This window comes from Lagenorhynchus albirostris, chromosome 8 (assembly GCF_949774975.1).
Source record: "Lagenorhynchus albirostris chromosome 8, mLagAlb1.1, whole genome shotgun sequence".
Classification (NCBI taxonomy): Eukaryota; Metazoa; Chordata; class Mammalia; order Artiodactyla; family Delphinidae; genus Lagenorhynchus; species Lagenorhynchus albirostris.
The window spans coordinates 16,089,093-16,161,181 of record NC_083102.1 but is presented as its reverse complement, the minus strand read 5'-3'; the positions used below and the strand labels follow the sequence as shown (position 1 = coordinate 16,161,181).

At 37.5% G+C, this 72,089-nt stretch overlaps 1 long non-coding RNA gene across 1 annotated transcript; it reads left to right on the top strand.

The window, feature by feature from the left end:
• Positions 1-37,292: 37,292 nt before the first annotated feature.
• Positions 37,293-56,986, top strand: LOC132524112 (uncharacterized). The gene is made up of 3 exons (XR_009541796.1): positions 37,293-37,411; positions 53,148-53,339; positions 56,817-56,986. It is a non-coding gene; the product is annotated as an uncharacterized LOC132524112 (long non-coding RNA).
• The last annotated feature ends 15,103 nt before the right edge of the window (positions 56,987-72,089 follow it).

The window sequence follows — 72,089 nt, the reverse complement described above, 5'->3', positions numbered from 1 at the left end:
AAAGTCAATAGAAGGTATGGAAGATAAAGAGGTGATCATCTAGAAAGCGGGGCAGAGGTGGAGGGAGGCTAAGAGAGATAATATAAGAAAGAGGAAGAGTCCAGGAGACCCAATATATGACTAACAGCACTTCTAACTGAGTAGAAAAAAAGTGAAGGTGATAAAATTATTAACAAGATAATGCAAAAAAATTTCCCTGAGGCCTTCCCTGGTGGCGCAGTGATTGAGAGTCTGCCTGCCGATGCGGCGGTTCGTGCCCTGGTCCAGGAAGGTCCCACATGCCACGGAGCGGCTGGGCCCATGAGCAATGGACGCTGAGCCTGCGCGCCCGGAGCCTGTGCTCCACAACGGGAGAGGCCAAAACAGTGAGAGGCCTGCTTACTGCAAAAAAAAAAAAAAAAAAAAAATTTCCCTGAGTTGAAAGATGTGCTTCTAGATGGAAAGCATCACTAAGGACTCAGCTTAATACACAGTGTTTTTTTCCTCTATATTTGGTCCATTAACCTGTCTTCTACACCGTAAGATTTTATTTATTGTAGCAAATATGTCAATGCTTGGTAGGGTATGTCCCTCTTCATTTTGTTCAAAATTTTTTAATTTTTTTTTTTAAGGTCAGTTCATTGGTTTGTTTATTTATTTATTTTTGGCTGTGTTGAGTCTTCGTTTCTGTGCGAGGGCTTTCTCCAGTTGCGGCAAGTGGGGGCCACTCTTCATCGCAGTGCGCGGGCCTCTCACTATCGTGACCTCTTTTGTTGCGGAGCACAGGCTCCAGACGTGCAAGCTGAGTAGTTGTGGCTCACGGGCCTAGTTGCTCCGCGGCATGTGGGATCTTCCCAGACCAAGGCTCGAACCTGTGTCCCCTGCATCGGCAGGCAGATTCTCAACCACTGCGCCACCAGGGAAGCCTAGAATATTTTTATTCATGTCAATTTCATCATGATATTTAATCTCATTTTGCAAAAAATGTCCTTCCCCAAAGCCTATGTAAGTTTTGATTAAGATTGCATAAGTGTGTATATGTATCTGAGTTTAAGGTTTATCTTTACAATGGTAAGGTTTCCCATTCAAAGTTATTTATTATATACAATCAAGTCATCTTTTATATCCTATGCTGTCTTTGATTGACTGATTCGTCAATAAATTCCACAGTTTTTTGCTAAGTTAATTCCTAGGCACTTTGTAAATTTTTTATTTCTATAAATGGTATCTGTTTGCCATTACATTTTCTGTATTTATACCTTAGACGTAGATTTAAAAGAAAAACAGAGGAGGCCAGCATAGGAAAAGCTGTAAGCAGCCCTGTTGAGTGAGTGCTTTCTGAGGAAACTAGCATTAAATTTGCACTGCTCAAACCAGAGCCCACATCTGGTCTGGACTGGTATTAAGGTCCCAGGTGGCTACAGACTGGGTTACTCCTACAGGAGTGTCCAGGCAGAGATGATTTAGTAGCCTAGTTGTGATAATGTCAAGCATTTCATGATTGGTTTAGAGGTTGAATTGCAAAAGTAGCAACTGAGATAAGACTTTTTTCCTATTAAAGGACAATTGAAGGATGTCCTGGGCTTCTTTACCATGTACATTCACTTAGCTTAACATAGAAAATTATTGATCTACAAATCCAAGTCCTCTATTTTGACATCCTTCTGTGCAACCCTTTAAAGCAATGTGGTGTAGTATGTCCAAAGGAAACTGCTAATTTGCAAATGTGCAAAATCATCTTAAAATGTATTTAATATTTATTTTAAAAATTGAATTTAATATTACTTAGCTTAAAAAACAAAAAATATACAGAAAAAGCTCTTAGATAAAACAAGGAACAATTTCTTACTAATTCCAAACTGTAAATACTCATAGCTTTTTCTTTTTCCTTGAAAATTCCAGGAAGGTAAACACTTAGCTTATTTTCTTGATTTTTTTACTTAAGCTACGGGATTAAAAGACTCTTAATTTTGGTTATCTCAGTTGCTTTCTTTATTTGAATATCTCTGTGGCTAATACACACAGAAGGATATCAAGTTTCTGAAGTCCTAGGTGTTCCATTTCAAAGAGTCTCATTGTACATCAGCATTGAGCTTTATTGTAGCATGATTCTGTGTAAATAATTTCCACTTGCTACAAGCAGGAGATAGTCCTGGCAGGGAGTCTGTCTGGCATGGACATTCTAATAGTAATCTACTTTCCAATCTCGTATATGAAATTCATCTATTTAAGCTTCCTGTTTCTACCTGGGTCAATTTTGCTAAATGACAACTTACTAGGAAAGCATTTCCTTTAAGTTTTCATACATGTTACACTAGAGTTGCTTATAATATTTTCCTGTACAACTAAATTTATAACTTCTGCATCTGTGGCTATGTCTCCTTTCTTATCTAATAGTCAATATTTTGGGTCTTCTCTCCTTATTGTTCATTAGATTTGTTAGGGTCTAAACAGAGAAGTGCTCTTGCCAGAGAAGCAATACCAGAAAGCTCTGAGTGAGAATTAGATCTTCCCTCTATAACACTAGGTGTCAGAGAAAAATGAGGTGGAGTCTACAGACTTTTCAGAATTCTCTTTCCCTGCCAAGTTGTTATTCATATGACACAGCCCAGAAAGATGTTCACAGATATGCTCTCCTCCTATATTCTGATCTTTGGGAAATGAGGCAGCAAGAAGGAAGCACACAGCCTATCAAATATTGAATGAAAATAAATAATAATGGAATGAGGAATTCACTGTGTAGAAAGGTAGGCTGTGACTATTAAAAATAAAATTGAATCAACTTTTTTTTTTTTTTTTTTTTGTGGTATGCGGGCCTCTCACTGCTGTGGCCTCTCCCGTTGTGGAGCACAGGCTCCGGACGCACAGGCTCAGCAGCCACGGCTCACGGGCCTAGCTGCTTCGTGGCATGTGGGATCTTCCTGGACCAGGGCACAAACCCATGTCCCCTGCATCGGCAGGCAGACTCTAAACCACTGTGCCACCAGGGAAGCCCTTGAATCAAAATTTTTTATTAGAGAAAATACTTTATGCTTATATATGTTCTTGAAAATTAAGCAAAATAAAATCAATATGAATAATGTTGGGCTAGAGAGACTATGTCTGTAATTTTGAGCATGTGCCCTAGGTCCATAAGCATTGAAAACCAATGTGTTCAACTGCACACAGTCCTACATGCTTCTGTGCTTTATCCCTATGATTGCCTGATAGACAAGTGCTAAGAGGAAAAACTGATCCCCAGTCTCCTCGACACCCAGACAGATCTCTTTCTAAATCACTGTCATTATCCACATCCAGAAAATCTGAATGAAGAGAGAGAGGAAGGAGATGGAGAAAGAGGGAGAGAGAGAGAACAAAAATACTCAAGACTGGGTATGAGAATGGAGACCAACATGAAGTATGAAAAAAATAAACAATTGTAAAAGAATACACATACAACTTGTTGGAACACCAATAGTATTCTTTGAAAGACTGGGGGAGTTCTAGAACAAAAAAGTTTTAATCTGGATTCTGAGAATACAGAAAAGGAGGCTGAAGGGAATAGAGCTGCCCTGAATCTACCAAGAAGCATGAGATGTAGAGTGAAGACTGTAAGATGACTTACCTTAGGAAATTCTTTTGATTTCCCCCAAACCAGTATGAGGTTGAGAGTGTAAAAAAGAGTCTTTATATTTTGAGTTCTGGGACCCATTCAAAACCATGGAATCATTAATAACTTACATTTCTTTAAAAAAATGCAATGAAACATTCTTATGATCAATCTGAATTAAAACAGGGAAAGAGGAAGATTTGGCTGGTTTCTGTTTCCCTGGGATTAGTAAGAAGAATTAACTGATGAGGATGAAAAGATATTTATCTTACAGGTAGGAGAACTGTACTATAAGACACTGATGAAAGAAACTGAAGATGACACAAACAGATGGAAATATATATCATGCTCATGGTTTGGAAGAATTAATACTGTTAAAATGACCACACTACCCAAGGCAATCCACAGATTCAGTGCAATCCCTATCAGAATACCAATGGCATTTTTCACAGAACTAGTACAAATAATTCTAAAATTTGTATGGAAACAAAAGAGACCCTAAATAGCCAAAAGAAACTTAAGGAGGAGAAAAAAAATAGGAGTTATCACACTCCCTGGTTTCAAACCATACTCTAAAGCTACAGGAATTAAAACAGTATGGTACTGGCACAGAAACAGACACATAGATTAATGGAACTGAATAGAGAGTCCCTCAGGCTGAGGCTTACCCAGTGCTCGTGGGAGGGGAGGAGATGATATTTAAGAAGGAGCATTTTTAAACAGAATGTAAGTTAATTGAAAATGACAGGAAAGCTATGGAACTTGCCAATGAAGTTGTCAAAGAAAAGAGGGGTATTTGTTAGAGCAACTTTAAAAAACAATAATGCAGAAAAAGAAAAAGAAAACTTCTTCAGATTATTATCTCTGCTCAGCATCCTGTTACATGCATACTATAGGTACGGACAACTGTTGCTACCATGTGTGAATAAGCTACTAGTTCTGGATTCCCCAGTTACATACAAATATTTAGGGCACACAAAGATAATTCAAAATGAGACATATATACAAAACTTGGATAATTAACCTGTAGTTCAAAATCAAGGAAAAATTTGTTGGATTTAGCATGAAATCTCCCCATCAACTATTTCGTAAACAATCATTGTAATAGGCTAAAAATATATTTATAGGGAAAATCTGACACATTTTGGAGAGCTTTTGTAACTCTAATTCCCACAAAAGCAGATGACGTTGACGAAACTATTAAAAAGCAAGGCAGTCTTGCCGCAGAACAGAATAAAGAAAAAAGAATGAAAAGAAATGAAGACAGCCTAGGAGACCTCTGGGACAACATTAAATGCAACAACATTCGCATTATAGGGGTCCCAGAGGAGAAGAGAGAGAGAAAGAACCCGAGAAAATACTTGAAGAGATTATAGTCGAAAACTTCCATAACATTGGAAACGAAATAGCCACCCAAGTCCAGGAAGCGCAGAGAGTCCCAGGCAGGATAAACCCAAGGAGAAACAAGCCAAGACACATAGTAATCAAATTGACAAAAATTAAAAACAAAGAAAAATTACTGAAAGCAACAAGGGAAAAACGACAAACAGCATACAAGAGAACTCCCTTAAGGTTAACAGCTGATTTCTCAGCAGAAACTCTACAAGCCAGAAGGGAGTGGCATGATATATTTAAAGTGCTGAAAGGGAAGAAACTACAGCCAAGATTACTCTACCAGGCAAGGATCTCATTCAGATTCGATGGAGAAATCAAAAGCTTTACAGACAAGCAAAAGCTAAGAGAATTCAGCACCACCAAACCAGCTCTACAACAAATGCTAAAGGAACTTCTCTAAGTTGGAAACACAAGAGAAGAAAAGGACCTACAAAAACAAACCCAAAACAATTAAGAAAATGGTAATAGGAACATGCATATCGATAATTACCTGAAACGTGAATGGATTAAATGCTCCAACCAAAAGTCACAGGCTCACTGAATGGATACAGAAATAAGACCCATATATATGCAGTCTACAAGAGACCCACTTCAGACATAGAGACACATACAGACTGAAAGTGAGGGGATGGAAAAAGATATTCCATGCAAATGGAAATCAAAAGAAAGTTGAAGTAGCAATACTCATATCAGGTAAAATAGAGAATGTTACAAGAGACAAGGAAGGACACTACATAATGATCAAGGGATCAATCCAAGAAGAAGATATAACAATTATAAATATATATGCACCCAACATAGGAGCACCTCAATACATAAGGCAACTGCTACCCGCTATAAAAGAGGAAATCGACAGTAACACAACAATAATGGGGGACTTTAACACCTCACTTACACCAATGGACAGATCATCCAAACAGGAAATTAATAAGGAAACACAAGCTTTAAGTGACACAATAGACCAGGTAGATTTAATTGATATTTATAGGACATTCCATCCAAAATCAGCAGATTACACTTTCTTCTCAAGTGCACATGGAACATTCTCCAGGATAGATCATATCTTGGGTCATAAATCAAGCCTCAGTAAATTGAAGAAAATTGAAATCATATCAAGTATCTTTTCTGACCAAAACACTATTAGATTAGAAATCAATTACAGGGAAAAAATGTAAAAATCACAAACATATGGAGGCTAAACAATACATTACTAAATAAATCACTGAAGAAATCAAAGAGGAAATCAAAATATACCTAGAGACAAATTACAAAAACACAATGATCCAAAACCTATGGGATGCAGCAAAAGCAGTTCTAAGACGAAAGTTTATAGCAATACAAGCCTACCTCAAGAAACATGAAAAATCTCAAAAGAACAATCTAAACTTACACCTAAAGGAACTAGAGAAAGAAGAAAAAACAAAACCCCAAGTTAATAGAAGGAAAGAAATCATAAAGGTCAGAGCAGAAATAAATGAAATAGAAACAAAGAAAACAGTAGCAATGTTTAATAAAACTAAAAGCTGGTTCTTTGAGAAGTTAAACAAAATTGATAAACCATTAGCCACACTCATCAAGAAAAAGAGGGAGAAGACTCAAATCAATAAAATTAGAAATGAAAAAGGGGAGGTTACAACAGACACCACAGAAATACAAAGCATCCTAAGAGACTACTACAAGCAACTCTATGCCAATAAAATGGACAACCTGGAAGAAATGAACAAATTCTTAGAAAGGTATCACCTTCTAAGACTGAACCAGGAAGAAATAGAAAATATGAACAGAACAATCACAAGCACTGAAATTGAAACTGTGATTAAAAATCTTACAAGAAACAAAAGTCCAGGACCAGATGGCTTCACAGGTGAATTCTATCAAACATTTAGAGAAGAGCTAACACCCATCCTTCTCAAACTCTTCCAAAAAATTGCAGAGGGATGAACACTCCCAAATTCGTTCTACGAGGCCACCATCACCCTGATACCAAAACCAGAAAAAGATACTCCAAAAAAAAAAAATTACAGACCAATATCACTGATGAATATCGATGCAAAAATCCTCGACAAAATACTAGCAAACAGAATCCAACAGCACATTAAAAGGATCATACACCATGATCAAGTGGAATTTATCCCAGAGATGCAAGGATTTTTCAATATACGCAAATCAATCATTGTCATACACCATATTAACAAATTGAAGAATAAAAACCATATGATCATCTCAATAGATGCAGAAAAAGCTTTTGACAAAATTCAACACCCATTTATGTTAAAAACTCTCCAGAAAGTGGGCCTAGAGGGAACCTACTTCAACATAATAAAGGCCATATACGACAAACCCACAGTAAACATCATTTTCAATGGCGAAAAACTGAAAGCATTTCCTCTAAGATCAGGAACAAGACAATGAATCCACTCACATCACTATTATTCAACATAGTTCTGGAAGTCCTAGCCACAGCAATCAGAGAAGAAAAAGAAATAAAAGGAATCCAAATTGGAAAAGAAGAAATAAAACTGTCACTGTTTGCAGATGACATGATACTATACATAGAGAATCCTAAAGATGCTACCAGAGAACTATTAGAGCTAATCAATAAATTTGGTAAAGTTGCAGGATACAAAATTAATGCACAGAAATCTCTAGCATTCCTATACACTAATGATGAAGAAACTGAAAGAGAAATTAAGAAAACACTCCCATTTACCATTGCAACCAAAAGAATAAAATACCTAGGAATAAACCTATCTAAGGAGACAAAAGACCTGTATGCAGAAAACTATAAGACACTGATGAAAGAAAATAAAGATGATACCAACAGATGGAGAGATATGCCATGTTCTTGGATTGGAAGAATCAATATTGTAAAAATGAATATACTACCCAAAGCAATCTACAGATTCAATGCAATCCCTATCAAATTACCAATGGCATTTTTTACAGAACTGGAACAAAAAATCTTAAAATTTTTATGGAGACACAAAAGACCCCGAATAGCCAAAGCAGTCTTGAAGGGGGAAAAATAGAGCCTGAGGAATAAGACTCCCTGACTTCAGACTATACTACAAAGCTACAGTAAAAGCTATATATTTTTTTTTTACCAAGAAAATACGGTACTGGCACAAAAACAGAAATATAGATCAATGGCACAATATAGAAAGCCCAGAGATAAACCCACACACCTATGGTCAACTAATCTATGACAAAGGAGGCAAGGATATACAATGGAGAAAAGACAGTTTCTTCAATAAGTGGTGCTGGGAAAACTGGACAGCTACATGTAAAAGAATGAAATTAGAACACTACCTAACACCATACACAAAAATAAACTCAAAATGTATTAGAGACCTAAATGTCAGACTGGACACTATAAAACTCTTAGAGGAATACCACTCTTTGACATAAATCACAGCAAGATCTTTTTTGATCCACCTCCTAGAGTAATGGAAATAAAAATAAACAAATGGGACCTAATGAAACTTAAAAGCTCTTGCAAAGCAAAGGAAACTATAAACAAGATGAAAAGACAACCCTCAGAATGGGAGAAAATATTTGCAAACAAATCAACAGATAAAGGATTAATCTCCAAAATATATAAACAGCTAATGCAGCTCAATATTAAAAAAACAAACAACTCCATCAAAAAATAGCAGAAAACCTAAATAGACATTTCTCCAAAAAAGACATACAGATGGCCAAGGAGCACATGAAAAGTTGCTCAACATCACTAATAATTAGAGAAATGCAAATCAAAACTATAATGAGGTATCATCTCACACCAGTTAGAATGGGCATCATCAGAAAATCTACAAAAAACAAATGCTGGAGAGGGTGCGGAGAAAAGGGAACCCTCTTGCACTGTTTGTGGGAATGTATATTGATACAGCCACTATGGAGAACAGTATGGAGGTTCCTTAAAAAACCTAAAAATAGAATTACCAGATGATCCAGCAGTTCCACTACTGGGCACATACCCAGAGAAAACCATAGTTCAAAAAGACACATGCACCGCAATGTTCATTGCAGCACTATTTACAATAGCCAGGTCATGGAAGCAAACTAAATGCCCGTCGACAGATGAATGGATAAAGAAGATGTGGTACATATATACAATGGAATATTACTCAGCCATAGAAAGGAACGAAATTGGGTCATTTGTAGATACGTGGATGGATCTAGAGACTGTCATACAGAGTGAAGTAAGTCAGAAAGAGAAAAACAAATATTGTATATTAACGCATATATGTGGAACCTAGAAAAATGGTACAGATGAACCGGTTTGCAGGGCAGAAATAGAGACACAGATGTAGGGAACAAACGTATGGACACCAAGGGGGGAAAGTGGTAGGGGTGGTGGGATGAATTGGGAGATTGGGATTGACATGTATACACTGATGTGCATAAAATAGATCACTAATAAGAACCTGCTGTATAAAAAAATAAATTAAAAAAATTCAAAAATTCAAAAAAAAACCAAAAAGCAAGGTAATCTTAGGCCAAGACAATAGAAACATTGTGTAACTTAATGACAGGATGTTATAGTCCCAATGAAGCCTGAACTGACCCATCCCCACCTGGAGAATTACATTTTAGGGAAATATGAACAGGTTGATTCTCTTCAGAGAAGAATGACCAGACTGATGAAAGTTGTAGAAACCACACCACATTTAGAAAGATAGAAACACATGGGTTTATCTTAGGATCCTTGTAAAACAGTTGTTAAATCTCTTCCATTTATTCAAAGGGTTGTCATATAGCAGAAAGAATATGCCAGTCCTAGGATACTCCAAAGAGCAAGAACATATGGAATTGACAAGGTAAAAACTTGTATACATGTAAACGAGAGGATATTGATGTTAGTGTAGGGGAGAAGCAGCCTCCTTCCTCCTAATGATGGTGCTCATGGGGTGTGCTGAGTCTCTTATGGCTGGCGTTTCCCAGCGGATGCCCAATGACCTGACCACATGTGAGAGATGCAGCAGGGGTACTTTCTGCCTGGGATGAGAAGATGCAGTAAGTAATCCCAAAGTGTCCTTCCAGCTCTAAACTCTATGTTTCTAATTGGGCCATATACATGTGGCCTTACTTCATCTTTCTCTTCCAGAAATATGAAAATAAATCTTTTTGAAAAATAAAGAGGTAGAATTTTTCCTAAGTTAAAACAGAAAGTAAAACTAGAACACAGAATAATTCTTGTGATCCAATCTATGTTGTCATTTTTCACATGATGGTTCAGGCTCCTCCACAGACTTTTCTCCTCCTTTTCTTTCTTTCTTATGAAGAAGAAAACTGATCTGGAAATTTTCAGGCTTCTATAATTACATCCACAGATATCACATTTTAGTATAACTATAAAATAGTGTCACTATCTATCTTTGTACACAGATATTCGGAGCAGAATTAGTACAACAGCATGCTTTGACTTTTGAGTGATATGCATCTGCTCCTAAGGACAGGTGTAGACCACTTCCCAAACCTAGAATCTAGAATTCCTCAGTGTAACAAGTCTGGTTGAATAAACTTCAAATCAGCTTTATAAACGTATGTTTTTTCTATTTAGTATGTAAAAGTCTACAGATGCCTCAAAACATTTCATTCATGCCTAAATTGGCAGGAATTTTCTCCTTCCTTTTGGCAAATATTCTTCTCACTGGGGTTTGTACAGAACTAATGCCAAACTTACTTACTGTGGTTAGCTTGTGTTTGTGAAACAAGCTTATCATCCACAATGAACACATGGCTTTTAGACATAGGAATTAATCAGTGCTGGAGAGACAGGCTCCTGGCTTAGATTCTGGGCTGCCTGCTTGCATAAGCCTACTTTGGGGATCTATTACACAAAGCAGAATCTAGGGCTGCAGCACACAGAATCCCACGCACAGTTCTCTGTCAGCCTTAAACTTTGCAGAAAATGTCTGTTTGGGGGGAAGATAGTGAAAAACATGGATGGATAGATAAAATTAGGCTAGTAATATGGCTACTTCACAGGGTTGATATGAAAAGCAAATAGAAAATTATATGTGAAAACACTTTAGTAACGTATGTCCTGCCTTATTTAAAAAGGAATTGGAGGAGTTTATAGTGACACATACAATATGGCAGTATATCATAAATTTGAAATAGATGAGGAAAAAAGCACAGAGCCATGTAAGGTAATGAAGAATGAATCTAATATAAGCTCCAAGTCCTTGCTATTGGTTTTCAACAAAATCGGATTTAATCATTTTATCTGTTAACACACAGAAGCTTATATGATCAATACTGCGGTGCACAATATCCATATGATTAAATTGCTTAAGAGAAGCACAGTTATTTCCTAGATTATGGTAGTAAGAATTTTCTTCTCTGGGTCTTCCAAAATAGAACACTCTTGGCTACAGTGAACAACACACCCTCCTTAACAACTTCGAACATTTTCATAGCCTGACTGTGCCACATTGTGACACATCCAAGCCATTCTGCAAGGGCCAATGGTGCACACAAGTTTTGCAGGTCTGTGCTGGTTTGTTTCCATCCAGACTGGAAATGCCAGGAGAAAATGAATTTATTGCTGTTAAAACAGTTTGTTTCTTGCAAAGCAGCATGTAAATGCAAGGTATAATAATATTCAGTGTCATTATAACTTTGCAAACCAGGTGGTGAATTTGAGACTCAATGCAATAAGCAATAAGAAATCTACAATATTGTTAACAAGGAAGGCTATAGTATATCTTATTTTCCTTTTGTTTCTCTTTTGCTGGGAAAAAATTTTCCTCCCAAATAGGCATGACTCTTCCACAGAAGTATCCAAACTAGGACAGCAATCACTGATTTACAAACAAGCTCTAAGTTAACGACTCAAAACTTCTGGATTTCTTGCCTATCAGGGACAGACAGTTTCTCACAGGAAGGAGAGATAATTTATTTGTGCAACAAAAGCAGGAAGTGGAAAATCTAAAATATTCAATACTTTAGAATGCTATCTGTGTATTTGAATGTAGGTATATGTGATATTTCAGAAAACACTGGTAATACAAACCAAATATAGATTTTGTGCTGTAATGACCTCTGCCACCAGGGATCCTTGTTACAAATTTTTGTGAGAATAGTCTCTGTAACATTGACATTAATGCAAGATACATCTATTTAACTTGCATGTCTTCTCTCTCTAAAGATAATGCCCATTTTACTCTTACATTTACTAGGATCAGAAGGGAAGGGTTTCATATATTTATTTTTTTGCTTTTAGTTTTTCTTAATGTAAGATGACTTTTTCTTGGTTACTGAATAGGAAGAGACAAAAAGAAATGTTTCTTATGTATTTACTAAATATTTTAAAGCCTTTACTATGAACCAGGCACTAGGTCTAAAACACAATTCCCATCATCATGGAAAATAATAATAGCAAAAATAGTGAAATCATTTTGAGCCATTTAATCACCCAAGCACTGTGCTAAGTTCTTTATATGCATTACCTCATTTTAGCATCATGGAAAGCCTATGAACAGTCGCTGTTATCATTTCCATTTAGAGATGAGAACATGATGCACAGAGAGGTTAACTAACTTCTCAAAAGTCACAGAGCTAGTGAGCTCCAAAAATGACTATACAGTTTTATTTTGACTCTGAAGTTTAAGCTTTTAACTATGATGATATAGAGGCATATGAGTTCTCAGTAGAAATTCAGAAATAGAAAGACCAAGTGGTAGGATATGAAGAAACTTGGGGGCTATGGCATTTTGAGAGAGGACAATTCCAGTATCATAAAAAGACTTTGTGGAGAAGATTTAAGCTGAGTCCCAAAGAACATTTAAGAGTAAATCTGGTGAAAGAGTAGTGGGGAAAGAGGGCAGGGTATTCCAGATAAAGCAAACGGCATATCTCTGCCATGGCTATGAACTAGATCTAAATTTAGGATAAGATACAGTGGAGAAAGCAGTAATGTAAAAAAAGAAATAAGCTAAACAATCACTGTCTGTAAAGAAAAGCAATGCATTGTCAAGGCAATCATTGAAAACAAAACACAAGTCCATTAGTGAGAAAAATAAGATGACATTTGATTATACTGAGATCTAGAGATATAAATTGTATTTAATTCTTCTTCTTCTCTATGATGTATATTATACATTTATCCATTCCCGATAGAGCTTAAAGTGCCTTGAAGGACTTTCTTACCTCCAACAGCTTATCCTTCTGCTTTATTTAGTAGTCTTATCCACTGACACTTGAAATATTGTTCTAATTAAATTGTTGGCACTTTAGGGGTGCTGTGAAATTTCTCCTCGTAAAGGGCCCTCTTGTCTTTCTCATTACGAAACCAGGAAAAAGTTTAGGGACTCATCAAGTTTCAAATCTTTTTAAAGCCTCTAGCAATTCATACTGTAATCTTTCCCATGAATGACTGTCAGATCTGGGGTTAGAAATCATCATGGTAGACCTAAAGGTTAGCTTTTTCAGCATTTTATGCTTTTCAAATTTTCCATAAGATGATAAATGCTGAAGGATCAGTAAGCTCAACAGCTTGGACACCCACTGCTGCCACACAGGCGTGTGAAATGCCTCCATCTGACTCAGAATTAGAGATGTAAAATTGTCATCTAGCTCAGGATTAGAGCTTGGCATTAAATGTATTTATAATTTGTGTTAGCAGAAACTGTGGGCTTGGAAAATCATTGCTGGAAAACTGTAATTCTTCAAAGAAATTCCAACAAGCAAAAAGCGTTCTGGTCAGAATATGTAAATATGGAGGAAAGAGTCCATCTGCTGAATATCTTCAAATTTTCTATATATAACAACAGCTATTTTAGTCAAAAGTCAACAATACCTTGCATCCTTATTTACGTACGGAAATAATCCTGTGGTTTTATCTCTTTCTACTTTACACTGCTGAATCTCCATCCTTACTTTTCCTCTAATCAGTTGTCTAGCTTGTGTATTGACACTTACCACATATTCATTTATTCATTTAAGAAATATTTGTGATATGCCTATTTTAAAAGAGACAAACTGCTAGAAAAGTGAGTATATAATTTTGACCAAAATATATGGTTCAAGCAAACTGAAGGGCACTGTGAAGCCCCTGCACTGGGACAGATACTAGTATATTCAAGAATATGAAAGGATTCCCATGCCTTTTTTGCTTCATGAAGATGGTAAAGACTGACATGAAATAAGGCTGGTGAAGAGGCAGAGCCAGACTGCAACAGCTAGATTTCTGTGTGGCTCTCCCCACCTGCCACACCTATAACTAGTGAGACAAAATACTACTAGTTAATCAAGATAGAAACTTTAACAGAAATTATTAAGCTAAAAAATGAGGTGTCCTCCAATTCCTGGTTGTTTTATACATGGCTTTCTAATCAATTACATTTCAGACTTTGATTTATATTTAGGATTAATTTGTGTAGTTTTGGAAAGAAATACAGTTAGCTCTGAAATGTAATATACTGGGAGAGATGGCTCTTTCTGTCATAGTGAGAAAGATCAATTGTCACCAGGGTTTTGAATTCGATATTTGAAAAACGATATATGATGTTTATTTTTCTCTTTTGGCAGTTGGATTTTTATTTGGCCAAATAAGGTCATTTCAAATAAAACAACCAGAAACTACTTCTGTCATTTCATAAAATGAAGGACCATTTTATGACAAAAATTAAGAAAAGTATTTCAGAATATTTAAGTTAGATAAATTTAATTTTATGGCAAATTAATTAAATGTCCTTATTTGTCTCATTTCCCTTCAAACCCAGGATATCTTCTCCATTGACCAAGGGGCCAGCATTTAGTAGCCATTAATATACATGGTATTCCATAAGGATTCAGGCAACAAACTTATGAGATACATGTCCTAAATTCTGCCATATAACTCTCAGTATAAAGAGTTCACATAAAATTCTAATAGTGAGTCAGTTTCTGAAGTAGACTTATCACATTCTCTGAGGATTGGAAGAGGACTGGTTCACTGGGCATCATGATGGGGCTCCAAATAGCCTTTAGGAGGAAACAAATTGGGAAGTTAGCATGAAAAATGCCACTTAATAAGGATGTGCTTCAAGAACATCAGAAACAAAACTAGGTGCTTTGTCACTGTTTGCAGATGACATGATACTATACATAGAGAATCCTAAAGATGCTACCAGAAAACTACTAGAGCTAATCAATGAATTTGGTAAAGTAGCAGGATACAAAATTAATGCACAGAAATCTCTGGCATTCCTATATACTAATGATGAAAAGTCTGAAAGTGAAATCAAGAAAACACTCCCATTTACCATTGCAACAAAAAGAATAAAATATCTAGGAATAAACCTACCTAAGGAGACAAAAGACCTGTATGCAGAGAATTATAAGACACTGATGAAAGAAATTAAAGATGATACAAATAGATGGAGAGATATACCATGTTCTTGGATTGGAAGAATCAACATTGTAAAAATGACTCTACTACCCAAAGCAATCTACAGATTGAATGCAATCCCTATCAAACTACCAATGGCATTTTTCACAGAACTAGAACAAAAAATTTCACAATTTGTATGGAAACACAAAAGACCCCGAATAGCCAAAGCAATCTTGAGAACGAAAAATGGAGCTGGAGGAATCAGGCTCCCTGACTTCAGACTATACTACAAACCTACAGTAATCAAGACAGTATGGTACTGGCACAAAAACAGAAAGATAGATCAATGGAACAGGATAGAAAGCCCAGAGATAAACCCACGCACATATGGACACCTTATCTTTGATAAAGGTGGCAGGAATGTACAGTGGAGAAAGGACAGCCTCTGCAATAAGTGGTGCTGGGAAAACTGGACAGGTACATGTAAAAGTATGAGATTAGATCACTCCCTCACACCATACACAAAAATAAGCTCAAAATGGATTAAAGACCTAAATGTAAGGCCAGAAACTATCAAACTCTTTGAGGAAAACATAGGCAGAACACTCTATAACATAAATCACAGCAAGATCCTTTTGACCCACCTCCTAGAGAAATGGAAATAAAAACAAAAATAAACAAATGGGACATAATGAAACTTCAAAGCTTTTGCACAGCAAAAAAAACCATATACAAGACAAAAAGACAACCCTCAGAATAGGAGAAAATATTTGCAAACGAAGCAACTGACAAAGGATTAATCTCCAAAATTTACAAGCAGCTCATGCAGATCAATAACAAAAAAACAAACAACCCAATTCAAAAATGGGCAGAAGACCTAAATAGACATTTCTCCAAAGAAGATATACAGACTGCCAACAAACACATGAAAGAATGCTCAACATCACTAATCATTAGAGAAATGCAAATCAAAACTACAATAAGATATCATCTCACACCAATCAGAATGGCCATCATCAAAAAATCTAGAAACAATAAATGCTGGAGAGGGTGTGGAGAAAAGGGAACACTCTTGCACTGCTGGTGGGAATGTGAATTGGTTCAGCCACTATGGAGAACAGTATGGAGGTTCCTTAAAAAACTACAAATAGAACTACCATATGACCCAGCAATCCCACTACTGAGCATATACCCTGAGAAAACCAAAATTCAAAAAGAGTCATGTACCAAAATGTTCATTGCAGCTCTATTACAATAGCCCGGAGATGAAAACAGCCTAAGTGCCCATCATCAGATGAATGGATAAAGATGTGGCACATATATACAATGGAATGTTACTCAGCCATAAAAAGAAAGGAAATTGAGCTATTTGTAATGAGGTGGATAGACCTAGAGTCTATCATACAGAGTGAAGTAAGTCAGAAAGAAAAAGACAAATACCGTATGCTAACACATATATATGGAATTTAAGAAAAAAAAATGTCATGAAGAACCTAGGTGTAAGACAGGAATAAAGATACAGACCTACTGGAGAACGGACTTGAGGATATGGGGAGGGGGAAGCGTGAGCTGTGACAGGGCGGGAGAGAGGCATGGACATATATACACTAACAAACGTAAGGTAGATAGCTGGTGGGAAGCGGCCGCATGGCACAGGGAGATCAGCTCGGTGCTTTGTGACCAACTAGAGGGGTGGGATAGGGAGGGTGGGAGAGAGGGAGACGCAAGAGGGAAGAGATATGGGAACATATGTATATGTATAACTGATTCACTTTGTTATAAAGCAGAAACTAACACACCATTGTAAAGTAATTATACCCCAATAAAGATGTTTAAAAAAAAAGTAAAACACCAAAAAAAACACAAAAAAACTAGGTGCTTGCTGTAAAATGCATGGAATTAAGCAGATAACAGGAATCCTAAGACCTTCTGGGACTCGTGAAGAGTAGTTGGTTCATAAGAATGTAATACTAAGATCAAGAGCAAAGATTTAGCAGAAAGGGTCCTACGTGGCTTATACAAGGAAGCTTGCATAGCTCTCAGCTGGAGACTTGTCCAGAATTTTCTCTATTTTTGTGTTTAATTGCTGTAGCCTAGTACTATGTGGTTGGAACCACCCATACTGTGACTCTGACATTTAAATGTCTTCGTTATTATGGTGTCTTTCTTCTTGAACGGAGTTATCCATAGTAGAAGAGCATGTCTTCTGACCTAATGGAGAAGCTGACAAAAGGTATGGCTCTTATGACTTTTATGAGGTTAGACTGATTAGAAATATATTTTATATATATATATATATATATATATATACACACACACATATATTTAATATAATTTCTCAGGTTTCTTATACTCAAAGCTCCTTGACTTTGCAGAAGAATTGAGGCCTTGAACATCAGTGCAGTCAATTGTTCCTCTTCTCTGTAGACCAGAAATTTTCTCCTCCTGATTTTCTCTGTTCTCTCCCTCTTGAAATCCAATTATTTAGTTATCTTAGCTTGAGCCTATAAGTATTTTCTTCTCTCCCATTTTTCTTTTCTTTGTCTTATTGTTCCATTCCAGTGGATAATTTTACATCTAAAATTTATAAATATGATATTGAATTATAAAAATCTACCATAATATTTTTATTTTTCTAAAGTTTTTAAAAATAAATTCTGTAATTTTTTACAACAGTATCTTTTATTTCATGGATCCAAGGTTTTTTATTTTGGTCTCTGAGAATCTGTGATCATCCACTTAATCTAATTTGGAACTGGTTTTCCCAGAATTCCCTTTCCTCTCTTCTCCTTGGTTAGAGTTGCCAGCTCACCAAGTGCAGCTCACAAATGTCCCTGATCTGTTGACTACTCTTGGCAGCCAGGCCGTAGACTCTCTAATTTCTGCCAGATCTCTTTCTTCAAACTCTGTAAGTCCTGGGCTTGGACTGTTCAGTTCATGGCAAAAAGTTCCAGCTTTTCTGCAGGGGATAGGTCATTGAGTCTGGAGGCGATCAGTCAGGTTACACTTTTCCCTCGTGGGTCCTAGTTTGCCCTTGCTGTCTTCTGCTTCTCATTCAGCTTTTCTTCCCAATTGCTAGCCCTTCTGACCTACAGGACTTCAGCACCACCAGAGATGCAGAGGCAACAGCCTTCCAGAGACACCTTCACCTGCTCTTGTAATTGTATAAGAACTAATCACTATAACAAAGGGCTATTCTACATCACTAGTTGAAGTTCTGCTGCCCTGCATGAACTCTATGTCCTTGTGGAAGATGGAAAGGAAAAATAAAAAAGATCTAAGACTGGCAACTGACCAGAGAAACTGAAAGCTATTTTTTACTCAAATATAAATAGCAAATATTGATTTAACCGAGGGGTCTGTTAACTATATTTTGAAGATAGGAAACAGGCTTCTAAATTCTCATTTTTCATATTAGGATATTAAGAGATAATATCTAAACCTGAAAAATAGGAATATATTGGTATAAATGTTGGATATAATTGGTAAGTTGGTAAAAATGACCATAAAACAAAGGAAAAGGGAAACATTTGCCCATATATGCAAAGCAAAGGCAGTGAAAAAGTATATAGGACAATTTAAAACCTACTTGGTGTCTATAGGACATCACAGAAGATAAATATGTGGTTCTCTGTATAATTTGGATTGTTGAAGTATAATTTGGCTTACACAAGCTTGGAAGAAAACCAGTTAGCACACAAAAAAGAAAAAAAATCAAATGAAATTGATATGATAGTACAAGAAGGGGAATTACTGAACCTAATTTAGTCATGAACGTGGATAGGATCATGAGGCCATTCAGGTACTAGTGAAAATTAAAGGGGAGTCAATATAAGGTCTAATGGAAAAAAGGAGAGCTTTTTGTTTTTGCTGCTGTTGTTTTTAGTAAAGATGGAACTGCAAGCATGCAAAAGTGATTATTTCTAGCATGCTCCAGTCTGTTGTTTCCCTAGCTCAGTTCCTTGGGTGTTTAAATAAATCAGTGTAGGCATATTTGTGTTACTTTGCCTCTTCTATTTCTCCACCAACTAATATCTACGTAGAAGCTGGTTTTTTAATTAGGAGTCACTGATGTTCACTATCTTGGCAAGTCCTGACAGGGTTCCAGTGATTGTAGCAGTCTTAAATGGACTGCTTTCCCTAGTCCTCATGTACACAAAAGAAGCCTGAGACCCCCCACCCCCACTCCAGTAGGGAATGTTTTTATAAATACACAAAGAAACAACTAAAAGAATTGAAAGTAGTTAACTGTGGAGAAGAGGATCTGGGTAGGTGGGGCAGGAATGGAGTAGGGGAATGCTCTTTTTTTGTTATGAGACTCCTAAAACTGTATATTTGATTATGCACAGATAGTGCTTTAGTAAAAATAAAAATGGAATTCGAAGGATAATAAAAAATATAAAAATACAAAATAAACATGCCAACAAATAGTAGGTATATATCTTAAACATATCTTAAACATTCTGAGAGAAAGCTACTTTCAATCTAGATTTCTATACCTAATCAAACGACTAATCAAGTGTGAGGACAGAATAAAGATATTTTAAAACACCTAGGTATTTATAAAATTATCTTCCCATCAATATTTCCTTAGAAAGATATTGGAGGATGCATTTACCAAACCAGAAGAGGCAGAGAAATGGGGTGCAGGAAAGAATGAATTCAATTCATTCATTGGATTCAGCCAAAGATGGCTGAAGATGGCAGCTATACAATGGACCTAGAGAAAAACCAGTCTAGATAGAATGGGAAAATAATTGTGACTATTGACAAAATGCAGACCATAGATGCTTTAAATTAAACACTAGAGAAACTTACCCGTAAATTTCCAGCAACAGTACACATGGCATAATAAAAGCCTAGACCTGCCCTGGAGAAGTTTGGTACCATTAAACAGCATCTACATTATTGATCAGCCCCAGAAATGTCATTTGGAAAGCAAAACAAATTTACCTGGCTGTCTGCCCATGCTGTATCTACACAATGAAACATTTTTATGTGGCCATTAAAAAGAATGAGGTATGTCTGTATTTACTGATATGAAATAATAACCTTGATAAACTAGGAATAACAACAATAATAAACAGACCTGGGAAAACCTAATTTGGTTGTAACTTGATTGGCTATTACCTATTGGCTTCCAGCCAGCCCACATGTGGGTGGACTAAAATCTTTATCTTGGGAAGAGAGATGTGAGAAGAGAGTAAGGACTGGTAGAAAAATGACTGGCAACTCCAATTTGGGAAGCAGAAGGCAGGTACCTATGGCACCTAACTTTGCTTGGCCAAACCACACCTGACCAGTTTGGCAAAACAGGAGCCAAAGAGATTGCCAGAATTCCTGCCACTTTACTGAATACTTTAACCAGCAACAGTGGCAAGGGTTTAAATTGGATATTTAAGTGGAAACAGAAAATGGCCACCAGGGCAAGGGCAATTTCAACTGAGACCAAGAAAGATTAAGCCCTTGAAGACTCCCTGAAAGCTAATCTGTATAGTCTCACCCCGGTCATTTTATTAACCCCACTATTAATGCAATCCTGAATCTTACTGGATTGAATTTTGTATTCTACTCACCATGCTGAGGGTTTTCATATATTTTTAAATGAAAAATCAAGATGCCAAATGTTATATATAGCATGCTATAATCTGTGTTATAAAGAGAATATTTGTATTCTCTCTCTGACTCACACACACACACACACACACACACACACGTCCAGGTACATATATGTTCCCAGCTCTTTGGGGGAGGATAAGAAACTAACAGCATGTAGAACTGAAGAACAAAGCCGGGAAGGAGACTTACATATATTGCATACATTTTAGTCCTGTGTAAATTTTAATTATTTACCAATTACTTATAATACTTGTTAAATACAATTTAATTTAAAAAGGAAACAGAAAAAACAAAAGGACAAGTCATGCAGCTCATCCAAAATGAAAATAAATAAGGAAACACAAGCTTTAAATGATACTATAAACAAGATGGACTTAATTGATATTTATGGGATATTCCATCCAAAAACAACAGAATACACTTTCTTCTCAAGTGCTCATGGAACATACTCTAGGATAGATCATATCTTGGGTCACAAATCAAGCCTTGGTAAATTTAAGAAAATTGAAATCATATCAAATATCTTTTCTGACCACAACGCTATGAGACTAGATATCAATTACAAGAAAAAAATCTGTAAAAATTACAAACACATGGAGGCTAAACAATACACTACTTAATAACCAGAGATCACTGAAGAAATCAAAGAAGAAATCAAAAAATACCTAGAAACAAATGACAATGAAAACACAATGACCCAAAACCTATGGGATGCAGCAAAACCAGTTCTAAGAGGGAAGTTTATAGCAATACAATCCTACCTTAAGAAACAAGAAACATCTCAAATAAACAACCTAACCTTACACCTAAAGCAATTAGAGAAAGAAGAACAAAAAAACCCCAAAGTTAGCAGAAGGAAAGAAATTTTAAAGATCAGATCAGAAATAAATGAAAAAGAAATGAAGGAAACAATAGCAAAGATCAATAAAACTAAAAGCTGGTTCTTTGAGAAGATAAACAAAATTGATAAACCATTAGGCAAACTCATCAAGAAAAAAGGGAGAAGACTCAAATCAATAGAATTAGAATGAAAAAGGAGAAGTAACAACTGACACTGCAGAAATACAAAGGATCATGAGAGATTACTACAAGCAATTCTATGCCAATAAAATGGACAACCTGGAAGAAATGGATGAATTCTTAGAAATGCACAATCTTCTGAGACTGAATCAGGAAGAAATAGAAAATATGAACAGACCAGTCCCAAGCACTGAAATTGTGACTGTGATTAAAAATTTTCCAACAAACAAAAGCCCAGGACCAGATGGCTTCACAGGTGAATTCTATCAAACATTTACAGAAGAGCTAACACCTATCCTCAAACTCTTCTAAAATATAGTAGAGGGAGGAACACTCCCAAACTCATTCTGTGAGACCACCATCACCCTGATACCAAAACCAGACAAAGATGTCACAGAGAAAGAAAACTACAGGCCAATATCACTGATGAACATAGATGCAAAAATCCTCAACAAAATACTAGTAAACAGAATCTAACAGCACATTAAAATGATCATACACCATGATCAAGTGGAATTTATCCCAGGAATGCAAGGATTCTTCAATATATGCAAATCAATCAATGTAATACACCATATTAACAAATTGAAGGAAATAAACCATATGATCGGGCTTCCCTGGTGGCGCAGTGGTTAAGAGTCTGCCTGCTGATGCAGGGGACACGTGTTCGTGCCCCAGTCTGGGAAGATCCCACATGCCATGGAGCGGCTAGGCCCATCAAACATGGCCGCTGAGCCTGCGCATTTGGAGCCTGTGCTCCCCAACGGGAGAGGCCACGACAGTGAGAGGCCCACAGACCGCAAAAAAAAAAAAAAAAAAAAAAACATATGATCATCTCAATAGATGCAGAGAAAGCTTTTGACAAAATTCAACACTGATTTATTATAAAAACCCTCCAGAAAGTAGGCATAGAGGGAACTTACCTCAACATAATAAAGGCCATATATGACAAACCCACAGCCAACATCGTCCTCAATGGTGAAAAACTGAAACCATTTAAACTAAGATCAGGAATAAGACAAAGTTGCCCACTGTCACCACTATTATTCAACATAGTTTTGAAAGTTTTAGCCACAGCAATCAGACAAGAAAAAGGAATCCAAATCGGAAAAGAAGAAGTAAAACTGTCACTGTTTGCAGATGACATGATGCTATACATAGAGAATCTTAAAGATGCTACCAGAAAACTACTAGAGCTAATCAATGAATTTGGTAAAGTAGCAGGATTCAAATTTAATGCACAGAAATCTCTGGCATTCCTATACACTAATGATGAAAAAAATCTGAAAGTGAAATCAAGAAAACTGTCCCATTTACCATTGCAACAAAAAGAATAAAATATCTAGGAATAAACCTACCTAAGGAGACAAAAGACCTGTATGCAGAAAATTATAAGACACTGATGAAAGAAATTAAAGATGATACAAATTGATGGAGAGATATACCTTGTTCTTGCATTGGAAGAATCAACATTGTGAAAATGACTCTACTACCCAAAGCAATCTACAGATTGAATGCAATCCCTATCAAACTATCACTGGCATTTTTTACAGAACTAGAACAAAAAAATTCACAATTTGTATCGAAATACAAAGGACCGCGAATAGCCAAAGCAGTCTTAAGAAAGAAAAACGGAGCTGGAGGAATCAGGCTCCCTGACTTCTGACTATACTACAAAGCTACAGTAATCAAGACAGTATGGTACTGGCACAAAAACAGAAAGATAGATCAATGGAACAGGATAGCAAACCCATAGATAAACCCACGCACATATGGTCACCTTACCTTTGATAAAAGAGGCAAGAATATACAGTGGAGAAAAGATAGCCTCTTCAATAAATGGTGCTGGGAAAACTGGACAGCTGCATGTAAAAGAATGAAATTAGAACACTCCCTAACACCATACTCAAAAATAAACTCAAAATGGGTTAAAGACCTAAATGTAAGGCCAGAAACTGTCAAACTCTTAGAGGAAAACATAGGCAGAACACTCTATGACATAAATCACAGCAAGATCCTCTTTGACCCACTTCCTAGAGAAATGGAAGTAACAAAAATAAACAAATGGGACCTAATGAAACTTAAAAGCTTTTGCACAGCAAAAGAAACCATAAACAAGTCGAAAAGACAACTCTCAGAATGGGAGAAAATATTTGCAAAGAAGCAACTGACAAAGGATTAATCTCCAAAATTTACAAACAGCTCATGCAGCTCAATATCAGAAAAACAAACAACCCAATCCAAAAATGGGCGGAAGACCTGAATAGACATTGCTCCAAAGAAGATATACAGATTGCCAACAGACACATGAAAGAATGCTCAACATCATTAATCATTAGAGAAATGCAAATCAAAACTACAATGAGATATCATCTCACACCGGTCAGAATTCCCATCATCAAAAAATGTACAAGCAATAAATGCTGGAGAGGGTGTGGAGAAAAAACTCTCTTGCACTATTGGTGGGAATGTAAATTGATACAGCCACTATGGAGAACAGTATGGAGGTTCCTGAAAAAACTAAAACTAGAACTACCATACGACCCAGCAATCCCACTACTGGACATATACCCTGAGAAAACCATAATTCAAAAAGAGGCATGTACCAAAATGTTCATTGCAGCTCTATTTACAATAGTCAGGGCATGGAAGCAACCTAAGTGTCCATCAACAGATGAATGGATAAAGAAGATATGGCATATATATACAATGGAATATTACTCAACCATAAAAAGAAATGAAATTGAGTTATTTGTAGTGAGGTGGATGGACCTAGAGTCTGTCATACAGAGTGAAGTAAGTCAGAAAGAGAAAAACAAATACCGTATGCTAACACATATATATGGAATCTAAAAAAGAAAAAAAAAAAAAGGTCATAAGGAACCTAGGGGCAAGACACTAATAAAGACGCAGACCTACTAAAGAATGGACTTGAGGATACGGGGGGGAAGGGTAAGCTGGGACAAAGTGAGAGAGTGGCATGGACATATATACACTACCAAACTTAAAATAGCTAGTGGGAAGCAGCCGCGTAGCATAGGAAGATCAGCTCGGTGCTTTGTGACTACCTAGAGGGGTGGGATAGGGAGGGTGGGAGGGAGGGAGATGCAAGAAGGAAGAGATATGGGGACATATGTATATGTATAACTGATTCAGTTTGTTATAAAGCAGAAAGTAACACACCATTGTAAAGCAATTATACTCTAACAAAGATGTTTAAAAAATAGAAAAAAGGACAAGTCATGATACTACAGAATGTATTAAAAGAGTCAGTATAAAGGGGGGGGTGGAGGAAAGTTGATTCTGGATGACTGTAGACTGCTACAAAAAGGTAGGATTTCAGAATAATGACTAGATAAAGAAGGCTGCAGGAGTTGAAGGGGATGAAGCCAAGAGGAAATTCTTACCACAAGAATGAAAACATTATGAATAGTGAAATTTTCATTATTTATATATTTGGGATTTAAAATATTGTGAATAGTGAAATTTGCATAATATATATTTGGGATTTTTTAAAATAACAACTGAAATCAACCTACCTAGGGAAAATACAGATTTCACAGTATAATTCAGGATAAAGAAAACAAACTTTTACTTGGATTAAAAAAAAAGCTTTTCTTGATTTGGTAGAGAAATTATTTTCTTCAATCCTACCATATTTCTATAGTGAGCCTGCTTTTCAACTTTATAAGATTCATTTTTTTAATCATATTTCTTCCTCCATTCCACTCATGGAATTCACCTCATAACACAACTTTCAGGTGACAGCTCTGTCCTATATTCATTGATTAAGTAGAACTTAGTAGGAAAAATAATGGCTCTCATCTTGAACCCCAACTGTATCTCCACTCATCTTCTCTGTGCCCCAGCTAAACTCTCAAGCCTTCCTAAAGAATCCACAAAGAACTCAAGTGGCTTCCTTTGATGACCCCCATCAGACTGCTCAAGTGCATCCTTATGCATCTGCCCTCTTTGCTAGCTGCCAATATATGAAAACAGAACTCACTCTTCCCAGACTTTCCTTCCCCTCTTTCTTCTTTTCCTTATGTATCTGCTTTTGCCTTTGTTGATTGACAACAGCCTAACATTCTCTTCCATATATGTAAGTAAATTATTAGCATGCATATAACTAACTCAATATCTCTGAGCTGTCCTTTGACAGTTTATTTCTGTGGTTTCTAGTGAAGCATTATTGACCTGAATTCTAACACTGTAGCCAGTAACATTGTGTACCCTAAGATCTAAATTGTGCCCCTTAAGGGGCCCAGTTTCTCTTGGCTTCTCTGGGAAGTCTCATGTGCAGTGACTCAATACTTCAGATCTACTGTGCTAAGTAAATGTCTTGGTATAGTTTGTTTCTGGTTGTTAACTTTGATTATTTGTTTCCATTGTTGACAAAAGTAATGTGGTCTTTGACCCTACAGTCTGACCAACTGGAGATTTCTGTCAGGTGGCAGTTAACATTCTGATACTGTGGACATTTGGAAACCGGAGTGAGAAGTCATTAGCATTTTGTCCTTCCATTCATAAGTAAAATCTACGTTTGTTTTTGTTGTTTATACCAATATGGATGGTGTCCTCTAATTTAAAAAAAAAAATTTCCTCCCCAAACTCAAGCCTTTTTTAATGTTTCTGCATTACGGCCACAATAGTTGTCAATACCCATAAACGTGGAAGTTCAACATCAAAGATGATATTTCTTTTAGGAACTTTTGATTTTGGTAAAGTGTTATAAATGGAGGCTTAGAATGGAAATGAAAGATAACCTCTGAAATAAAAAGAAATCAGCTTTCTTTGATTGGCTAGAAGTCTTTAAATAATGAAATAATTCCAAATTAAGGTCCCTTCAGACATCTTTTAATAAGGCTATGTGAAGAACATAAAAATTCATGTCACTGGAAATTAGTCAATTAAGTTGAAAAATTAGGACTTTTAATAGCCATATAAATAACAATTTTAACTGCCTTTATTAAGGTATAATTGACATACAAGAAACTGCACATATTTAAAGTTTACAGCTTAATGTCTTGACAGTGAATATATCCATCACCCCCAAAAGTTTCCTCATGCCACTTTTATTAAATTCAGACTGGAGTGAAGTGGGGTTATTTACAGTGGCAATCCCACTACTGACCAGCCTGGGAGTTTTAACATGCTGTGTTTCTGACCTGGGCCAGTATACCCCTCCTTAGGCAACCTGGCCCCCCCACCACCACATTTCAGGGAGGTACCATGTTGATGGCAAAGTTAGTGTGGCACCCAGTGGGCATAGAGCACTCACAAAAGCCAGAACTCCTGGGCTCAATCAGTCCTCCTGACCCAGACACCTAAGGCCAACCACGACAGTCCTTGGCAGAAGATCTTGTGTATTGTAACTGGCATCATAATCAGACAGAACATCAAGAACTTTAGAATACAATGTCAGTCAAAGATTTCTTAAGCTTTCTATGATGGGTACCTAAATTCTAATTTTCTCGGTTGTTTGCTCTCCTTTTCTAATCGTTCCAAGATTCTCTGTACTTCTTGAAGTTCTTCCTGAATTTGATCAATTTTCTCTTCGTCTGGCACCTTGCGCTTCTGCCGAGCATAGCTCATGCTATATTGGCCAGAGGCTCTGCACGCTTCCTCTTCATGTTCTTGAATTTGCTGTTGTTAGAGAATGAGCTCACCAAACAGACCCTTTTTACAATACTTGTCATTTTCAAATCCATGATCTGTTGCTCTAAATGCCATTTTTCCAGGTGAAACTGTGGTGATAAAGTCCTTCAAGAATCTAGACTTTCAACAATCTTGTCAAAGCTGGATGCCAGCTTTGCAAGGTCCTCTATTAGGAAGAGCTTTTCTGATTTTCTCTTAACAATATAACCATCAATCTTCTACACAATATCAGGTTCAATCCATTTATAGTCACTAAGGTCACAGATCATATATTTCCACTGATCAAAAGTCTTTGGGGCTGTATGGCCGCTCCCAGCAGCAGATGCTAGTATCAGACATGGAAGTTTTAAATACCTTGTAGCTAATCTTCCTGGCCAAAAATTCCCATGGGCCTAGTATCCATATTTAATTGGAGAAGGTTTCAGTTGGAGACCAGAAGTGCTGAAATGATATCCTGAATTGGGGTCTTTGAAGTTTTTAAGATATGATGATGTGGATGGTAAATACTTCATGAAAGCTGATGCAGTTTTTTTAGTGCGAAGCCTCCTTTTATTCCAGAGCTATGTTTCTCCACGTATTGGCAGACCTCACAGGCCAGGGCAGTCCTGCATAGTCACCACATCCCACATCCCGCCGGCCAGCGGTTCACACAGGCTCCAAGAGGGCCGCACGGGAGCCCGGTGTCTGCCCTAGTCTGGCTCCTGCTCCAGGAGTGACCCAGGAAGAGGCCCTCGGCCACCAAGGCACAGAGCAACCACGTGGCCAAACCATTGGTGCAGGGACTTCCGCAGGGCCCTGCCTGGCACCTGTATTTAGTCCATCAGGCAAACAACCCCCTCACCCTTCCCAGGGGTCTGCACAAAGGGCCTGAGGAGAACTAACACGAGCGCCTAGAGCCTGTCCTCATGACACTTTCTAATCCCTTCCTCCCATACCTCCTGTCCCTCCCCCATTGCTGCCCCACTCTGGCAGCCACTGATCTGTTTTCTGTCCTTGTCTATTAAATTGCATTTTCTAGATTTTATATAAACTGGAACAGTTTATTTTTGTCAAGCTTCTTTCACTCTTCATAATTATCTTAACATTCATCCATCATGTCATGTATATCAGTAGTTCATTTTTATTGCTGGGTATATTCCACTGAATGGATGGACATATAGTTTGTTTATGCATTCATGTGTTGATGAATATGTGTGTTGTTTCCAGTATTATCTGGTTCAAATAAAGCTGCTAAGAACATTCATTTTCAAATCTTTCTGTATGGATGTATATTTTTATTTAATTTGTCCAAAGTGGTTGTGCCATCTTATATTCCAAAAGCAGTGTGTGAGAGTTCTGGGTTCTCTATTTCCATATTTGGCCAACAAATTCTCTTTTTAGCCAACATTTGGTGTGATCAGTTTTTAATCTTAGGTGTTTTTATTTGTAACATTTCCATTTAATGTTCCTTTATATCTTCTATTTCTTTGCTGAGACATTCTTTTCTTAAAAATTTGTTTCAAACATGTTTATAATTGCTTGTTGAAACACTTTTATGATGGCTGCTTTAAAATCCTTATTAACATCTGACATCTAACATCTCTGTCATCTCAGTGTCTTTTCTCATTCAGTTTGAGATCATTTGGTTCTTGATATAACAAATGATTTTCAATTGCTACCTGGACATTTTGTATTCTATGTTATAAGACTGTATTTTATTGACACTTTCTGTTTTAACGTGCTTCCTCTGACACTGCTGCTGTGGTTGAAGGGGGTGCCACAGCACCTTATTACTGTCAGGTGTGGATGGAAGTCCAGTTTTTCCCCTCAGCTTCTGTTGACACCTGAGGTAGAGGGACTTCTTGTTATTGCTGGGTGAGGGTGGGAATTCAGGCTCCACCCTAGGCTCCCACTGCTACCAATCTGCCTAGGAGGGAATGCTTCATTACTCTTCCTCACCTGACCTCCACTATCACCATAGCAGTGTCCTTGTTATTGCTGAGCAATGAAGAAGGTCTTGACTGTCCAATAGGTCTCCTCTGATACCCTTCCTTAGAGAAGGAGAAGGGTACCTCCTTGCCATGGATGGGATGAAAGTACAGCCTCTACATGTGGTCTCTGCTGACATTTCATAAGGGAGGCTACCTTGTTGCCCCTGAGTGGAAAGTAAGCATTTACCCTCCACTAGGGCTCCTCTGACACCACACTGTCAAAGAAAGGGAGGAGATGGCTTGTTACTGCTAAGTACAGGTGTAACTCCCACATGGTCATCACTAACACAGAGGGGTTGCAGTATTTCAAATTAGGCTCCCCTTTTTAATATCGGAATAATTACTTTGTGTCTTCTGTCATAAATATAGTGATTTAGAATGTTCTGACCCTGATCATTCTTTGCCAATATTATATGCCTTCTTATATGTTGTTTAACATTTCATAGTAGAGTATTTATTATTCGTATACGTTGGTGTACCTCAAATTTAAGGTAGTCTCTCCTGAATGTTATCACGTTATAGCTTCTGCCATTAGTAATTTTTCCAGAAAGTTGTTAAGAATATCTTTTAGCCTGTTTCATCTTTTCATAAAATAAATTCATATACTCACCACTTTTTTCCCCAAGCTTCTCAACCCCAGCCATTTACAAATGCTTGATCATAAATTCTGTGCCAGCATAGATGTTTAAGGAGATCATAAGGTTAAGTAAGTTAATTATAACTCCAATTGCATGTACTCTATCTCCTAAGGTTTTAATACTCAGATCCTATAGATGATGATACTGAATTCACAGGGAAATAAAAATTGCAATGCTTAATATTTAGTATTTGCTCAATAGATATTAATTCACTCTCCTTCATTTCTAAATTTTATAGACTTCAAAAATTTCAAGATATGAGAAAGGGCTGAAAATTCATGTTTAGTTTGGAAGTATATAAATTGGTGGTTTAAACTGTGTATTCAGTCAGCAGGCTCTTTTTATCTTTCCAGTTATTCTGTTGAAGAAGTGCTTAATGAGCGTGTTTTAGATATCACAAAAGTAAAACTCACTAAGACAGTAAGCCCTTACTCCAATGCAATTCAACAAATATGCTTTGAGTGCCCATTAAGTCTAAGGCGCTGGACAAAGTACTGAGGAGGCTACACATATGAATAAGACCCAGTTTCTGCCCTCTAACATGGCAAGAATGAATCACTGACAAGGGCAAGAATGGAAAAGAAGTCTATTACAGAGCTGTTGCAAAGCACTGTAATTTCATGCAAGTGCACTGAAGGAATGGAGAGATAGAGCAGCATAGAGAAAAGGGAAATGTGACAAGATGCTGGGAACCTTGCACAAGGGGTTTTCTAGGTTTCCATGGAAACAGTTAGACTTGAATGCATGGGTGCATAAGGCAGTCTTACCAGGTGCCTGTTGTTTGTTTGGAAGAGGGAAAAAAATTACATTTCCATGACAGTTACAGATTAGCTGAGCAAGTAGCTTTCCAAAGTGATATACTTGCAGAAAAACAGATAAACACTGTCCAGAGTGAAAATGTTTGTATTCTGTAGCGCCAGCTGGGTAATTAGATCTCCTCTTGAAAGGACGAGGTGGCAGTTTGTACTCTCTGACCATTTTATCCAAGATAGCAAGTTCTTCTACACAGAAGCAATTTTCTGGGGGGAAAGAAATCTCGTAATATATAGGTAAACAGTAGGGAAGAAAATTGAAAATGGGAGAAAAATTGCCCCAGAGAGAACCATGCAGATATTTTGGAGGTTACTAAAATAAGACAAGGAGTAAGAGTCTGTGTCCACATAGGAAGTTATGAAATATTTATAATGACATTGAGACGTTGAAGCATTTGGCAGTGTAGCGAAGCAGTACTTTCTGTTGTGAATTGGGATTTAAGAAAGCAACACCCAACCATCCATCATAGATCAAGAGGTGACAAAGAAAAAATGAAAATTAGACAATGTTGCAAAAAGAATCTAACTATATGGGTATAGTCTGAGTTTAGCAAAATATACAGTTTAATTTCACACATTTCAGGGACACAGAAGACAAAACGTTATACTTGCTTCTTCCAAACACAATAGATAGGTTAGGTAGGTAAGTAGGTAGGTAGGTAGATAGATAGATGCTGTTTATGCAATGATTGACTTGTTTATTGAATCCTAATAGCATAAATATTAGTGATGAAAGTCACAACAAGCCCTCAAAGACTATGAAAACAATGATATCACATGCAAATTCTGTCAAAAAGTTATAGCATAAATTGAGGATTATTTCCTAAATCCTGTGTCATGCACAATAAAGTATTCAGAAGGGACATGTTCATTGGAAAAATCTGTCATATACTATCTTTCCTTCCATTTAAATATTTTCAGTGTTCTTCAGAAAGTTTTATAATTTTAACATTCACAACTTGAACATCATTTGTTGGATTTATTTGCAGACAGTTTATAGTTTTTATTGCTATTTTATTTTATTTTGTTTTATTGGTTTTTGGTTTTTTTTATACAGCAGGTTCTTATTAGTCATCAATTTTATACACATCAGTGTATACATGTCAATCCCAATAGCCCAATTCATCACACCAACAACAACAACCCCCCCGCCGCTTTCCCCACTTGGTGTCCATACGTTTGTTCTCTACATCTGTGTCTCTATTTCTGCCCTGCAAACCGGTTCATCTGTACCATTTTTCTAGGTTCCACATATATGTGTTAAATTATATTTGTTTTCTCTTTTTGACTTACTTCACTCTGTATGACAGTCTCTAGATCCATCCACGTCTCAACAAATGACCCAATTTTGTTCCTTTTCGTGGATGAGCATTATTCCATTGTATATATGTACCACATCTTCTTTATCCACTCATCTGTCGATGGGCATTTAGGTTGTTTCCATGACCTGGCTATTGTAAATAGTGCTTCAGTGAACAGTGGGGTGCATGTGTCCTTTTGAATTTATGGTTTTCTCTGGGTATATGCCCAGTAGTGGGATTGCTGGATCATATGGTAATTCTATTTTTAGTTTTTTAAGGACCCTCCATACTGTTCTCCAAAGTGGCTGTATCAATTTACATTCCCACCACCTGTGCAAGAGGGTTCCCTTTTCTCCACACCCTCTCCAGCATTTGTTGTTTGTAGATTTTCTGATGATGCCAATTCTAACTGGTGTGAAATGATACCTCATTGTAGTTTTAATTTTCATTTCTCTAATAATTAGTGATGTTGAGCAGCTTTTCATGTGCTTCGTGGCCATCAGTATGTCTTCTTTGGAGCAATGTCTATTCAGGTCTTCTGCCCATTTTTGGATTGGGTTGTTTGTTTTTTTAATGTTGAGCTGCATGAGCTGTTTATATATTATGGAGATTAACCCTTTGTCCGTTGATTTGTTTGCAAATATTTTCTCCCATTCTGAGGGTTGTCTTTTCGTCTTGTTTATGGTTTCCTTTGCTGTGCAAAAGCTTTGAAGTTTCATTAGGTCCCACTCGTTTATTTTTGTTTTTATTTCTATTACTCTAGGAGGTGGATCAAAAAATCTCTTGCTGTGATTTATGTCAAAGAGTGTTCTTCCTATGTTTTCCTCTAAGAGTTTTATAGTGTCCGGACTTACATTTAGGTCTCTAATCCATTTTGAGTTTATTTTTGTGTATGGTGTTAGGGAGTGTTCTAATTTCATTCTTTTACATGTAGCTGTCTAGTTTTCCCAGTACCACTCATTGAAGAGACTTTCTTTTCTCCATTGTATATGCTTGCCTCCTTTGTCATAGATTAGTTGACCATAGGTGTGTGGGTTTATCTCTGGGCTTTCTGTCTTGTTCCATTGATCTATGTTTCTGTTTTTGTGCCAGTACCATATTGTCTTGATTACTGTAGCTTTGTAGTATACTCTGAAGTCAGGGAGTCTGATTCCTCCAGCTCCGTTTTTTTCCCTCAAGACTGCTTTGGCTATTCAGGGTCTTTTGGGTCTCCATACAAATTTTAAGATATTTTTTTCTAGTTCTGTAAAAAGTGCCATTGATAATTTGATAGGGATTGCATTGAACCTGTAGATTGCTTTGGGTAATATAGTCATTTTCCAATATTGATTCTTCCAATCCAAGAACATGGCGTATCTCTCCATCTGTTGGTATCATCTTTAATTTGTTTCATCAGTGTCTTATAGTTTTCTGCATACAGGTCTTTTGTCTCCCTAGGTAGGTTTATTCCTAGGTATTTTATTCTTTTGGTTGCAATGGTAAATGGGAGTGTTTCCATAATTTCTCTTTCAGATTTTTCATCATTAGTGTATAGGAATGCAAGAGATTTCTGTGCATTAATTTTGTATCCTGCAACTTTACCAAATTCATTGATTAGCTCTAGTAATTTTCTGGTAGCATCTTTAGGATTCTCTATGTATATAGTATCATGTCATCTGCAAACAGTGACAGTTTTACTTCTTCTTTTCCAATCTGTATTCCTTTTACTTCTTTTTCTTCTCTGATTGCCATTGCTAGGACTTCCAGAACTATGTTGAATAATAGTGATGTGAGTGGATTCATTGTCTTGTTCCTGATCTTAGAGGAAATGCTTTCAGTTTTTCACCATTGAGAATGATGCTTGCTGTGGGTTTGTTGTATATGGCCTTTATTATGTTGAAGTAGGTTCCCTCTAGGCCCACTTTCTGGAGAGTTTTTAACATAAATCAGTGTTGAATTTTGTCAAAAGCTTTTTCTGCATCTAATGATATGATCATATGGTTTTTATCCTTCAATTTGTTAATATGGTGTATCACATTGATTGATTTGCATATATTGTAGAATTCTTGCATTCCTGGGATAAACCCCACTTGATCATGGTGTACGATCCTTTTAATCTTCTGCTGGATTCTGTTTGCTAGTATTTTGTTGAGGATTTTTGCATCTATGTTCATCAGTGATATTGGCCTGTAGTTTCCTTTTTTTGTAACATCTTAGTCTGATTTTGGTATCAGGTCGATGATGGCTTTGTAGAATGAGTTTGGGGGTGTTCCTCCCTCTGGTATATTTTGCAAGAGTTTGAGAAGGATGAGTGTTCACTCTTCTCTAAATTTTTGATAGAATTCACCTGTGGAGCCGTCTGGTCCTGGACTTTTGTTTGTTGGAAGATTTTTAATCACAGTTTCAATGTCATTACTTGTGATTGGTCTGTTCATAATTTCAGTCTTGTTCAGTCTTGGAAGGTTATACTTTTCTAATAATTTGTCCATTTTTTCCAGGTTGTCCATTTTATTGGCATAGAATTGCTTGTAGTAATCTCTCATGATCCTTTGTATTTCTGCAGTGTCAGTTGTTACTTCTCCTTTTTCATTCTAATTCTATTGATTTGAGTCTTCTCCCTTTTTTCTTGATGAGTTTGCCTAATGGTTTATCAATTTTGTTTATCTTCTCAAAGAACCAGCTTTTAGTTTTATTGTTCTTTGCTATTGTTTTCTTTTTTTCTATTTCATTTATTTCTGCTCTGATCTTTATGATTTCTTTCCTTCTGCTAACTTTGGGTTTTGTTTGTTCTTCTTTCTCTAGTTCTTTAGGTGTAAGTTTAGATTGTTTATTTGAGATTTTTCTTGTTTCTTGAGGTATGCTTGTATAGCTATAAACTTCCCTCTTAGAACTGCTTTTCCTGCATCCCATAGGTTTTGGATCGTCATGTTTTCATTGTCATTTGTCTCTAGGTATTTTTTGATTGCTTCAGTGATCTCTTAGTTATTTAGTAACGTATTGTTTAGCCTGCATGTATTTGTGGTTTTTACATTTTTGTCCCTGTATTTCATTTCTAATCTCACAGGGTTGTGGTCAGAAAAGATGTTTGATATGATTTCAATTTTCTTAAATTTATTGAGGCTTGATTTGTGACCCAGATGTGATCTATCCTGGAGAATGTTCTGTGTGCACTTGAGAAGAAAGTGTAATCTGCTGTTTGGGGATGGAATGTCCTATAAATATCAATTAAATCTATATGGTCTATTGTGTCATTTAAAGCTTGTTTATTTATTTTCATTTTGGATGATCTGTCCATTGGTGTAAGTGAGGTGTTAAAGTCCCCCACTGTTATTGTGTTACTGTCGATTTCCTCTTTTATAGCGGGTAGCAGTTGCCTTATGTATTGAGGTGCTCCTATGTTGGGTGCATATATATTTATAATTGTTATATCTTCTTCTTGGATTGATCCCTTGATCATTACATAGTGTCCTTCCTTGTCTCTTGTAGCATTCTTTATTTTAAAGTCTCTTTTATCTGATATGAGTATTGCTACTCCAGATTTCTTTTGATTCCCATTTGCATGGAATATCTTTTTGCATCCCCTCACTTTCAGTCTGTATGTGTCCCTAGGTCTGAAGTGGGTCTCTTGTAGACTGCATATATATGCAGCATATATATGGGTCTTGTTCTTGTATCCATTCAGCAAGCCTGTGTCTTTTGGTTGGAGCTTTTAATCCTTTCATGTTTAAGGTAATTATCGATATGTATGCTCCTTTGACCATTTTCTTAATTGTTTTGGGTTTGTTTTTGTAGGTCCTTTCTTCTCTTGGGTTTCCCACTTAGAGAAGTTCCTTTAGCATTTGTTGTAGAGCTGGTTTGGTGGTGCTGAATTCTCTTAGCTTTTGCTTGTCTGTAAAGCTTTTGATTTCTCCATCGAATCTGAATGAGATCCTTGCCGGGTAGAGTAATCTTGGTTGTAGGTTCTTCCCTTTCATCACTTTAAGTGTATCATGCCACTCCCTTCTGGCTTGTAGAGTTTCTGCTGAGAAATCAGCTGTTATGGGAGTTCCCTTGTATGTTATTTGTTGTTTTTCCCTTGCTGCTTTCAATAATTTTTCTTTGTCTTTAATTTTTGCCAATTTGATTACTATGTGTCTTGGCATGTTTCTCCTTGGGTTTATCCTGTATGGGACTCGCTGCGCTTCCTGGACTTGGGTGGCTATTTCCTCTCCCATGTTATGGAAGTTTTTGACTATAACATCTTCAAGTATTTTCTCGGATCCTTTCTCTCTCTCTTCTCCTTCTGGGACCCCTATAATGAGAATGTTGTTGCGTTTAATGTTGTCCCAGAGGTCTCTTAGGCTGTCTTCTTTCTTTTCATTCTTTTTTCTTTATTCTGTTCTGCAGCAGGTGAATTCCACCATTCTGTCTTCCAGGTCACTTATCCGTTCTTCTGCCTCAGTTACTCCACTATTGATTCCTTCTAGTGTATTTTCCATTTCAGTTACTGTATTGTTCATCTGTGTTTGTTTGTTCTTTAATTCTTTTAGGTCTTTGTTAAACATTTCTTGCATCTTCTTGATCTTTGCCTCCATTCTTTTTCCGAGGTCCTGGATCATATTCACTCTCATTATTCTGAATCCTTTTTCTGGAAGGTTGCCTATCTTCACTTCATTTAGTTGTTTTTCTGGGGTTTTATCTTGTTCCTTCATCTGGTATATAGCCCTCTGCCTTTTCATCTTGTCTATCTTTCTGTGAATGTGGCTTTTGTTCCACAGCCTGCAGGATTGTAGTTCTTCTTGCTTCTGCTGTCTTCCCTCTGGTGGATGAGGCTATCTAAGAGGCTTGAGCAAGTTTCCTGATGGGAGGGACTGGTGGTTGGTAGAGCTGGGTATTGCTCTGGTGGGCAGAGCTCAGTAAAACTTTAATCTGCTTGTCTGCTGATGGGTGGGGCTGGGTTCCCTCCCTGTTGGTTGTTTGGCCTGAGGCATCCCAACTCTGGAGCCTACCTGGCTCTTTGGTGGAACTAATGGCGGACTCTGGGAGGGCTCACACCAAGGAGTACTTCCCAGAACTGCTGCCAGTGTCCTTGTCCTCACGGTGAGCCACAGCCACCCCCGGCCTCTGCAGGAGACCCTCCAACACTAGCAGGTAGGTCTGGTTCAGTGTCTCTTGGGGTCACTGATCCTTCCCCTGGGTCCCGAGGTGCACACTACTTTGTGTGTGCCCTCCAAGAGTGGAGTCTGTTTCCCCCAGTCCTGTCAGAGTCCTGCAATCAAATCCCACTAGCCTTCAAAGTCTGATTCTCTAGGAATTTCTCCTCCCATTGCCAGACCCCCAGGTTGGGAAGCCTGATGTGGGGCTCAGAACCTTCACTCCAGTGGGTGGACTTCTGTGGTATATGTGTTCTCCAGTTTGTGAGTCACCCACCCAGCAGTTATGGGATTTGATTTTATTGTGATTGCGCCCCTCCTACAGTCTCATTGTGGCTTCTCCTTTGTCTTTGGGTTATCTTTTTTGCTGAGTTCCAGTGTCTTCCTGTCGATGATTGTTCAGCAGTTAGTTGTGATTCTGGTGTTCTCGCAAGAGGGAGTGAGAGCACGTCCTTTTACTCTGCCATCTTGGTTTGTGGGCTATTCCTATTTTAAATGGTGGTATCTTTTCTATTTGTTAAGTTATGCTTTCTAGTTGTTGTTTTCTGGTGACTAGATCTGAATTGATACTTGTGTGTTTAATCTCACTTCCAGCAATATTGCTCTAGTTCTGTTGATTGTCTCTAGGTACTTTAAAATTTCCTATGAAAACAGTAACAAATCCAATAAGACTATTATTTATTCCTTTCAAATATTTACACCTTAATTTACTTTCCATATTTTATTCCAGTTTTGGGCTTCTACTATAGTGTTAAGTAGAAGTAGTAAAAGTGGCGACCCCTGTCTTGTTCTTAAATCTAAAGGGAACAATTCCAACATTTACCCATTTGTGATTGTACATATTGTAGGGGGTATTTTGGTTATCTTGTATCAAGTTAAGTTAGTTTCCTTTTATTTTAGCTTATTGAATTGGTCTTGAATTTTATTAAGAATTTTTTATGTATCTACTGATGTGAGCATATTTTTTTTCTATAATCTATTAATGCAGTGAATTAAATGTATACACTTTCTATTAAAAATATCATTGCATTCCTGGGATGTACCCAACTTGTTTATGGTGCATTTTTTGAGAGTACTGAGTTTCCTTTGCTAATATTTTGTTTAGGACTTATGCAATCATGAGGAAAATGGGCTCTAATATTTATTTTAATTGATCTAGTTTTGGGTTGTATCAGTCAGAATGAATTATACTGCACCACCGTAAAAACACTTCCAAAATTTTAGTGGCTAAAACATTATACTTTTACTTATTGCTCATGCTACATGCTCATCTCACCTCAGTCACACAGAGACTCAGGATGACAGAGCTTCCACCATCTGGAACATCACCAGTCACCAGGGAGAGAAGGACATAACAAAGCATGCACTGACTATTAAGGACTTTTTCTGGAAGTTACACAAATCATAGCTACTTATATTTCCTTAAGCAAAGCCAGGTCATATGGCCATGGTTCTCATCAAAGAATTAGACAATTGTAATTGTAGGTTTGTCAGAAGGGGAATAACTAAAGGATTGATAAATAGCTCTAAAGACTGCCATAGTCCACACTTCTGGTAAGAAAACATTTAGTTTTCTATCCTACTCACATACAAAATATATCCCCCTCCACTCAAAGGAATTAATACAAAAGTCCTTTCTAATCATGATATCAATTCCACAGCCCAAGATATTTAAGGAATATAGTGGCTTTGTGCAGTATCTTGGTATTAGGTCTGGATGTGGCTCTTCTTGAGTTGAAGGCCTATAAACTCCTCCAAAATCCAATATGCAGTAATGGAACCAGGACCGATTACTGCAGTAATCATTCTGACAGAGGAAGAATTGGACTCACAGAGCAAACACTGATCCCAGAAAATAGAGATTTGTCTGTAGCAATTCTGAAAAATTTCCAAAAGACATATTGAGGATTTCCCCCCAAAGTTGGTGGGGAGTGATTCTTGAATAAGCACTGGTTCTCCTCCTTAGGGCAGCTAACTTGTCCAATCTTCTCCCTGGATAATTTTTCTTTTTCTTCTCCCCCCTCCCCTTTTTTTATTACATTATTCTCCTTGGCTGTATCTGAATTGGACATCAGCAAGATGTTCTTCTTGGAACCTGAGCAACTCTCTCAGCTGACTTCTTGCCTATAGATAGTTGGGAGCCCCAGGATCTTTTTAAATATCAAACAGTTATGGTCTACTTTAGTCCAAGCTGTTGATTCTTTTGACAGCACAATTTTCTAAAACATAGTTTTGGCTTCTCTATTTTACTGCAGTCAGCTCTATGAGCAATGACCACACCTAAGTTTCTTTTGAATCACGGTTCTCACTTTGAATATTTCTTTGCTGTCTCTTCCCCTTGCCTCTCTCTCTTTCTCCACTTAGCTATGTATGTCTAAAGCTTGTATGAATGCCTCCATTACTGCAATTGTTGCTTTTACCAAGTATTTAGCCACTACATAATAAAGACCCTCACTCTTCTAGTCTATGGTAAAAACTGTCCTCATTATCAAACATATAAGCCATTGAGCCAATACCACATAGTTAGTGTTGTTTGTTAGCACTCTGTATATCAAGGTACCAGTATCTGTCAGCATAAGCCTGATTCTACCGTGTATGACGTTATGATTTATAGTAAGAAGTATAGATCCAGTCTTTGTCCACTGTTCTTGGCACAGAGCTCTTAAAACCCTTGGAATTTCCTTTGAGGAGAGTGATAAATGTGTCTCTTGTTATGTGAATGAGCTGATTTTGGACTAGCTAGTTGCCAGAGCCCTGTGATTAGATGGAGACTTAAAGCCCACCCCACCCCCACTCTACCCCCGCCACACACACCCTGACCTCCAAGGAGGAAAGAAGTGTTGAAGATTGAGTTTAGTTGTCAATGGCCAATGATTTAATCAATTATACCTATGTATTGGAGCCTCCCATAAAAAACCAAAAAGAGGGGGATCAGAGAGCTTCCCAGTTGGTGAACATGTGGAGATGTGGAGAGAGTAGCGTACCTGGAAAAGGCATGGAAGCTCCATGCCCTTTTCCTATACTTTGCTCTGTGCATTTCTTCCATCTGGATGTTCCTGAGTTACATTCTTTTTTAGTAAACCAGTAATCTCGTAAGTAAAATGTTTCTCTTATTTCTGTGAGCCACTCTAGCAAATTAATCAAAACTAAGGAGGGGGTCTTGGGAACCTCCAATCTACAGCCGGTTGGTCAGAAGCATAGGTGATAACCTGGGCTGGTGACTGGCATCTTTACTGGGGGAGGTGGGGGGCCTTATGGGACTGAGCCCTTAACCTGTGGATTCTGATGCTATCTCCAGGTAGATAGTGGCAGAACTGTGTTAAAATGTAGGATGTTCAGCTGGGTCCAGAGAAATGCTTGTTGGTGGTGTGAGGGGAACCACACACACACACTGGAATTGGATCCAGAAACCCAAAATACTATTGTAGCAAACAATACCCAAATCTTAGGAGCTTAAAATAACAAAGTTTTACAACATTCTTATGATTTGGGGTCGGTTGAGACTCCTCCAAGTCAACCTCACTTGGAGGAACAGGATGATGAAGTCCTCACTTATCACCCTGGCAGGGTAAAGGGAATGTTGCAAACCACATGCTGGCTCTCAATGACTTCCAAACTAATCGACCAAAGCAAATTACGTGCTTGTGTCTACATGCAACAGGATGGGAAGGTGCAGTATTACCACATGCCTGGAAGAAGGAAGAAAAGAATATGAGAAAATATTATGCTATTTAATATATGTATCAAATTAATTTTTTCAGCTGAAGAAGTATGGCTAAAAGAAAATTGGATGCAAATGTTGGCTCTGATTGTTTCAGCTCTGACCATGCTGGAACCCTCAGGCTAATATGAGCATTGGGTCTTTCTGATAGATGGGGTCCTATTATAATGATGGAAGCATCAAGCCATTAGGTCTGATACCACTAAACATTCCCAACATTGTACTAACTCATGTTATTCCGACTCATGCTCACCAAATTATCTTCTAATAAATTATCTTTCTATGATAGCTTGCTCTCAAGGAAAAAAACACACTAGGGAGATGTGAACAGTCTGTCCCTTTATGGCCATAATTCCCAGTGAAATTTAGTAAATCAGCATTATGCTTTTATATCTTGTGTGAGATTTGTAGCATGAGTTGGCATCACCAAATCTGATCATCTCTGCTACACTGACATGATCAAACTCAGAAAAGTGGTCAATTCCGAGGAAAACTGCTGCTTGAAAATCTGGAGGCAGGGCGAATCAACCAGACATTTTTTTCATTTGACTGAGGACCACATGAAACTGCATTTCTAAAAAATCAAAAACAAACAACAGGAAGGCGGAAGATGGCGGAAGAGTAAGACGCGGAGATCACCTTCCTCCCCACAGATACACCAGAAATACATCTACACGTGGAACAACTCCTACAGAACACCTACTGAAGGCTGGCAGAAGACCTCAGACCTCCCAAAAGGCAAGAAACTCCCCACGTACCTGGGTAGGGCAAAAGAAAAAACAGAGACAAAAGAATAGGGACGGCACCTGCACCAGTGGGAGGGAGCGGTGAAGGAGGAAAAGTTTCCACACTCTAGGAAGCCCCTTCGCGGGCGGAGACTGCGGGAGGCGGAGTGGGGAGCTTCGAAGCTGCGGAGGAGTGCACAGCAACGGGTGCGGAGGGCAAAGCGGGGAGATTCCCGCACAGAGGATCGGTGCCGACCGGCACTCACCAGCCCGAGAGGCTTGTCTGCTCACCCGCCAGGGCGGGCGGGGCTGCGAGCTGAGGCCGGAGCGCAGGGAGAGGACTGGGGTTGGCGGCTTGAACATAGCCTGAAGGGGTTAGTGCACCACAGCTAGCCGGGAGGGAGTCCGGGGAAAAGCCTGCACCTGCAGAAGAGGCAGGAGACTTTTCCTTCCCTCTTTGTTTCCTGGGGCGTGAGGAGAGGGGTTTAAGAACGCTGCTTAAAGGAACTCCAGAGACGGGCGCGAGCCGCGGCTGAAAGCGCGGAATCCAGAGACGGGCGCGAGCCGCGGCTGAAAGCGCGGACCCCAGAGACGGGCGCGAGCCGCGGCTGAAAGCGCGGAATCCAGAGACGGGCGCGAGCCGCGGCTGAAAGCGCGGACCCCAGAGACGGGCGCGAGCCGCGGCTGAAAGCGCGAACCGCAGAGACGGGCGCGAGCCGCGGCTGAAAGCGCGGAATCCAGAGACGGGCGCAAGCCGCGGCTAAAAGCGCGGACCCCAGAGGCGGGCGGGAGACGTTAAGGCTGCTGCTGCCGCCACCGAGGGGCCTGTGTGCGAGCACAGGTCACTCTCCACACCCCTCTTCCGCGGAGCCTGTGCAGCCCGCCACTGCCGGGTTCCCGGGATCCAGGGACAACTTCCCCGGGAGAGCGCACAGCGCGCCTCAGGCTGGTGCAAAGTCACGCCGGCCTTTGCCACCGCAGGCCCGCCCCGCACTCTGTGCCCCTCCGTCCCCGCCGGCCTGAGTGCGCCAGAGCCCCCAATCAGCGGCTCTTTTAACCCCATCCTGTCTGAGCAAAAAACAGACGCCCTCCAGCGATCTACACGCAGTGGCAGGGCCAAATCCAAAGCTTAGCCCTGGGAGCTGTGAGAACAAAGAAGAGAAAGGGAAATCTCTCCCAGCAGCCTCAGAAGCAGCAGATTAAAGCTCCACAATCAACTTGATGTACCCTGCATCTGTGGAATACCTGAATAGACAACCAATCATCCCAAATTAAGGAAGTGGACTTTAGGAGCAAGATCTATGATTTTTTCCCCTTTCCTCTTTTTGTGAATGTGTATGTGTATGCTTCTGTGTGAGATCTTGTGTGTATAGTCTTGCTTCCACCATTTGTCCTAGGGTTCTATCCATCCATGTTTTTTTTTTAATTTTTTTTCTTAACAATTAATTTTAATAACCTTATTATACTTTACCTTCGTTCTTTCTTTCTTTCTTTCCGTCCTTCCTTCCCTCCTTTAGACAACGAATCATCCCAAATTGAGGAGGTGGTCTCTGACAGCAAGATTTAGGATTTTTCCCCATTTACCTCTTTTAGTGAGGGTGTATGTGTATGCTTCTGTGTAAGATTTTGTCTGTATAGCTTTGCTTCCAACATTTGTCCTAAGGTTCTTTTTGTCCCTTTTTTTTTTTTCTAAATAAGAAGTTTTTAATTCAATAACTTTATTATACTTTATTTTATTTTTACTGTATCTTCTTTCTTTCTGTCTTTTTTCCTTCTTTCCCTCCTTCCTTCCTTCCTCCCTCCCTCCCTCCCTCCTTTCTTTCCTTCTTGCCTTCTTGCCTTCTTTGCTTCTTTCTTTCTTTCTTCCTTCCTTCCTACCCTCCTTTCCTTCTTTCTTTCCTCATACTTCTACTAATTCCCTCTACTTTTTCTCCCTTTTATCCTGAGCCTGTGGATGAAAAGCTTTTGGTGCTCCAGCCAGGAGGCAGGGCTCTGCCTCTGAGGTAGGACAGCCAACTTCAGGACACTGATCAACAAGAGACCTCCCAGCTCCACATAATATCAAACGGCGAAAATCTCCCAGAGACCTCCATCTTAACACCAGCACCCAGCTTCACTCAACGACCAGCAAGCCACAGTGCTGGAAAACCTATGCCAAACAACTAGCAAAACAGGAACACAACCCCACCCATTAGCAGAGAGGCTGCCTAAAATCATAATAAGGCCACAGATGCCCCCAAACACACCACCAGACGTGAACCTGCCCACTAGAGAGACAAGATCCAGCCTCATCCACCACAACACAGGCACTAGCCCCCTCCACCAGGAAGCCTACACAACCCACTGAACCAACCTTAGCCACTGGAGACAGACATCAAAAACAGGAGGAACTACAAACCTGCAGCCTGCAAAAAGGAGACCCCAAACACAGTAAGATAAGCAAAATGAGAAGACAGAAAAACACACAGCAGATAAAGGAGCAAGATAAAAATGCACCAGACCTAACAAATGAAGAGGAAATAGGCAGTCTACCTGAAAGAGAATTCAGAATAATGATAGTAAGGTTGATCCAAAATCTTGGAGATAGAATGGACAATAGATTGGACAAAATGCAAGAATCAGTTAACAAGGACCTAGAAGAACTAAAGAGGAAACAAGCAACGATGAACAACACAATAAATGAAATTAAAAGTACTCTAGATGGGATCAATAGCAGAATAACTGAGGCAGAAGAACGGATAAGTGACCTGGAAGATAGTGGAAATAACTACTGCAGAGCAGAATAAAGAAAAAAGAATGAAAAGAACTGAGGACAGTCTCAGAGACCTCTGGGACAACATTAAACGCACCAACATTCGAATTATAGGGGTTCCAGAAGAAGAAGAGAAAAAGAAAGGGACTGAGAAAATATTTGAAGAGATTATAGTTGAAAACTTCCCTAATATGGGAAAGGAAATAGTTAATCAAGTCCAGGAAGCACAGAGAGTCCCATACAAGATAAATACAAGGAGAAATACGCCAAGATACATATTAATCAAACTGTCAAAAATTAAATACAAAGAAAGCATATTAAAAGCAGCAAGGGAAAAACAACAAATAACACATAAGGGAATCCCCATAAGGTTAACAGCTGATCTCTCAGCAGAAACCCTACAAGCCAGAAGGGAGTGGCAGGACATACTGAAAGTGATGAAGGAGAAAAACATGCAGCCAAGACTACTCTCCCCAGCAAGGATCTCATTCAGATTTGATGGAGAAATTAAAACCTTTACAGACAAGCAAAAGCTGAGAGAGTTCAGCACCACCAAACCAGCTTTACAACAAATGCTAAAGGATCTTCTCTAGGCAAGAAACACAAGAGAAGGAAAAGACCTATAATAACGAACCCAAAACAATTTAGAAAATGGGAATAGGAACATACATATTGATAATTACCTTAAATGTAAATGGACTAAATGCTCCCACCAAAAGACACAGATTAGCTGAATGGATACAAAAACAAGACCCTTATATATGCTGTCTACAAGAGACCCACTTCAGACCTAGAGACACATACAGACTGAAAGTAAGGGGATGGAAAAAGATATTCCATGCAAATGGAAGCCAAAAGAAAGCTGGAGTAGCAATTCTCATATCAGACAAAATAGACTTTAAAATAAGGACTATTAAAAGAGACAAAGAAGGACACTACATAATGATCAAGGGATCGATCCAAGAAGAAGATATAACAATTGTAAATATTTATGCACCCAACATAGGAGCACCTCAATACATTAGGCAAATACTAACAGCCATAAAAGGGGAAATTGACAGTAACACATTCATAGTAGGGGACTTAAACACCCCACTTTCACCCATGGACAGATCATCCAAAATGAAAATAAATAAGGAAACACAAGCTTTAAATGATACATTAAACAAGATGGACTTAATTGATATTTATAGGACACTCCATCCAAAAACAACAGAATACACATTTTTCTCAAGTGCTCATGGAACATTCTCCAGGATAGATCATATCTTAGGTCACAAATCAAGCCTTGGTAAATTTAAGAAAATTGAAATTGTATCAAGTATCTTTTCTGACCACAACGCCATGAGACTAGATATCAATTACAGGAAAAGATCTGTAAAAAATACAAACACATGGAGGCTAAACAATACACTACTTAATAATGAAGAGATCACTGAAGAAATCAAAGAGGAAATCAAAAAATACCTAGAAACAAATGACAATGGAGATACAACGACCCAAAACCTGTGGGATGCAGCAAAAGCAGTTCTAAGGGGGAAGTTTATAGCAATACAAGCCCACCTTAAGAAGCAGGAAACATCTCGAATAAACAACCTAACCTTGCACCTCAAGCAGTTAGAGAAAGAAGAACAAAAAAACCCCAAAGCTAGCAGAAGGAAAGAAATCATAAAAATCAGATCAGAAATAAATGAAAAAGAAATGAAGGAAACAATAGCAAAGATCAATAAAACTAAAAGCTGGTTCTTTGAGAAGATAAACAAAATAGATAAACCACTAGCCAGACTCATCAAGAAAAAAAGGGAGAAGACTCAAATCAATAGAATTAGAAATGAAAAAGGAGAGGTAACAACTGACACTGCAGAGATAAAAGAGATCATGAGAGATTACTACAAGCAACTCTATGCCAATAAAATGGACAATCTGGAAGAAATGGACAAATTCTTAGAAATGCACAACCTGCCAAGACTGAATCAGGAAGAAATAGAAAATATGAACAGACCAATCACAAGCACTGAAATTGAAACTGTGATTAAAAATCTTCCAACAAAGAAAAGCCCAGGACCAGATGGCTTCACAGGCGAATTCTATCAAACATTTAGAGAAGAGCTAACACCTATCCTTCTCAAACTCTTCCAAAATATAGCAGAGGGAGGACCACTCCCTAACTCCTTCTACGAGGCCACCATCACCTTGATACCAAAACCAGACAAGGATGTCACAAAGAAAGAAAACTACAGGCCAATATCACTGATGAACATAGATGCAAAAATCCTCAACAAAATACTAGCAAACAGAATCCAACAGCACATTAAAAGGATCATACACCATGATCAAGTGGGGTTTATTCCAGGAATGCAAGGATTCTTCAATATACGCAAATCTATCAATGTGATAAACCATATTAACAAATTGAAGGAGAAAAACCATATGATCATCTCAATAGATGCAGAGAAAGCTTTTGACAAAATTCAGCACCCATTTATGATAAAAACCCTGCAGAAAGTAGGCATAGAGGGAACTTTCCTCAACATAATAAAGGCCATATATGACAAGCCCACAGCAAACATCATCCTCAATGGTGAAAAACTGAAAGCATTTCCACTAAGATCAGGAACAAGACAAGGTTGCCCACTCTCACCACTATTATTCAACATTGTTTTAGAAGTTTTAGCCACAGCAATCAGAGAAGAAAAGGAAATAAAAGGAATCCAAATTGGAAAAGAAGAAGTAAAGCTGTCACTGTTTGCAGATGACATGATCCTATACATAGAGAACCCTAAAGATGCTACCAGAAAACTACTAGAGCTAATCAATGAATTTGGTAAAGTGGCAGGATACAAAATTAATGCACAGAAACCTCTGGCATTCCTATATACTAATGATGAAAAATCTGAAAGTGAAATCAAGAAAACACTCCCATTTACCATTGCAACAAAAAGAATAAAATATCTAGGAATAAACCTACCTAAGGAGACAAAAGACCTGTATGCAGAAAATTATAAGACACTGATGAAAGAAATTAAAGATGATACAAATAGATGGAGAGATATACCATGTTCTTGGATTGGAAGAATCAACATTGTGAAAATGACTCTACTACCCAAAGCAATCTATAGATTCAATGCAATCCCTATCAAACTACCACTGGCATTTTTCACAGAACTAGAACAAAAAATTTCACAATTTGTATGGAAACACAAAAGACCCCGAATAGCCAAAGCAATCTTGAGAACGAAAGAAGGAACTGGAGGAATCAGGCTCCCTGACTTCAGACTATACTACAAAGCTACAGTCATCAAGATGGTATGGTACTGGCACAAAAACAGAAAGATAGATCAATGGAACAGGATAGAAAGCCCAGAGATAAACCCATGCACATATGGACACCTTATCTTTGATAAAGGTGGCAGTAATGTACAATGGAGAAAGGACAGCCTCTTCAATAAGTGGTGCTGGGAAAACTGAACAGGTACATGTAAAAGTATGAGATTAGATCACTCCCTAACACCATACACAAAAATAAGCTCAAAATGGATTAAAGACCTAAATGTAAGGCCAGAAACTATCAAACTCTTAGAGGAAAACATAGGCAGAACACTCTATGACATAAATCAAAGCAAGATCCTTTCTGACCCACCTCCTAGAGTAATGAGATTAAAATCAAAAATAAACAAATGGGACCTAATGAAACTTCAAAGCTTTTGCACAGCAAAGGAAACCATAAACAAGACCAAAAGACAACCCTCAGAATGGGAGAAAATATTTGCAAATGAAGCAACCGACAAAGGATTAATCTCCAAAATTTACAAGCAGCTCATGCAGCTCAATAACAAGAAAACAAACAACCCAATCCAAAAATGGGCAGAAGACCTAAATAGACATTTCTCCAAAGAAGATATACAGACTGCCAACAAACACATGAAAGAATGCTCAACATCACTAATCATTAGAGAAATGCAAATCAAAACTACAATGAGATATCATCTCACACCAGTCAGAATGGCCATCATCAAAAAATCTAGAAACAATAAATGCTGGAGAGGGTGTGGAGAAAAGGGAACACTCTTGCACTGCTGGTGGGAATGTAAATTGATACAGCCACTATGGAGAACAGTATGGAGGTTCCTTAAAAAGCTACAAATAGAACTACCATATGACCCAGCAATCCCACTACTGGGCATATACCCTGAGAAAACCATAATTCAAAAAGAGACATGTACCAAAATGTTCATTGCAGCTCTATTTACAATAGCCCGGAGATGGAAACAACCTAAGTGCCCGTCATCGGATGAATGGATAAACAAGATGTGGCACATATATACAATGGAATATTACTCAGCCATAAAAAGAAACGAAATTGAGCTATTTGTAATGAGGTGGATAGACCTAGAGTCTGTCATACAGAGTGAAGTAAGTCAGAAAGAGAGAGACAAATACCGTATGCTAACACATATATATGGAATTTAAGGAAAAAAAATGTCATGAAAAACCTAGGGGTAAAGCAGGAATAAAGACGCAGACCTCTTAGAGAACGGACTTGAGGTTATGGGGAGCGGGAAGGGTGAGCTGTGACAGGGCGAGAGAGAGTCATGGGCATATACACACTAACAAACGCAGTAAGGTAGATAGCTAGTGGGAAGCAGCCGCATGGCACAGGGATATTGGCTCGGTGCTTTGTGACAGCCTGGAGGGGTGGGATGGGGAGGGTGGGAGGGAGGGAGACGCAACAGGGAAGACATATGGGAACATATGTTTATGTATGACTGATTCACTTTGTTATAAAGCAGAAACTAACACACCATTGTAAAGCAATTATACCCCAATAAAGATGTAAAAAAATAAAAAAAATAAAAAAATAAATAAAAAAAAAACAAACAACAAATCAAAAATCTTTCATTTCTTCAAAAGATGTAAAGTAAAAAAATGTAAGACAAGGAGGTGTGGAAGATCAGAATCTTGTGTTTAGATCAGAATCAGCTGGAGGCTGATTTTCCCCTAGCTACTTCTAGGGGAAAATCTGGGCACTAGATCAGAGACTACAGCTTAAAACAAGTCAAGCAGGAAACAGACACAAGTATAAAGCACAGTGAGGCATTGCTGAGCATGGTGAAAATCAGCCCTGGCTGACGGAAGGAGCCGAGAGCGGACTCAGAACAGGCTCAGCAGATCTCCACTTGGTTCAGAACACCCTCCATCATCCCTGTCCCACTGGCCTTTTTGCTGGTCCTTATACACAGCAAGCTCAATGGATTTTGAATTTGTTGTTACCCCTGCCTGAAATGCGTTCTCACCAAATTGTTCACCATGAGTACAAACATGGGCAAGAGGGTAGGTGGGCGAAAGCATGTTCTGGCTGTGTTGGCAAGTTCTGGTGCCCTTTTTGAACCATAATAGTGATAATAAATGCTTAACAAATGCTTAACGAATAAATATGAGAGCAGTAGATGGAAAAATCATTTATTCCTTTCTTAGAAGAGAAGGCCAGTCGTAGAGCCCTTGTTGACACAGCATATTGACAAAGGAGGCAGAGGAACAAAGAGAAACCTGCAGCTATGACATGTCCACAGGTTAATCCTAAGTAGGACTAATCTTCGTAGGCTTATACTGTGGTAAAACACAGGACGATAAATGAGAGTCAGGAAGCTCTGAGTTTGGTGATCTTGCTCAATAGATGGTAAATCAAAGCTAAATTATTGCACAGAATATCTGTTATATGAGTGGCTTCACCACAAGCCAGAAAGAATTCTTGTTAGCCTGGAGTAGGGCACCTATCTCTAAGATGGTCACGTCTCCCTGTTTTCTACCACTAAACTTCTATATCAATCCCTCATAAAGAACAATCTCCATTTAGAGGTGAGTAAAAATAAAAAATGGATTATCTTGTGCCCATCAGACTCAGGTTAAAAGGAAAGACTGAAATATGACCTCTCTCCCCAACAAAAATGAAGTGTATTACTAGGCATCAGAAAAGTACTGACCAAAAGTTTTTCATAAATTAAAATAATTTGCTTAAGATATGAAATTAAAGAAAAAAATTAAGAACTAAAGAAATCGTCACTGGAAAAAAATAGCTCAAGTAAAACAGGCCAGCTCTCAAATCACAGATGAAAAAAAGGAGATAAAAATGTAGCTTTCAAAACTCCAGGAAAAAAAATTTCCATCAATAAGGGTATACTAAAATATATTTTAGAATTTTAGAAAATTGGGGAAGGGGTATAGGAAACACAAAAAGAAGTCCAGAAGATATATAGCTATAGATATGAAAAAAATAAATAATACTGGAATAAAATTAAATTACTTTTGAATATAATAAATTATTTTTGAATAAATTCATAACTGTCTCATCTTACAGGGGGAAAATGTATAACCTTTAGCTTTATCTTCTTTTCTGGAGAAAATCATTTACATCTAGTTAGTTTCCTACAAATTAACATCCAACTTTAAAGAGTTGTAAAATGTCTGCTGCTAATCAATGGTGAATCAAAGAAAGGCTTATGTCTCTCCAGTCAGTAGATTCTTAGGCAGGTTTACCCACACAGCATGACAATGAAGATCATGCTGTCATCCTTCTGCCTTAACGTCTATTTGGGATAATCTTTCTTAGCAACTCTTCCTTGTGATAAAAAGTAATCGCCAAATAGTATTTAATTTACATAAATGGTATTAGAATATGAATCTGTGAATTCATTTATTTTTCTCTTTCAATATTATCTCTTTTTTGTATTAGAGAGAGAGAGTGAGTGATATTTTGTTGTTTTTTTACTAACGCGTGGTATTCCATTAGTGTGTTTTCACAAGGTGCAGAGCTATATTCAGGGAACAGTAAAGAGTTTGATGTGACTGGAACATTAGGTCCACAGAGAGAAATCTAGAAGATAAGGCTGGTAAGGTCAACTAAGGGCAATTTGTAAAGATCACATGTGTTATGTAATGGCATTTTATTGGTGTTGTAGCTGATGATAATGACATAATACTAAGTTACTGTCCTTAGAAATTCAACCATTTATTCATTAGTTATCCCATTCACCAAATATTTTTAAAGGGTGATATATGAAAAAACAACAGCAGTGTAATAGGCACAAAACAAAATGTGTCACGTAAGGAGACAGGTTTTATTTTCCATTCATCAAAGTGAAAAATATTACAAAGGTGATTCATTCCTTAGGTATATACTTCCTTCACCTTTTTACCTATAAATGCCCCTTCTCATTCTTAGGACCTACTATAGATGCTACACCTTTTGAGTTCTCTCTGATTATCCCAAGCTGGGTTAGGCATACAACTACAGTCTTTGGTAGATACTTCCATTATTGCAGTATTGTATTATTACCATGCGTTATTATCACTAGTCTATTTATTTTGTTCCTCATTGAATTTTGTATTGCATCTATTATATTGACTATTTTTGGTGGACACATACCCTATATAAATGTTGGGTGAACTGAAAAATCAGTGAACAAATAGATGAATTCTCTAGGACAGTAACAACAACTGTTACTAGTGTAACGACACTAGTGTAACCACAACAATAACAAAAAAAGCCATTATCATTTTTATACCCTTTTGATTATACAAAGGACAGGAAGCCCTGGAAACTAATCTTATGGAAAATAAATGACATGAAGATATTCATTGGAATGTTATGTTGTAATAGCAAAAATTTGAAAAATAAGTCAATACCAAATATTGGCAGATAACCATGTAAATAATGGTATATCAACTGGTTGATACATTATTAATTAAATTACACTACAAACAGTTGCAACAGTATATAACAGTATGGAAAATACTTAAAACATAATTATAAATTCAAAAGCCCAAAGAGTTTATATTCTCAAGAATTTTAATTACATAAATATCTACAAATGTAACAGTCAAATCATGTGCTGATAAGATGAAAGATATTTAACTCTTTTTCTATTTATGTTATATAATACTTTGAATATATATGCTTAAGAATTTCATTGAAATAATCCACAATTATCTGAAGAATAGAAGGTGCTAAAGAAAAATTTGAAGTACAAATTATTGGAAATAAATCATGTTTTAACTGGACATTGTCTATTGGCATCATTAATAGAAATAAAAATGATTATTAATCATATTTCAAGTAAAGTGCAATTTATATTATCTTAGAATTATAGCAAACTAAGATATTTAGGCTACTGGTTAATTAAACATCAGGTTTATCACTTCTATTCATCTTACCCCAAATTTGGAACTGAGGAAGCTAAGCTTCCCCCTTCTCTCAAATTAAGGGATTTTCAAAAGATGAACATATTAGAAATCAAGTATATTGCTGCTTTATTCTGTGCTATTACCTCCTTGGAAATATTCTAATACCTTTTCTTATCAGGATAAGAAATTTTTTTCCATATTCAAATTCTAAGTCATGTTTGTGATTCCTTCTGTGTGAAAAATAAAGCCAATAAATGCTTAATTAAAATATTTACACATCAGAAAAACACCTCTGGAGCTTTATTTGTGACATCATACCATTTATCTCTTTATCTTTTGTCCTTGTGTTGAGCAGGCAGATCTCAGAGTCCAGGGAGAGTCTGCAGGACAGAGTAGCAGAGAAAAGAGAGGTGCAAGGAGAGAGATCTCTGAAGACCTACAGAGGGCCTCCCTTGAGTATTCAACTGAATACTGATCAGCACATCATGCCAGGGAACTAACTGAGGCCAGGGAAAGAATCACTCATCACCACTTAAAAGGATAACAGGTAAGACTATTCATTGCTCATACAGGGCAGGGAACAGTGCTTGTTTCCCTGGAGATTCTGATGATTTATGAGCCATTGTATAGAATATACAGAGGCTCTTTTCTCATTAATGAGGATTTAATTAGACTGAGCAGTGCTCTGGTCTCACCTAACAAATCTTAAAAGCTGCAATCAATAGGATCAAACTATCTTCAAGTAATTTAACTGCATTCCAGAACAAAACTAAATGCTATCTATAGAAACATGAAAATAACGAGCATCCAATAAGGTAAAATTCACAGTGTTTTAATTCAATCAAAAATTACTAGGCATGCAAACAAACAAGGAAATAAGACCCATAACAAGTATATAAATCAGTTAATTAAAACCTGCCCAGAACTGAAACAGTTGTTAGAATTAGCAGACAAGTACATTATAACAGTTATTATCACTACAACAAACTGGAGTTAACAGACTACTAGAGATGAAAATGCAATGTGTTCAAAAAACTTAAGTAGAGGCATAGAAGGTGGCAACAAGACCCAAATCAAACTACTAGAAATGAAAACTACAATATATGAGGTGAAAATACACTGGGTAAAATCAAAAGAAGATTAGACCTTGTAAAACAAAATATTAATGAACTTGAAGGCATAGCAATAGAAGCTAAGCAAGGAAAACAAAAACATAAAAGAGAATGAGGGAGGGGCTTCCCTGGTGCCACAGTGGTTGAGAGTCCGCCTGCTGATGCAGGGGATACGGGTTCATGCCCCAGTCCGGGAAGATCCCACATGCCGCGGAGCAGCTGGGCCTGTGAGCCATGGCCACTGAGCCTGCATGTCCGGAGCCTGTGCTCCTTAACGGGAGAGGCCACAACAGTGAGAGGCCCATGTACCGCAAAAAAAAAAAAAAAAAAAAGAGAATGAGGGAAAATGAACAGAGTCTCAGTGAACTGACCTGTAGGACAACTTTAGGAGACCTAATATACCTGTAAATAATGTCCATAAAATGATTAAACTAAATATAACTGCTCTAACTATGCCAATTAATAGGCAGTGATTGTCAGAATGGATAAAAAAGCAAGATCCAACTATTTGCTGCCTACAAGAAATGCACTTCAAATAAAAAGACAAAAATAAGTTATAAGTAAACGGATATGAAAGCTATACCATGCTACTTTCAAGTGAAGTTAGAGTGACCATATAAATATAAGATAAAGTATATTTCAGATCAAAGAATATTATTAGCAAAAAAAGTTATTACATAATATTAAAAGGGTAATCTCATCAACTGGACATAATAGTCCCAAACATTTATACACTAATAACACAGTTTTGAAATATATGAAGCAAAACTTATAGAACTGCAAGGAGAAATAGAGAAATCCACAATTATAGTCAGAGATTTCAATATCTCCCTCTATATAATTGACAGGAGATGCATACAAAATTATTAAGGATATAGAAGATTTGAACACAATCAACAAACAACCTAACTGATCATTTTAAAACACACTACTGGGCTTCCCTGGTGGCGTAGTGGTTGAGAGTCCGCCTGCCGATGCAGGGGACATGGGTTCGTGCCCCGGTCCGGGAAGATCCCACATGCCACAGAGCGGCTGGGCCCGTGAGCCATGGCCACTGGGCCTGCGCGTCCGGAGCCTGTGCTCCGCAACGGGAGAGGCCACAACAGTGAGAGGTCCGCGTACCGCAAAAAAAAAAAAAAAATATATATATATATATATATAAAGTAAATGAGAGAGGTGACATCACTGAAGGAAGATTCTATAGATATTAAAATGATGATAATGAAATACTATTTCTTTAAAACTTAAAGACAATAAATTCAACCACTTAGATGAATGGACAAATTCTTTGAAAGACACAATATATCAATACTCACTCATAAATAAATAATATGAATATATGATGTCTATTAAGGAACTTAAATTTGTAGTTAAAAACATTCTCACAAGGAAAGTCCAGTCCTAGATGGCTTCACTAGGGAGTCAACCAATCATTTCAGGAGTAAATAATGCTCATTCTATACAAAGTCTTCCAGAAAATTGAAATGGACAGAATGTCCCCTGTCTTAGTCTGCTCAGGCTGCCATAACAAAGTACCATGGACTGAATGGCTTAAACTACAGAAATTTGTTTCTCACAGTTCTGGAGGCTGGGAAGTCCAAGATCAAGGTGCTAGCAAGGTAGGTTTCAGTCTGAGTCCTCTTCTCTTGGCTTGTAGGTCGTCACCATCTCATTGTGTGCTCACATAACCTCTTCTTTGTGCATACTTGAGGAAAGGGAAGGGAAGAGAGAGGGAGGGAGAGAGAGGGGGAGAGAGAGAGGGAGAGGGAGGGAGAGAGGGAGAGAGAGGAAGAGAGAGGGAGAGAGAGAGAGAAGGCTCAAGATCTCTGGAGTCTCTTCTTATAATGGCACTAATCTTATCATGAGGGCCCCACTCTAATGACCTCATCTAGCCTGAATTACCTCCTAAAATACCCACCTTCAAATACAATCACATTGAGGATTAGGCTTCAACATACAAATTTGGGAGGGACACATTCAGTCCATATTACCTCCCAACTCATTCTACAAAACCAATATTATTGGTACCAAAACTAGACAAAGATATTTTTAAGTAAAGATAAATACCCCTCATGAACATAAATGCAAAAATATAGTAAATTTTAATAGTAAAAACGTAGTAAAAGAATTGAATCTAACAATGTATAAAAAAAGACAATGCATCATGATCAAGTGGAGTTTACCACAGGAGTGCAGGATTGGTTTATCATTGAAAGGATCAATCAATGTGACACAACATACTAACAAACCAAAAAAAGAAGAAAATATCTGACAATTGCAGTCCAATACAGAAGTGTATTGGACTAAATTCCACTTCCATTTCTGATTAAAAAAAAAAAAACTCTTAGTAAACCAGGATTAGAAGGAAACTTCTGCAACCTGATAAAAGGCATCTATGAAAAACTGACAACAAATTTTTATGTATTATGATTTTGGTTCTGACTACAGGTCAGTGTTCCATTACTAAAATTCATCCAACTGTTCACTTAAAATGGGTAGCTTCTATTTTATATAAATGATATGTCAGTGAGGCTGGGGAGAAGTCAAGGAATAAAATCTCTCACGCAGAATATTCCTTAACGTTGAATGCTTCTAATTATCTGGTCAACACATATATTTCCATTGAAAGGGAATTCACAACCACAAGCAAAACACAAAAACCTATTTCACTTTAAAACAATACAAATCATGCTATTCCTTTCATCAAAACAAATAGGTGTCCCTGCAGCTTCTTCCTAAGAATTTTCATCCTATTTTCTTCAGTGACATTGTCCTGTCAACAGTTCATCATATTTTGTTGCATTAAGACCTTTCACAATGTTATAAATTTTTGTGCATCAACAGTATCATAATAACCCATTTACACACATACTACAAACCTTTGCTCCTAATTATTTTATTTCTTCCGTTAGATGAACAAATGCCCCATGTTACTTCAAAATGCCTATGTCCTGGAGAGTTTTATACACTTTATTTACACTGCCTCAACAAAATGATTAGCAAAGAACGGCCATCATCAAAAAATCTACAGACAACAAATGCTGCAGAGGGTGTGGAGAAAAGGGAACCCTCCTACACTGTTGGTGGGAATGTAAATTGATACAGCCACTATGGAGAACAGTATGGAGGTTCCTTAAAAAACTACAAATAGAACTACCATACGATCCAGCAGTCCCACTACTGGGGATATACCCTGAGAAAACCATAATTCAAAAAGAGTCATGTACCAAAATGTTCATTGCAGCTCTATTTACAATAGCCCAGAGATGGAAACAACCTAAGTGTCCATTGACAGACAAATGGATAAAGAAGATGTGGCACATATATACAATGGAATATCACTCAGCCATAAATAGAAACGAAATTGAGTTATTTACAGTGAGGTGGATGGACCTATAGAGTCTGTCATACAGAGTGAAGTCAGAAAGAAGAAAACAAATACTGTATGCTAACACATATATATGGAATCTAAAAAAAATGGTTCTGAAGAACCTAGGGGCAGGACAGGAATAAAGATGCAGACATAGAGAATGGACTTGAGGACACGGGGAGGGGGAAGGGTAAGCTGAGATGAAGTGAGAGAGTGACATTGAGATATATACACTACCAGATGTAAAATAGATAGCTAGTGGGAAGCAGCCGCATAGCACAGGGAGATCAGCTTGGTGCTTTGTGACCACCTAGAGGGATGGGGTAGGGAGAGTGGAAGGGAGATTCAAGAGGGAGGGGATATGGGGATATATGTATTCATATAGCTGATTCACTTTGTTATACAGCAGCAACTAACACAACAATGTAAAGCAATTATACTCCAATAAAGATGTTAAATAAATAAATAAATTATATATATATAAAAAAATGTCTTAGCACTATTACATGATAGTGTCCCCAGGCAGAACCTGAAGTCTTGTTGGAACTAAAACTGGCAGAAGCTATTGCTATCTTTATCCAGTTACAGGTGAGACAACAGAGAGATGTCAATGCAAGGAGTTAACAGAAGGACTAGCTGGTCTTGTTAATGCAACACAGATGAAAAGAGTCATTTTGTTATAAAGCAGAAACTAACACGCCATTGTAAAGCAATTATACTCCAATAAAGATGTTAAAAAAAAAAAAAGAAAGAAAAGAGTCAAGGGTAGTCACAGGGTACAAAAGTAAATAATCAATACATAAAAACAAGGAAATTAGGGCAAGTGATATAAAGACCAGGGAAAGCACTAACCTGAGAATGGAAGAATGTTAATAAGACCAAACAAAGAATCAGAAAGTGGTGTCTACAAAAGTAGAAGAATTGAGGACTAAGAAGTCAACAAGTCACTGGAATCTTCAGAATCATATACAAAAATAAAGAGGATACAGGGAAACAGGGATTAAGCTTGAGAAAGTGTGCCTGGATAGACATGTTATTTGCAGATAATTCCTCCCAATTTTCTAACTGTAATCCATGCCTCAACTCAGATAGGTCCTGCTGACCTAGGAAGCCTTTGGATCAGAAAACAAGTGACAGGTTTATAGAATGAGAGGAGGAGAGTCAGGACAAACAACGTAATGAAAATAATCCTTCTAGCTGAATTCTCAAGCCACTCATGTCCAAACCAGGTATCTTTCCTACTTTCAATTTTTGCTTCTGTCCTGTGTTGTAACTTTTCTTGGTACCACCGTGTAAAACTCTGTTATTGGTTCTCGCCTGCTCATCCCCGATTCAGTTCCGTGGATGGTAGACTACAGTTGTACCTGATTTAAGGATGTGGCTAGAATCTGGCTGAATCTCGCCTTCTTAGCCCAGTCCCGACCTCATAGTGGCAGCAGACATTGTACATTGACAAGATGTATCGTTTGGAAGACCTTTCTTAGACTTACAGAGTGCTTGGTAGAGGTATGTCCTGGTTGTTAATATTAATATAAATACAGGCATTAATACTGTACCAGAATCCAAATGAACACATTTTAGGCAACAGGGCTAAGAGCCCTGATCAAACTGGGCATAGAAGAGGCCAGAATTAAATGATGCCTCTAACCATGATTCACTTGAATAAGATGCAACTGCGTAAAATAGAAGAATATAACTTAGGACAGAAAGAGAAATTCTGATTTGGGAAGTTGTATAGAGTTCAGAAAAGCTGAGAAAACTCAGAGAATCACTGAGTTCTTTATTCCCCCACCCCCCACCTTACTCTATGATGTAACCAAAACTTACCTTAAAATGCCATCATTCATTGTTCTTATTAATATGTTTTCTATTTTGTTATTTTTATGAATCTGTTCACACTTAAACCTATTACAGGACCACTGGTTATTAGTGGTAATTTAAAGGGACATTTCCTCGCAGGTGTGTTCTTAATTGAGGTCACTGTCAGCAGCTCAAGTTCAGTGGCTCTGACCACTAGGGAGCATTCTGTTGGTCTTTGCATGGGATTGTGCCTATTAGGTCTGTTTCTTGAGCTGTAGATCACCCACCAACTGCAGCCACTGTATCTAAGTAATGTGCTTCCTCATTAGATAAAGTATATTATTTCTTGGTCTCCCCACACCCAAAACATACTCCGTTTTCATAAAGACTCTGTAAGACAATGTTCGGAGAATACAGAAGGCATGGATGAGGTATGATACTGAGGCTGTAATAAATATACAAAGTGATTTATGGAGAGTCAGTCAACAGGCACTCTGCCTCCTCTCTGAGGAATTTTTTGTAGTTTTACTCATAAAAATGAAAAATACATGCAGTGGATAGTGAACTGGAAAATGTATTTAAAGGAATAATTTGTTTTATATCAAAGGGCAAAAAAAAAAAACAGCCAGGAGGCCACTATACTGTTCCTGCCTTTTAATTCCAAAATGGAATGAGACTATCAGACAGTAAATCTGTTTTAAAGTGATTTTTTTCTTAAGGGAGAAGCTAGGAGAGACACAGAGAGAGGGATATTTTAACCTTAGGAGAGTAAAGGAAAATACTTGCAGTAATCTAAAATTGTTATTCTATTTATGTCTAAAATAAATGCATTGCTGGACAATCTCACTGAGTAATGCTCTGTTCTGGAGCCGTATTGCTGTCGTAAAGCCCAAAGCTGCTGCCTTCCTTCCCCTATTCCATTTCTAGAAGTTGTGCTGTTACGATGCCGCAGAGCTCACAGATGGTACCAGGCAGTATGGTGGGGGTTATTCAAGTCTCACTCCTGCCTCGTACACCCCTGAGAGGGACTGTAGAATGGAGGCCATGATTAGAGGGTGGAATCCAGCGACCATTATCCCTGCTTATGTTATTAATTAGGAGCCCTCTGCACATAAGCAAGATGTGCAGAGGAGCCTGTTACTAATGTAACAAAGAGATCTTTTCAGTATCTGCAGTTCACACACACATTAGTTCTGAGGCATTCCCAGAAACTGCTAGTTCCAGTAAAATCAAGTTGTTTAGAACACATGGTCAGATTTTTCTCATTTCCCCTCCTCTGGGCAAGGCATGCGGAAATGAGTTATTGAGGGAGAATTTAGGACTAGTGATACTATTAATTCATACATGTGTAGCGTTCTTAACAGTTTACAAAACACATACATACACGTTACCTCATTAATCTTCACAACCATGAGACAGATTACTAACATTATGCCATTTTTTACAAATAAGAGAAATGAAGTCTCTCAAGCATAAGAAACTTACCAAGACCCCATGGCTTTTAAACAGTGGAGCTGGAGTTACAGTATGTATTTTTTTAATTGCAAGTTCAGGGGGACCATCTATACCAAATTAAAAGTAACCAACGAGCCCCCAAACTGGATAATACCCATCTATTATTAGGCATAGCCCTATCTGATCGCAAAGTGATCTTTGCTGAACACTAGACGTCCATTCTAGGCATAGAAGCAAGGGACATTCTGAGCACTTGAGGTCTTTTAGAGCAGCGCCCCTCAGATCGTGGCTCCCATACTGCTGCTTGTCTGCTGTTTGTAACTGGTGCGCAGTGTGATAAACACCGAAGCTAAGAGCAAAGCATTTGGAACATTTCATGGCAATTTGGCAGTCATTTTATGGCTGTTGAATAATAAAAAAAATGGAGACCTGTGTTCTGTATGTCCTTTTAAAAAAGTTTTATTTTCCTATTACTTTATGTTTATTGTATTTCACAAAAGGATCAGGCCACAACAGAATGGGAGGAATAGTGATCCCTCTCCCAGTTTTGCACAGGAAGTACTGCTGTGTCCTGCCAGATAGCATGCCTGGGTTCCAGTTCATCAGGGCGTCCTAGGGAGGCTCTGTTCTACTCTATTGAAACACTTAACATGGGTTCTCCCTGAGGGCCCCTTTCTCGTTGTTTTCTGAAGATCTGCATTTGCAAGAAGCATGTCCTTCAGGGTCTTTAATGCCCACTTCTGAAGAGTGGTTGTGTCAGTTCTGCTGCATAACGAATTACCACAAATTTAGTGACTGAACGCCACCCGTTTATCATCTCCCGGATTCTGTAGGTCAGAAGGCTGAGCACGACAGGACTGGATTCTCTGTGCAGGACCTCACAAGGCTGGCACCACGGTGCTGGCAGGGCTGCAGGCTCATCTGAGGTGCTCTTCCAAGCTTATTCAGGTTGTTGGCAGAACCCAATTTCTTGCAGGACTGAAGGCTCTGTTCCTTGCTGGCTGTCAGCGGCGCTCATTCTAGAGGCTGCGCTCAGGTCTCAGCCACGTGGCCCTCCTCCAAGGCAGCTTGCGACATGTTTACTTGCCTTCTTCCAAAACAGTAGGAGAGGGATTCCAACATTTGACCCTCTTTTTACCTTTTCACCTGATTCAATCAGGCCCATCCAGGATAATCTCCTTTCTGGTTAACTCGAAGTCGACTGATTCGTGACCCAATCACGCGAGTGATATCCTGTCATGGTCCCTGCTCCCAACCATACTAAAGGGGAGAGAATTATACAGGGTATGTACACCAGGGGTGAAAATTTGGGAGACATCTGCCAACCACAATGGTCAACATGTGATTAAAAAAGCACACCAAGAAAATATATTGCTTTGTGAACTTGTCTTAACTACTCTCTTTGAAGAGTTTACCTAAAAATATTATTAATTAAAATGTGTAACTTTCCATTCATGTTGAATTACACTAATTCCATGCCTGCGTGTGCCCTCCGTTTCACAACAGGAGGAATCATCTGTCCCAAGAGGCATTTTGATCTTCAAATACCAAAGTAACAGAGGTCACTAATGCCTTCATGCAGCAAATCCAGACTCCTCAATGTTTTCTACTGTGGCACCGCCAGATTGCTGGAATTATACTCATTATAGCCAGTAGTTATCAGATATGGGACTATAAGTGGAATAGAGCACGTAATCTTAGGATGAGGTCAGGAAAATCAGGCTCTGAAACTAACAAGACCGACACACAGTACAACCATGCATGACAGCGTCTGTAACTCATCCTGCAGTGGGTGTTTTGAGAGAGTTTACTTCTGGGATTAAGGCACCAAAAATCAAAAACACACAAAATAAAAATAACATAAAATAATCTGCAGTCGTGGAAATCACAATAGTTCTATTTGGACACCGAAAAAATTGCTGAAATCATTGAAAACTAGCAGTTTTCCTTGTGCCTGTAGTACTACCTAAAGATAGTGAAGCTCTAAATTATTACCTTAAAAAATCAATACCTTTGGTATTTTCATCCCCAGTAGAAAGGAGTATCACCAGAGCCTTAGTAAGTATTCTCTTAATACCACTTAATGCCATTCAGTGGCAATAGGCACTAACAGTTTATGATACTTTTGAAAGGAATATTTTATTATTTCATGGACATACTTTTATTTACTGTAACCTTAAGGTCTCAAAACAACCTTCTCATTATGGTTTGTTTTGACAAGTTGACTGTCCTAATTGAAAAAGAAAAGTTTTTTTTTCTAATAATTAGAACTCTTTTGTGCAGGTAACAGAAATTACTAACTAAAATAAGCAAAAAAGTGGGGGCAGTTATTAAGAGGGTGGCAAAAGATAATTCTTAAAAAGGTATATACACATGGCTCTTACATAGAGGTAGAATAAACACATGTCAAAGATTTCGTTTAAGTCATTAATTAATGAGGGAAACAATAGATGTTACATCTTGTTCAAAAGAGAACTCCAAGAACCACACATTTATAGTCATGTAAGGAGTGCTGAGACAAATACAAATGTGTGGAAGTTACTCTTAGAAGAATAAATTGAATTTTTGAGCTGAGCAACAAAACCTGAACTTCTCTGGACTCTACCAAAGTATAACCAATACATGAGACCCATCCAGAAAGAAGCAAGTGAATTATTTAGCATTAACATTAATGTAGACCGTCACATAATCAAATCAGCCATATCAATGAGCTGCAGCTAAGGATAGAATTACAAAACTGAACTCTCTTTCTCAGTCCAGCTTTGCCAGTCCAGTGATCTTATATAGATTAAGGCTTGGATTTATCTGCTTATTGTTTGGTATGAAAATTAGACTTACAACTTCTTTAAACTTTCTAAGTTATCCTATTGTAGGCACAAACCAATGCATCTTTTTACTCAACCTTCCCTTCCCTAAAGACTGCCTTCCTGGTCCAGATTTGCTAACAGAAGGGGACACTGCAGGAACATCTTGACAATTGAGACATCGTTAGTCTAATTACTTCTATCACACTCCTGCTTCACCTTCGCCCTCCCCCATTTCTTGGAGAAGCATCTGCTAAATGTCAGTAGTTAAGATGTGTCAGACAGAATCCAGAACTGCATAGCTTAGTTTGTTGGGAGGCAGCCAGAGAGGAGAAGAGGAAGAAAAATATTTCTTTTAAATTCTCTTTTTCAGATGCCATCTGATTATTTTACAAAGAGAGAAGAGTCCAACAAAAATGGAAAGAGAGGTTATTTGTGTACCTGTATGAATATGTGTGAGCATATTGTGTGTTTGTGCGTGTGTGTGTGTGTGTGTGTGTGTGTGTGTGTGTGTGTGTGTGTATGAAACAGAGAGAGAGAGATTTTCCAATCAGCCAAGGGTACGGGTATACACATATCCGGGAAAAAGCATGACATCGTTGGCAAGATTTATATGCCTGTTAATGAGTTAATGTTTTAATGGTTTTTTAAATAGGGTGGAGAATGGAACACACATAAAACTCAGCATACCACTTGTCTCCATCCCTGATGGATCAGACATTAAAATTTAGCTACTGAACTAGATGCCAGTTATCTATATGTCTATTTGGGGATGATATCTGTTACTAGCTGGTGATGATCAAAATCTCATATACTATCTATTCAATGCAAAACTGGTATAAAAGCCAAAATTTCTCTCATCTACAATGAACGTTTCCCACAGTCTCTTTACGTGTGTAATAGGGCTATCACCAACAGTAAAGCAGGAATTCTTTCCTCAGTCTCTCATAGGAATGGCTACTTCACTGAAGCAATCAACATTTTAGTATCTGTGGAGAAATCATTTAGGGAAGAAAGATCTATTTGTTCAAATGCCACCCTAGTATGCATGTTCCTAGTATGCATGTTAAGTCCCATAGAATAGTGGTTCTCAACTTGGGGTGTCCAGAGGACAAGCCCATTTTTAAAACCCCACAGCTGATTCTCATCTGTACCAGGCTTCAGGAACCACTTTAGAGACTTTTGCTCCCTTTGAGCTGCCGTACATGTAATATCAGTACTCACTGCTGGCAAGTGGAACATATGCACACAACAGGATGGGTACATACAAAGGGGAGAAAATAGTTTTTGAAAAAACAAGTAATAGTTAAATACAAATTATTTAATAACTTCATCAGTGGATAAAAACGAAAGTGAGGAAAAGAATAAAAACAAGTAACTACACATTAATTCCCTGTACCTAAACTTATCATTAATTTTGACCACTACTGACCCCTATTTCTCCTCACCAGACTGAACACACAGCACTCTGTAATCTCAGCGAGGGCATGGACTTTGTCATACTCTGCTGTAATTTTCATGGTTTAGAACAATCTCAAGCATAGACTATTGACTTAATAAGTATTTGTTGAATGAAAGAATTGTGTTCTCAAAGTCAAATCATCTGGGGAGGCAACTGCTCTGACTTAGACACAATCCTCGGGTCTTTACATCTTGGAGATTTTTTTTCCCCCCGTGTAAAAGCTTCACTACTCTAATCAATGATTATATCACAAATACCTTCGAAACCTTGCCTTCCTCACTCCCAGTAATCAGGGCCATATGTGAGCTATTCTATTCCATAATGTCCGTTCCTCTGCCTCTCACATCCAAATCCTTCTGTGCTCCCTAATGCAAGAAACTTTCCATCAAACTTATTTTCTGCTCCAAGATCTGAATTCTGTTTTCCGGGGCCCATAACAAAGATAAAAAAAAAAGGGGTTAAATGTACTTTGTTTCCACTACCCTCCCCCAGGCATTCTTCTTTAAAATATTTTTTTCCCAATAGAAAGAGATTCCTTTTGGGTATGAAATCCCTCGCTTCCCTCTTCCAGCTGTAGCAGACATTAACAAAATCGAGCTTCCGCTTACATTTCTGGTTCCTATAATTTACCATTTGGCTCAGGCTTGTGGTTGAAATGGCTCTGAATTATTCAAGGGAACAGTGTGTTTTCCTTTCTCTGAATGGTTTACAACATTTAATAAAACAACTTAGTCACTCACTTAAAGCTATTTATTGGACACCTACTATGCTCCAGGCACTGGGGATATAAGTTGGATAAGGCACAGACAGTCTCTGGATGCTTTCTAGAGAAAGAGGCATACAAGTAAATCAATGTGAAAACTACTCTGGTGGAAATATAGATTTAGTCCATGGCAGCATAGAAGAGGGATCTCAAAATGTGACAAGACTCTAAAGAAAGACTGCTTAGAGGAAGGAGGATTTGAATTGAGGTTTTGAAGACATGAAAGAGCTACATGATAAGTATGTGTGTGTTGGAGGATGTAAGAAGCTCAACGTAAATAGAATGACAGTATTAGGTATGAAAGTGTGAAATGTAGGAAGACTTTCTTGGGAAACTATAGTCTGGTACAGCTGGAAAATACATGAAAGTGTGAAAGGGGGTTGGATAAGTAAAAGCAGTAGAATGAGATGAAGAATATATGGCAGTTAAACAGAAATAGATAAACTGATCAGTAGTGAGTCCAGAAATCAGCTTAAATATAATTTAGTATATGACAAAATTACTATTTCAAATCTGAAAAAAAAATTGATTATTCAATAGCGGCTTGGGCAACTGGCTAGTCATTTTGGCAAAAAAAAATCAAATTATAGTTCTAGCTCACTTCTAGTAGCAAATGAAATTCCAGGTAACTCAAAATGCAAAAATCAAACCATAAAGTCTTTTGATTATTTTACTAGAGATTGCGAATAATCCTTTCTAGGACATGATACCAAAAGTAAGAAAATTGTTGAACATTTTGCTGAGTTTTAAAAGAAGAACAAGAAATTTTGCATGTCATAAAACAGCTTAAGAAGTTTAAGGTACAACTGATAAAATGGAAATATGTATCTGCAACATATTTTAATAGTAATTATATGGGTAGCTACTGTTATTTTATTAAGTGCCAAACCATCTTTCAGCATTTATATACATCGTTTAATATTCGCAACAACTCTGTACTCTTATTTTACAAATAAAGGAATCGTGAAGCAGAGTGATCTTGCTATAAGTCTCAGAGCTAGTAATTCTAGGAACTGGAGTTCACACTAAGCTTGCATTGATTCCAGAGTCTGTGCGCTTAACAACTATAATACTGATTTGTAAGAGGTTAACTACCTATTTATACAAAATTCATACAGATCAATGAGGACCAAAAAAAAAAAGAATGTACCAAAGAAAAATGGGTAAAATATAAGAACAAAGGAAACTTCTCTCTCCTTCTCTCCTGCCCTGACGTCTTTATCACTAATATGTTGTCATATATATACAAATTGGCACTAAATAGTAAAAAAAAAAAAAATCTAAAACTAAAATTGAAAAAGTTGGAAAAATGGTATTACTTTTTACCCATCAGACTGACAAAGATTAAGAAGACTAACTGTATCTGTTTTGAAGAAAATGTGAAGGGAATATGCTCACTGTTTATTTTTAGTGAAAGTGTAATATGTATAAACTTCTGGAGAGTATTTTGGAGACACTTATCAAAGGTTTAGTTGTACATATACTTTGACTCAGCAGTCACATCCAGGAATATTTCATAAATTGATGACTCGATAAGCATGAAAATATACAAGATAATATACAATGAGTTCATCACAGTGTTATTTATACTATTACAAAGACTGGAAACAATTGAATGTCCACTCTTACGAGATTGACTAAATACAGCGTGGCCATATATTCTGTTTTCTTTTAACCAGTGCACTTCTCTATTGCCATTGAAAATGATATTAGCATCTGACATTTAATGTCATATGTAACATAGTAATGAGTATAAAAGGCAATATAAAAAACAGGTTATGAAATACAACTACTTTACTTACTTAAATACGTATTTGTATGCATACTCATCTATCTACCTATATCTAATTATCTATCTACAAATACAATAAATTAACAACTTGTTGTTGCATAAAACTCCTAGAAGAAAACACAGGAAGTACACTCTTTGACACGGATCATAGCAATATCTTTCTAGATATGTCTACTCAGGCAAAGGAAACAAAAGCAAAAATAATCAAATTGGATTACATCAAATTAAAAGCTTATGCACAGCAAAGGAAGCCATCAATAAAATGAAAAGACAACGTACAGAATGGGAGAAGATGTTTGCGAATGATATAGTTGATAAAGGATTAATATCAAAAATTCATAAAGAACTCATGAAATTCAACAACAAAAATACAAACTGATATAAAAGCCAGTAGAGGAGTTGAATAGGCATTTTTCCAAAGAAGACGTACAGATGGTCAATGGGCCCATGAAAAGATGTTCAGCATCACTAATTATTAGGGAAGTGCAAATCAAAACCAAATTAGACATCACCTCACACCTGTTAAAATGGCTACTATTAAAAAGACAAAAAATAACAAGTACTGGAAAGGACATGGAGAAAAGGGAACCCTCTCACACTTTTGGTGAGAATGTAAATTGGTGCCTCCACTATGGAAAAGAGTATGGAGATTCCTCAGAAATTTAAGAATAGAGCTACCATATGATCCAGCTATCTCATTTCCAGGTGTTTATCCAACGACTACAAAAAACACTATTTCAAAAACACATGCACCCCTTATGTTTATCGCAGCATTATTTACAGTAGCCAAGATATGGAAACCACCTAAGTCTCCATCAAGGAATGAATGTATATATACATATATATCTTAATGGAATAAAACTCAGTCGTAAAAAGATGGAATCTAGCCATTTGCAACAACATGGATAGACCTTGAAGATGTTATGCTAAGTGAAATAAGTCATACAGAAAGAGACAAACACTGTATGATTTCACTCATATGTGGAATATAAAAAACTAATAAATAAACAAGCAAACAAAACCAAAGCAAATGAACAAACCAAACTAAAACAAACAGTAGATACAGAGAACAGAGTAGTGGTTACTAGAGGCTGAGTGTTGAGAGGGAGGGAAAAATAGGTAAAGGGGACCAACTATACGGTGGTGGATTAAAACTAAATTTTTGGTAGTAAGCACACTGTAGAGCATACAGAAGCAGAAATATAATTTGCACACATGAAATTTATATAATATTACAAATGAAAGTTACCTGAATTAAATAAATAAATAAATAAATCTGATGAACGTTAAAAATTTTTAAAAATTCATGCCCAATTAGAGCATGAAAGAAAAATAACTGGTTGTTTGGACTTCAGACACATTTTATTTTTTTTTATATTTTTATAGTTTGAACTTTTATAATAAACGTATTATAATTTAAAAATGAAGCTGTTTTTGTTTGAGAAGAAAAGGTCATGAACATGTAGATATCTGGTAAATAAAATGATATACAAGAAAATAATATTAACCAAGTTGCTTTGTGCTCATTAGATATTAAGGTAAACTTTGCAGGTTAAAATATATTCAGTATTAATATCAAAAATCTATATTCTATAAAAATATACAAAGGCTTATAAAATTCAATAAATGTTAGTCTTATTACTAAAATTTAATAAAGAGATATACGATAGATAGATAGATAGATAATGGTTCAAGAACCAAAGTTACCAAGAATTTCATCAAGAAACAATTTGGTCATTTTGTTGGTTTTATTTAATCTTTGGCCAGTTCATAGGCCAGTCTTAGGCCAATTACTAAGTACCAACTGCTACTAGATCAACTGAAGTTGCTTTGAAGTATCACTGACTTCTGCCCTTTTGCTACAAATAGTTGAGAATGGCAGTAACCTTAATGGAAAGGTATAGTGAAACAACAAAAACTTGTTTCAGATTTGTCTGAACTGCCACGTCCCTTTGTCCTGAACTTAATGTCAGTGCTTTGAAAATGGTGACAAGAAGGAATTTCTTTAATGGAGAGAAACAAAGATGAGGTTGAATTTCCTTTTAGTGTGGAATGCCTAAATGCTACTTTTTCTGTTTTTCCCTCTCTCTGCATACTAGATTTTTTTTCACTTATTTTATAGAAAGTAGATGACAGCAAGTGTAAACATGGAGTAATATGCAGAAACAAAGCCAAAATCAATAATCTGGGTTTGCCTCTCTTTTATGACAATTGTTTTTATTTTAATTTGCTTGCCTGTCAAGTTTTACTTGGAAAAAGCATTATTCCTCAGGGAAAGTTGTAAAAATCACCAGTTCTTCTGCAGAATCAGAAACATTTTGGTGCTTTTATAAAACAACTGTCTTTAATTCATAAGTGTCAGTTTGAAATTTGATATTCAATTCTATTAATTAAAATTAAAAGAAACAACACCCTTAGGTACTTTGATGGTAAATAGGATATACTATTCCTATAAGGAATGTATTCATTTTTAAATTTAAATCAAGAAAAGTCATAGTTTGAAATAGTCTAAAGTTCTCATGTTAATGCATAAGTATATATTAAAATGACCTTAAAAACTAATAGAAATAAATAAATAGAGGCATTCATCTTATAGGAATAAATGTATATTTAGATTATTTGATATCTTTCTAGCAGCCTAGTTGTGATACTAAATGGTATTTTGCAATCTATTTCCCCGTTTGTTTGGGTTTTTTTTTTTGCGGTATGCAGGCCTCTCACTGTTGTGACCTCTCCCGTTGCGGAGCACAGGCTCTGGACGCGCAGGCTCAGCGGCCATGGCTCACGGGCCCAGCTGCTCAGCGGCATGTGGGATCTTCCTGGACCGGGGCACGAGCCCATGTCCCCTGCATCGGCAGGCGGACTCTCAACCACTGCGCCACCAGGGAAGCCCCTATTTCCCCCTTTGATGCAAGTATGTAATGTTCTGATCTTTCACTTAAACTGAAATCAAAAACCTTAGTGAGGCAGTCATATGCCATTTTTTATAACCATACTCTAAAATTTTATGATTCTATTGCAAAACAATTCTATTGCTACATATGGTCCTTTGCTCAGTGCAAAGGGGAAAGTATGCTTGCACGGTAATGTTTACCCTCTACCCCGGTGACTGCAAATCTCATAATATGGTAGACATACAAATATTTGTCTATGATGTTTCTGGCTGCAAGATAAATGAGCAGCTATCATGGGTGTGGCATGATTTACTTAACCAGAAGCATCAAAAGCTGAGAAGCAGAAGACTGACATCAGCTTCCACAATGGAAAAGCATAATCATTAAACCAACATTTGTCAGCTTGTTAATTTTTAATATGTTGTGGTTTCCTTTCCCTTTCTAAAGAAATATTCATTTTTATGCCTAATTGGTAATTATCTTAGTTAATTCAGGATGTTATAACAAAAATAGAATAGACTGGGTGGCTTAAATAACATTCATTTCTCACGGTTCTGAAGGTGGAAAGTCCAAGACTGAGGCACCAATAGATTCTGCTCTTGGTGAGGGCCCTCTTTGCTGTGTGCTCCAATGGTGGAAGGGACAAGACAGCTCTCTGGGGTCTCTTTTGTAAGGGCACTAATCCCATTCAGGAGGGCTCCACCCTCTTTACCTAATCACCTCCCAAACGGCCCACTCCAAATACTACCACAATGGAGGTTAGGATGTCAACATGTGAAATGTGGGGAAACACAAACACCCAGCCATTAGAATATTAAAAATTTATTATTGGAAAAGGAAAGTTTTCATCGATTCTTAAGATTGCAAAAGTTCCAGGTCCCATAAAACCTGGATCCTTCCCTGTGAACAGTGGTTGACTTCATTTCCACTAATATGTCTATGAGATCACAAGAACAGTATACAAGTCCACAGTACAATAAAACTGAAACGGAAAATTTTTCCTACTGTTTTTGTAGTTAATGAAAAATATAATTTGTGACAAACTGCCACTAAATTACTAGAGAGAATACAAGACTTCCTGACTAAACTCTGCCACCTTGTTTATCCCTGTGAAAGTTAATCAGAAATTTCCTTATTACATGAGGGCTTGGCTTTTATGCTGCTGGAATGCTGTTCCCACCTTATCCCACCAAGATCTATCTTTCAGCTAGTGGACACAATTTCTGGAAAACAATTAAGCAAGATGTCAAGGGACGGTGGACAACATATTTTCGATGACCATCAAGAATGTAAGGAGCAGCCCTGGTGTTGGAAAGTTCCAGAGATAGCATACTTTGTACTTGATCAGCTTGGGGCAGGGACACTAAACCTAGAGGGTACAGAGAAAAAACAAAACAAAACAACAACAACAAAAACACAGAAAAAGAGCATAAGCTAGTTCAAAGACAAACCAAGGTACAATGTATTACAGATGGGTGGGATAATAAATAATTACATGGCAACTAAAAATACAACCTAAGAGAAGAATATCAATCTTCTTTGGCAGCAATAATGAGCAGAACTGGCACTGTAGAAAATTGAATCGGTGATATACCAGACAAACTTGAGAAGTTTTCCATAAGGCAGAAAGAAAGGATAAGATAAAAAAACAATGAAAACTACAATAGATAATAAGAAGAAATAATGAAGATACAAACTAAGAGTAACAGTTGTTCCTGAATGAGCAACAGAATAATTAGATCTAAAACAATAACAGGAGGACCTTCAAGATGGCAGAGGAGTAAGACATGGAGATCACCTTCCTCCCCACGAATACATCAAAAATAAAACTACATGTGCAACAAC